The following is a 72,089-nucleotide window of genomic DNA, read 5'->3' as shown; positions in this document are numbered from 1 at the left end:
TTCCATCTGTTATTGATTATTTTCTCTCCTTTTTCAATTTTGAGGTGATCTTTAAAACCTTCTGGTATCATCTTTTCTCTGTAGATATTTTCCTCCTTTTGGTCCATCACCTCCTCAACACAGAAGATTCCTAGTTCTACATTTCTATAAAAACTTCTAACTGCCTGCTGGACTTCTCCATCTCAAGATATCTACGCCTCACAAAGCAACGTCTGTTACCTTTTGTGCAGGCCCTTTGTCTCTCTTCCTCTGTACTTTCCTTCTTGCTACTCCCTCCATCTGGAGTCCCTTTGCAGTTTCAGCATGTTCAAATTCTGTTAAGTTCAAGCCTCAGATACCACTTCTAGCTCAAGCTTATCCAGATTTTTTAACCACACTTGATATTTTCATGTGTTGAACTCAGGCAGTACTCTGGGCTGTCTTCTAAAAGTGATTCCACTCCATATATTTTGTAGGTTATTTATATATCCTTACACTATAGTTCACAACTGACTCTTACTATAATATATATGTGTTAAGAAAATGTAGCTTTTCCCTCTATAACCAGGATGATTATCCTCATAAGCCACCACACACCTAATGTGACTAAAGCACAGTAGTAAATGGCATATAGGACATGACACTTTTTTCCTAAAGAAACATGTGATGACTGGGGTTATTCAGATATTTTTTCTGACTTTACCTACCACTGAGGACGAATGGTTCACATGTGTGACAATACGCAGACTCCAGTGCTCTGAGATCCCTCATACGGATAGATAGTATTTTACTCTGCCCCCTCCAATTTTTGACCTGAGGAGTCTTGGAGGCTGGGAGAAGAAAAGTTCTGATTTAATCCGCACTTTGAATTCCTTCTGCTCAAATGTCCTTTGCTTTGACTTTGTGACCATTATTACCGTTTACTTAAGGGATTTGTCCTGGCCCATTTCTGTATGACTACCAGTCTACTCCTCTCCTCTAAATACTGATCCTCTTATCTCTCCCCAAATAGCTGAGAAGCTTGATATTTCAATTCCATGGAGAAATTATAATAGGACCCTGCAGCAGTAGGAACCACAGCACTTTCATCCATACCATTGCTCTCGTTTATCCAGAGCAGGCAAGTTATTGAAGGAAGGAGTTTAGGGAGGAGCCAAAGAAGGGTCAGAAGATGGTCAGCCCAGTCTCACACTGTGCTTGGACCTTTTATCTCCAGTTTTTGGATGCTGGACCTCAATCTCCCTACCCTTCGAGAATACCACACTCTTCTTGTAGTCCCTTCCAATCAAGTCTCTTTCAGGGAGCCTAGATTCATCTGACAGATCTTACAAATTGGAAAGCTATCTGCAGGAAAGATTTATGCTTTCTCCCACAGTCCTAGGCTTCACAAAGACCATGCCTGGACTCCTGTTCTAGAGACCCCAAGGCCATTAGACTGAGGTGGCTCTAATGCTGTGCAGTCTATATAAGTGAGTAAACCAGAGTGTAAGTCTGTATCTTCATCACCTTTATAAAGAATATTTTACTTTATTATTATTTTTGGTAGGAGGATTTAAATAATTTGAACTGACCTGTCCTGCATTTTATTAGAAATTGGAAATATGGGTGAATTTGAACAAGCGCCCTAATGGAGTCAAATCTGCTTTAATCCTTATATTTCTTCTCTGCCTTTTTAGGAGAAGGCGACCGGCAATCCACTCTAGTATTCTTGCCTGAAAAATCCCATGGACAGAGGAGCCTGGAGGGCTACAGTCCATGGGGTCACAAACAGTAAGACAAGATTAGGTGACTAAGCACGAAGCATGAATTACTCTTTCTTAGAAAATCAAGGCCATAAGTAACCTGCAGGTAAATAAAAAGCTTATTGATGCCATGTGCCTTCTGTCCCTTTTACAAAGCTCTAACTTTCATGCAAACAAGGCCTGCCTTGAGAGAAAACTTCAGCTATGTGTGGAATGCCCCACAGCACATGGTAAGAGGCTCTGTGATGTAATTATAAACCTTTGCTGATTTAAAGTTGTTGTAACCCCCAGTGTGATTTAGTACTGGATCCTGAGGTAATTGGAGTTCCCTGGTAGTTCAGTTGGTAAAAGAATCTGCCTGCAATGCAGGAGACCCTGGTTTGATTCCTGGATTGGGAAGATCCACTGGAGAAGGGATAGGCTACCCATTCCAGTATTCTTAGGCTTCCCTGGTGCCTCAGAGGGTAAAGAATCTGCCTGCAACCTGGGAGACCTGGGTTTGATCCCTGAGTTGGGAAGATCCTCTGGAGAAGGGAATGGCTACCCACTCCAATAATCTTGCCTGAAGAATCCCCATGGACAGAGGAGCCTGGTGGGATACAGTCCATAAGGTTGTGCAGAGTTGGACACAACTGAAGTGACAGAACACACCCACGTTGCTTTACAATGTAATGTTAGTTCCTGCTGTATAGCAAAGTGAGTCAGCTATACATATACACATATCCCCTCTTTTTTGGATTTCCATCCCATTTAGGTCACCACAGAGAACTGAGTAGAATTCCCTGTACTATACTGTAGGTTGTCATTAGTTATCTGTTTTGTACATAGCAGTGTATAAATGTAAATTCCAATCTCTCAATTCATCCCACTCTTTCTTTCCCCCTTGGTGTCCATATGTTTGTTCTCTACATTTGTGTCTTTATTTTTGCTTTGCAAACAGATTCTTCTGTACCGTTTTTCTAGATTCCACATATATGTGTTAATATATGATATTTGTTTTTCTGACTACATCACTCTGTATGACATCCTTGTAAGACTCCATCAGAATACACCCATCATGCCTTTAACACATAAGCCCAAAGTCCCAGGTTATTTTTATCACTTGTATTTTCCTCTCTCTATCCTCTCAGGGATCCAGATTCACATACCTCCCTGACCTGACAAACCTGTCCATTTTATCCTTGTAATTTAAAATTTGCAGTCAATCATCTCTTTTCTGAATGGTCACTGTGCTTTCTTGCTTTCTCTGCAGTGTTTATTTTTTTCTTTGTTTATTTTTAACTATGGTAAGGTAAACATACCATAAGCTTACAATTTTAATGATTTTTCAAATGTACAGTTCAGTGACTTTGTTGTTCAATCAACCTGCTATCCACCTCGTGGACATTTCCCCTGCAGCCCCTTTGACTGATGGTTATTTCTGTCTCACCGGTCGACTCTCACTGGACAGGGAAGGAGCAGGTGTTTCCTCATTGCTGTTTGGGAACATTGCTCTTCCATTAGTTACTTGTTGGACAGCCCCAAGTTATTGAAGCATGTGGAATCAGATTCAACTGAACATCAGGCTACACCTCTCCGAGTTGAATCATCCACAGACCCCTAGTTACAATGACTAGATTTCAGCACCGTGGTCACTCATTATAGAGTTAAATTAAAGTTTAATAGAAAGTTAATATTTTTCTTTCTTCATTGGCTTAAATTGTTTGGGAACACATTTGCCATGAGAGAAGGAAGGTGGGACTGGCTTCTTTTCCATTGTCTTTCTCCCAGATCCAGGCAGCTGCTGACTCCTTCAGGGTGGAAGAAGAGTGGAGTGGCTTCAGGGAGAAGCAGGAAGTGTTTACTTGACAAGTGTCAATCTGTAACTGAGTCTTAAAACTGACTTTTGTCTTAGGATGGCAACTTCAAAAAAAGTTATGCTTGACTCTTAAAAAGACATTGAGTTTGATTGCAAAAGAGCCAAGTTTGTGACTCTGTTATTTAAAAGAAAACTGCGTGATAAAATAATTTTTAATATATAATTTCAACCACATTGCTTCAGGATGAGATCTCATTGGCTGGAATGCATAACAATTAGACTGTCCTTGCCAGGGGAGATTCTTTGGCAGGTTTTGGCTTAACTGATTTTATTTTATTTTATTATTATAGGGATTTAGCCAAATTTCATTTGGGAATTGATCAGTGAAAATACAGTCCAGTTTCTTCATGTAAAACCCTGGAGTTAAATAATTAATTGGTTCTTAGTTTTATTTATGTACTCAGGAGAAGATAGCACTGAAATCTATAAATAACAGCAGATAAATGCCATTTCTACCTATTTCCTAATTCTAAAGGTAAATGTTGTATTAAAAAAAATCAAACCAACAAATGAACAAATACACGTTTGGGGCCAATCCATTTCAAATAGCAAGCCAGGTATTACTTACTGTTAGTACCATTTGATATATCTTTTTGTCTGTTTTAATGGTTGATTGTAGTTGGAATTACAGGAAATTAAAATCAGAACATCTAGAAAATAGAGTTTTCATAGCTAAGAATTTGTGTGAAAGTTTTTACTTCGGTTTTTATTCACTGGATTTTTTTCACTTTTCTAGTTAAAAAAAAAAAAAGACCCTCATTTTTCTTCCCTTTTAGGATAAAAGTATAAATTCAGTTTAAACACTACCATGAATTTACTTGGTTTGCTATTCATTTTGTAACATAAAACTAAAGAGACATTTGGCTTCATCATGTCTAATTCTTTTTCCTCTTCTCATTTTTAAGGAGAATGCTGTGATGGTGAAAACTATGAGCCAGTATAACCCCTGGGTGGCATGGTTAAAAGAGATGCTGCTCTTGATAGTGTTCCCTCATTCAGCCCTCAAGCCAGCAATGTCTCCAGTGATCAAACAATGACCTTTTAACATTTTCTAGGCGGCCCCAACAATGCAGCGTCAGCATTTCTTCAATGTGGATCTGAATCTTCAGTTATTCAATATTATATCAAATCCTTTGGAGACTCAGAGTGGATCAACAATTGCCATAATGTATCCAAATGGATTAGAGTATTATCCTTATTTCTCTCCAGAGGGAAAATCTTTTAATGGAGGGATACCACAGAATATATGCTGGACTGAATGAAGCACATGCTGGAATCAAGAGTGGCAGGAGAAACATCAATAACCTCAGATACGCAGATGATATCACACTTATGGCAGAAAGTGAAGAAGAACTAAAGAGCTTCTTGTTGAACATGAAGGAGGAGAGTGCAAAAGTTGGCTTAAAACTCAATATTCAGAAAACTAAGATCATGGCATTCAGTCCCATCACTTCATGGGAAATAGATGGGGAAACAGTGGAAACAGTGACACTTTATTTTGGGGGGCTCCAAAATCACTGCAGATGGTGGCTGCAGTCATGAAATTAAAAGACTCTTACTCCTTGGAATAAAAGTTATGACCAACTTAGACAGCATATTAAAATGCAGAGACATTACTTGGCCAACAAAGGTCCATCTAGTCTAAGCTATGGTTTTTCCAGTAGTCATGTATGGATGTGAGAGTTGGGCCATAAAGAAAGCTGAGCACTAAAGAACTGATGTTTTTGAACTGTGGTGTTCAAAAGAAGACTCTTGAGAGTCCCTTGGAGAGCAAGGAGATCTAACCAGTCCATCCTAAAGGAAATCAGTCCTGAATATTCATTGGAAGGACTGTTGTTAAAGCTGAATCTCTAATACTTTGGCTACCTGATGCAAAGAACTGATTCATTGGAAAAGACCCTGATGCTGGGAAAGACTGAAGGCAGGAGGAGAAGGGGAGGACAGAGGATTAGATGGTTGGATAGCATCACCGACTCAATGGACATGAGTTTGAACAAGCTCCGGAAGTCGGTGATGGACAGGGAGTCCCGGCATGCTGAAGTCCATGGGGTCGTAAAGAGTCAGATATGACTGAGTGACTGAACTGAATTGACCACAGAATATGAGCCTTCCTACACACCTGAGGATGACTGCTGATGACATTGTAAAAGCTGTTCCTTGGTGGAGATCAGAAGGTCTTGTTATCATTGACTGGGAAAGCTAGAAGCCACAGTGGGAAAGAAATTGAGGCAATAGTGTAGTAAAAACGACTCTTTAAACTTTACTAGAAATCACCATCTGGACTGGTCAGAAATGAAAGTGAGAACAGTTGCCCAAAAGGAATTTGAAACTGCTGGAAAGAGTATTATGAATGCTACTCTCACACTGGCTTTAGAAATGAGACCAAAATATTTCTGAGGCTTTTATCTCTATCCAGACTGCTACAATTATGATTATAGGATAAATCCACAGACCTACACAGGTAAATGCCCGAGTGATCAAATTTTCCACAGTGACTAACTTAAATGGCTATGGGAAGAAAGCAGAGTCTTTATATTTCAGTATGTCAAGTTCACATGCTTTGAAATTTATTCATTATTGAGTTAGAGAAGCTATTAGAATTGCTGAAATGGCTAGATATGGCTATGTTTCACCAGTTGTTATTTTTTTCCAGACCATTTTATTTGTATAGTATTGAAACTCTGTCACAGGCAAGAAAAAATGTTCACATGTTTTAGAAAATAAAATTTAGTACATTTTAAATTTAGGAAAAACTGTTTTAGAATGCTTATTAAAGTTACCCCTTCAAATGTCAAGCCAATTCTGGAACAGCGTCAAAGACAAATAGATCTTTACCTAGAATTTTTAGATGATGATTCTTACCAGCTTAACATTTAAAAGGATTTCCTGCAGAACAATTGTTGAACATAAGCTAAATTATGTAACAGATAGATTAGCTTGAACCAGGGAGAAATTTCATTTTAAAAAAACAGCTCTTAATACCAAAGAGTAGCAGTAACTTTTCAAATAAGAAACATAAGAAATAAAGCTTAGGTGAATTACTAACCAACTATATAATCAGTATATTCCATTTTAATGTTTTAATTCATTAGGTTACTTGAAAAATAACATAGACCCTACTGATTTCATTGTTGAGAATCTACAATGTGATCTAGTAGTGTCAAGGCCCTAAAAATGGTTTATATAAATGTAAGCCTTTGACTGTGTGGATCACAGCAAACTGGAAAATTCTGAGAGAGATGGGAATACCAGACCACCTGACCTGCCTCTTGAGATACCTGTATGCAGGTCAAGAAGCAACAGTTAGAACTGGACATGAAACAACAGACTGGTTCCAAATAGGAAAAGGAGTACATATATTGTCACCCAGCTTATTTAACTTATATGCAGAATACATCATAAGAAACGCTGGGCTGGAGGAAGCACAAGCTGAAATCAAGATTGCAGGGAGAAATATCAATAACCTCAGATATGCAGATGACATCACCCTCAGTGGCAGAAAATGAAGAAGAACTAAAGAGCCCCTTGATGAAAGTGAAAGAGGAGAGTGAAAAAGTTGGCTTAAAACTCAACATTCAGAAAAGTAAGATCATGGCATCCGGTCCCATCACTTCATGGAAAATAGATGTGGAAACAGTGGCTGACGTTATTTTTCTGGGCTCCAAAATCACTGCAGATGGTGACTGCAGCCATGAAATTAAAAGACGCTTACTCCTCGGAAGGAAAGTTATGACCAACCTAGATAGCATATAAAAAGCAGAGACATTACTTTGCCAACAAAGGTCCATCTTTTCAAAACTATGGTTTTTCCAGTGATCATGTATGGATGTGAGAGTTGGACTATAAAGAAAGCTGAGTGCTGAAGAATTGATGCTTTTGAACTGTGGTGTTGGAGAAGACTCTTGAGAGTCCCTTGGACTGCAAGGAGAGCCAACCAGTCCATCCTAAAGGAGATCAGTCCTGGGTGTTCATTGGAAGGACTGATGTTGAAGCTGAAACTCCAATAATTTGGCCACCTGATGCGAAGAGCTGACTCATTTGAGAAGACCCTGATGGTGGGAAAGATTGAGGGCAGGAGGAGAAGGGGATGACAGAAGATGAGATGGTTGGATGGCATCACCGACTCAACAGGCATGGGTTTGGGTGGACTTCGGAAGTTGGTGAGGGACAGGGAGGCCTGGCGTACTGTGGTTCATGGGGTTGCAAAGAGTCAGACACAAGTGAGAGACTGAACTGAACTGGTGTGAAGAGCTGACTCATTACAAAAGCCCCTGTTGCTGGGAAAGATTAAAGGCAGGAGGATAAGGGAACGATAGAGGATGAGAAAGGTTGGATAGCATCACCAACTTGATGGACATGAGTTTGAGCAAGCTCCAGGAGTTGGTGATGGACAGGCAGGGCTGGTGTGTTGCACTCTATGGGGTCACAAAGAGTCGAACACAACTGAGCGACTCAACTGAACTGAACTGAATATTATTTTTAGATTTAACACAATGTGGGAAGCACAAAGATGTGGAAATGAGCTGTTTTGGAAGATAACGAATTTGCAGACACTTGAAAGTGTTCAAATTTTAGGTAGATTGTTATTTAAGTAGGATGCTGTGGTAGGAATTCCATCACTGGATGGGGTAGCTAGGTGAGAAACTCCTTAAATTTCCATTCATACCTGTGAGCTCAGTATTTTGCTATTCTAGTACCTAACACAGAAGTGCTGCAGTCCTTTGGGTCACCTGGGGTTGGACATGACTGAGCGACTGAACTAACACAAAAGTGGGGCCATTGAACAGACAATAGATAGCTCACCTCCTTGAACCACTCATATTTGAGATAACAACACTTAAATACAGTATAAATTCTTCCTCAAATATTTTAGAATTAAGTCCATCGATCCAAACAATGTTGATTAGTCCTGACATTTCCATCCTTGAAGGATTACTCAGTATTACTCAAAATAGAGTGTTCTCAGATTTAGGAGGAAAAGAAACAGTACCATGACAAAAAGTTGAGGGTGTCAGAGGTACCTAATCTGCCTCTCACTCAAACATGCATCTTTTCTTACCTTTTTTTTTTTTTTTTAAGAAAGAAAGCCTTGATAAGGCTTTCTGTATTCCAGCAGGAAAACTGCCATATGGGAACAACACTAATTCCTGGAAATTGTTGAGTATGTTGAGTCTATTCTGCTTCTGGCTAACTTCATACCACTACTAGTTCTAATCCTAACTTCTGGTGCAACATTGAATAAATCAAATCCTTATTTCAAAAATCAGTTCTCCAGGTATTTGATGATGTCAGTCATGCCTACCAAAGTTGTCTCAATGAGCTATTTCTCAACTAACAGATCTCTCAACTCATGTCATATTCTTAGATCTTTTTTCGAAAAAGACTAGATTATATTTATCCATTCAAAAATATATTGAGTGCTTACAATGTGTTAGATACAATATATTATTAGTAACAATGAGTAGAAAATAATAATCCATGTAGTCAGATAGTTTGTCTTGAGATAATGAGATGAGCTACATTTTAATGAAAGTGTTGTTTATAACTTTCCCATTTTTTTTGATTTTTAAAGTAAATTAGGGGCTAAATATCACCTCTGAGCTCTACTTCAGAAAACCAAAATATAGAATTATCTGAGTAGTTCAGTTCAGTTCAGTTCAGTTCATTTCAGTCACTCAGTCGTGACCGACTCTTTGCAACCCCATGAATCGCAGCACGCCAGGCCTCCCTGTCCATCACCAACTCCTGGAGTTTACTCAGACTTGCGTCCATTGAGTCAGTGATGCCATCCAGCCATCTCATCCTCGGTTGTCCCCTTCTTCTCCTGCCCCCAATCCCTCACAGCATCAAAGTCTTTTCCAGAGTCAACTCTTTGCATGAGGTGGCCAAAGTACTGGAGTTTCAGCTTTAGCATCATTCCTTCCAAAGAAATCCCAGGGTTGATCTCCTTCAGAATGGACTGGTTGGATCTCCTTGCAGTCCCAGGGATTCTCAAGAGTCTTCTCCAACATTGCAGTTCAGAAGCATCAATTCTTCAGCACTCTGCCTTCTTCACAGTCCAACTCTCACATCAGTACAGGACTACTGGAAAAACCATAGCCTTGACTAGACGGACCTTAGTTGGCAAAGTAATGTCTCTGCTTTTGAATATGCTAGTAGTATATTGAAAAGCCTCAATGCTATCTTATTGCCTTCCATGTATCACATATCAGCAAACAGCATGGATCTTTCTCATTTACTGTCTAAATGACATTTATTATGTCATAATATCATCTTATGTTCTCCATAATATAATTATGAGATCACTTTAAACCAACTCTGCTGGATATTTTCTTTCCAGCGTCTCAGTTTGAAAGAGAGACTTGATTTCATTTAATGAACACAATGCTAGTTACTATAACAGAAGAGTGATTTTCTTTCTCATTTCATTATGTAGACAAATTGTGAAACATAATGCTAGGTTACTGGAGACTTCATATAATGCAGAGGAGCTTTGCTGTAGCATGGCCACTTTCTCATTCTGCCTTTGAACACTTTTCTTTGTACTGGATCTCTGATTCTCCATACCTTGCAGGGAAGGAAAGAATGCAGACTGTCCATCAGTCATTCCTTCTCTCTTTCATCTCTCCCTGTTTCCTGCTTCTTTGCTCTTGGTCTATAATCATGAACATGACCTCCTCTGTTTCTCATCCTGGTGAATTATAATCTACTTAGTCATCCCACTTGAAAGTCACCGGGATGCCTCCCTTCTCTCTCCATTATCCAGTAGGTAACTAAATCTTATCCATCTTAATTTTCAAAGAACCATTCAACCCGTCCTCTCTGCTTTACACAGACTGACCTCGTCTTTGTTGAGACCCTTATCATTTCTCACTGAATGGTTTGCGTCATCTCCTAATTTGGGGTCCCTGCCTGCCATCTTGACTTCTCCCTCTTTATGGGACAGTCAAATACCTATCAAGATTGCAAATGTGTGGTCTTGCAGTACCAAAATTTTCTTATAGTTAAGCCCTTATACTTTAAAATTGCTTAATAAAGAATAGCTTAAAAGACACTGTATTTGGATTCTATTTACATACAATGATCCAGATGCCTTTACTTCTCCCCAATTCCTCTGTACTTTTTATTGTAAGAGTTACTGGCACCTCTCTGGATATACCAGGCTTATCCCTGTGTATGAGTCTCTGCTATTTTGCTTCATAATGGATATAGAACTCTTATGGGACTTTATAAGGGATTAGTCTATCATTTAAATGATTAATCCTCTTTGTATTTTGGTAAGGCTCTTTCTCTTGCTGCTGCTGCTGCTAAGTCGCTTCAGTCATGTCCAACTCTGTGTGACCCCCATAGACGGCAGCCCACCAAGCTCTCCCATCCCTGGGATTCTCCAGGCAAGAACACTGAAGTGGGTTGCCATTTCCTTCTCCAATGCATGAAAGGAAAAGTGAAAGTGAAGTCGCTCAGTCATGTCTGACTCTTAGTGACCCCATGGACTGCAGCCTACCAGGCTCCTCCATCCATGGGATTTTCCAGGCGAGAGTACTGGAGTGGGTTGCCATTGCCTTCTCCTTCTTTCTCCTGAGTCTTACCAAAATACAAAAGTCAGGTATTAGTAATACTAGGCTTTCCAGGTGGCGCTAGTGATAAAGAACCTTCTTGCCCTTGCAGGAGACTTAGATGCACGTTCAATCCCTGGATCAGGAAGATCCCCTGGAGAAGGGTGTGGCAATCCACTCTAGTATTCTTGCCTGGAAAATCCCATGGACAGAGGAGTCTGGCGGGCTACAGTCTACAGGGTTGCAAAGAGTTGGACATGACTGAAGATACTTAGCATGCACACACATGGATAATGGAATCACATTTTGAAAGTGATCTAATGAGATCTCTGTTTCCCCTGTAGGGGACCTGCTTGTCTGTGCAAAATATTATTCAAGGGCCATTGGGCTTATGCTGTTTATGTTAATATGCAAAGTCTATGTAACAATAATAAGGGATGTGTTTGAAAAACAGCTGAATCTTCCACCTGTCTCCATATGCCTGAAAGTAGCAGTAAAAGATACATCCTATATAAGAGCTTGAGGGTCGCCGTTTCTCTAGTCAATAAGCTGAAGACAATAAAGAGCGTGAAGGATGGATTTGTGTGCCGCTGCTCTTACTGTCATGGTTGGCTTGGAGACTCTTGCCAGCAACATTCTTCAGGTGACTTGAGAGAGAAGAACAAGGCTCCTATGGCTAACTTTACATTATCAGTTTTTCTCAACATGACCTTATCTGTGATTCTGTTGTTTTTCACTCCCTATGGCATGTCAATTTTTCCCTTGAAATACTGAAGCGTAGAAAATGCTGATTTTTTTCCTTTAACTTCAATTTACTTCTAAAATATTTGTTACCTTTAAAGTTTAAAAAAATGGGTATTCATTGGCTCCAAGCATTGATAGAGTAAGTATTTATTGGATGCTTACCTCATGTAAGGATAAGAATGTGAAGTACCAAAGTCTCTGTCCTTGGGGCGCTTAGCTTCTTGTAGGAAAATGAATGATAATAAATGAACAAATACATTTATATCAAATGGTGCTAAGTGCTGTGGAGAATAACAAAGAAGGGTAAAGGGACTGGGGAGAGCACTGGAGAATGTATCCAGGATCGCCAGACACAGCTCCCTAATGAGAGGACCCGAAGTTAGGAGGACCAGATCACAAGATGTCTGAGAAGAGCATTCTCAGATTAGGGAAGAACAAAAGCAAGAGACGTTACGTGAGAGCAAGTTTGGACGGTTTCAGGACCTCAAGAAGGCCAGTGTGACTGATGCAGCAGGAAGAGCGAGTCAGGTCATTAATTAACTCTATTTGAACTACAGTCTGAGTGAAGTTTCAAACTTTAAAAAAATAACTTAAGAGAAATTTCTGGAGGAAAATGAGGCAAAATATATCAATATTTTGTTATTATTATTTTTTAAAGTATCAGCTCAGTTCAGTCGCTCAGTCATGTCAAAGTCTTTGTGACCCCATGAATCACAGCATGCCAGGTCTCCCTGTCCATCACCAACTCCCGGAGTCCACTCAAACCCATGTCCATTGAGTCGGTGACACCATCCACCCGTCTCATCCTCTGTCATCCCCTTCACCTCCTGCCTTCAATCTGTCCCAGCATCACAGTCTTTTCAAATGAGTCAGCTCTTCGCATCAGGTGGTCAAAGTATTGGAGTTTCAGCTTCAACATCAGTCCTTCCAATGAACACCCAGGACTGATCTCCTTTAGGATGGACTGGTAGGATCTCCTTGCAATCCAAGGCACTCTCAAGAGTCTTCTCCAACACCACAGTTCAAAAGCATCAATTCTTTGGTGCTCAGCTTTCTTCACAGTCCAACTCTCACATCCACACATGACCACTGGAAAAACCATAGCCTTGACTAGATGGAACTTTGTTGGCAGAGTAATATCTCGGCTTTTTAATATATTGTCAAGGTTGGTCATAACTTTCCTTCCAAGGAGCAAGCGTCTTTTAATTTCATGGCTGCAGTCACCATCTGCAGTGATTTTGGAGCACCCCAAAATAAAGTCATCTGAGTTAAATTCACCCATTCCAGTCCATTTTAGTTTGCTGATTCCTAGAATGCTGACGTTCACTCTTGCCATCTCTTGTTTGATCACTTCCAATTTGCCTAGATTCATGGACCTGACATTCCAGGTTCCTGTGCAATGTTGCTCTTTACAGCATCTGACCTTCCTTCTATCACCAGTCACATCCACAACCAGGTATTGTTTTTGCTTTGGCTCCATCCCTTCATTCTTTCTGGAGTTATTTCTCCACTGATCTCCAGTAGCATATTGGGCACCTACTGACCTGGGGAGTTCCTCTTTCAGTATCCTATAATTTTGCCTTTTCATACTGTTTATGGGGTTCTCAAGGCAAGAATACTGAAGTGCTTTGCCATTCCCTTCTCCAGTGGACCACATTCTGTCAGACCTCTCCACCATGCCCACCCTAGATAGCATATTGAAAAGCAGAGACACTACTTTGCCAACAAAGGTCCGTCTAGTCAAGGCTATGGTTTTTCCAGTGGTCATGTGTGGATGTGAGAGTTGGACTGTGAAGAAGGCTGAGTGCTGAAGAATTGATGCTTTTGAACTGTGGTGTTGGAGAAGACTCTTGAGAGTCCCTTGGACTGCAAGGAGATCCAATTAGTCCATTTTGAAGGAGATCAGCCCTGGGATTTCTTTGGAGGGAATGATGCTGAAGCTGAAACTCCAGTACTTTGGCCACCTCATGCGAAGAGTTGACTCACTGGGAAAGACTGTGATGCTGGGAGGGATTGGGGGCAGGAGGAGAAGGGGATGACAGAGGATGAGATGGCTGGATGGCATCACTGACTTGATGGATGTGAGTCTGAGTGAACTCCGGGAGTTGATGATGGACAGGGAGGCCTGGCGTGCTGCAATTCATGGGGTTGCAGAGTCAGACACGATTGAGCGACTGAACTGAACTGAACTAAAATAAAGTCAGCCACTGTTTCCACTGTTTCCCCATCTATTTACCATGAACTGATGGGACCGGATGTCATGATCTTAGTTTACTGAATGTTGAGCTTTAAGCCAACCTTTTCACTCTCCTCTTTCACTTTCATCAAGAGGCTTTTTAGCTCCTCTTCACTTTCTGCCATAAGGATCATGTCATCTGCATATCTGAGATTATTGATATTTCTCCCTGCAATCTTGATTCCAGCTTGTGCTTCCTCCAGCCCAGCATTTTTCATGATGTACTCTGCATATAAGTTAAATAAGCAGGGTGACAATATACAGCCTTGATGGACTCCTTTTCCTATTTGGAACCAGTCTGTTCTTCCATGTCTAGTTCTAACTGTTGCTTCCTGACCTGCAGATAGATTTCTCAAGAGGCAAGTCAGGTGGTCTGGTATTCCCATCTCTTTCAGAATTTTCCACAGTTTATTGTGATCCACACAGTCAAAGGATTTGGCATAGGCAATAAAGCAGAAATAGATGCTTTTCTGGAACTCTCTTGCTTTTTCCATGATCCAGCAGATGTTGGCAATTTGATCTCTGGTTCCTCTGCCTTTTCTAAAACCAGCTTGAAGTTCACGGTTCATGTATTGCTGAAGCCTGGCTTGGAGAATTTTGAGCATTACTTTACTAGCGTGTGAGATGAGTGCAATTGTGCGGTAGTTTGAGCATTCTTTGGCATTGCCTTTCTTTGGGATTGGAATGAAAAGTGACCTTTTCCAGTCCTGCGGCCACTGCTGAGTTTTCCAAATTTGCTGGCATATTGAGTGCAGCACTTTCACAGCATCATCTTTCCGGATTTGAAATAGCTCAACTGTAATTCCAACACCTCCACTAGCTTTGTTCATGGTGATGCTTCCTAAGGCCCACTTGACTTCACATTCCAGGATGTCTGGCTCTAGGTGAGTGATCACACCATCGTGATTATCTGGGTCATGAAGATCTTTTTTGTACAATTCTTCTGTGTATTCTTGCCACCTCTTCTTAATATCTTCTGTTTCTGTTAGGTCCCTATCATTTCTCTCTTATATTCATCTTTGCATGAAATATTCCCTTGGTATCTCTAATTTTCTTGAAGAGATCTCTAGTCTTTCCCATTCTATTGTTTTCCTCTATTTCTATGCATTGATCACTGAGGAAGGCTTTCTTATCTCTCTTTGCTATTCTTTGGAACTCTGCATTCAAATGGGAATGTCTTTCCTTTTCTCTTTTGCTTTTCACTTCCCTTCATTTCAGAGCTATTTGTAAGGCCTCCTCAGACAGCCATGTTACTTTTTGCAGTTCTTTTTCTTGGGGATGGTCTTGATTCCTGTCTCCTGTACACTGGATGCTGTTGCTGCTGCTGCTAAGTCACTTCAGTCGTGTCCAACTCTGTGCGACCCCAGAGATGGCAGCCCACCAGGCTCCCCTGTCCCTGGGATTTTCCAGGCAAGAACACTGGAGTGGGTTGCCATTTTCTTCTCCAATAAATGAAAGTGAAAAGGAAAGTGCACATTGGATAGAACATATAATATGATTAGATGTTGCTACAATGGTCTTGAGATTCCAGTTGTTAACAACAAACTGGGAAATTTGTAATAAGTTCATATGAGATATGGAATGCACAACATGGGAGCTAAGGAAGGCAACCGTTGTGTGATAGCTGTTCCTACTCCAGGGATTGGGAATTCTACATGACACAAGAGACCCCAGGTTATCAAATCATGGGTCAAGAGGGAATCTATACTGAATACTACAGGGCTCAATTTCATTCCTGGTAATTCATTTGGCAATCATCAATATCAGAAGGTAAGTCCTATTAGACTCTCCTAAGATGGAATTTAGGACTTCCCTGGTGGCTCAGACTACCAGTATAGCATCTGTCTACAATGTGAGAGACCTGGGTTTTACACAGGAAATTCTTTGATGAGATACTTGCTGGTTTATTAAAGTATACTATATCTCAGCAATTGATTTTCTCTTAGTTTTTAATTCATGGCAAGCCATTTGAAAATTTCTCAATGCCCTTTGATCTGACCTAGCTGTAATTCAGATCATTTTCTTTCATAAAGACTCAAAAGAAATTATAATCTCAAATATTGTTTTCCTCCTTAATTTAGGGGATGTATTATCTTGCCTGATACTTTCCAAAGATTAGATTTTTGTATGTATTTTCAGTTCAGTTCAGTTCAGTTCAGTCGCTCAGTCGTGTCCGACTCTTTGCGACCCCATGAATCGCAGCACGCTAGGCCTCCCTGTCCATCACCAACTCCCGGAGTTCACTCAGACTCTCGTCCATCGAGTCCGTGATGCCATCCAGCCATCTCATCCTGGGTCGTCCCCTTCTCCTCCTGCCCCCAATCCCTCCCAGCATCAGAGTCTTTTCCAATGAGTCAACTCTTCGCATGAGGTGTCCAAAATACTGAAGTTTCAGCTTTAGCATCATTCCTTCCAAAGAAATCCCAGAGCTGATCTCCTTCAGAATGGACTGGTTGGATCTCCTTGCAGTCCAAGGGACTCTCAAGAGTCTTCTCCAACACCACAGTTCAAACGCATTTATCCAGGCATATAGAACATAGATAGGTAGATCCCTTTCAGATTCAAACTTCATTTGTTTGTGTATTCATTTATTTTCAAGAGAAGTAAAAGTTAAAGGGGCAGTGAGCCAGATTGGGGGCTATTTCTAAGTTCACCTATTTTGTTGGTATCCTGCTGTTGCAAAGCTGCAACTGAAGTAATTAGGTTCTTGTGCCCAAGCAAGAAATTTTTTTTTTATCACTGTTAATAAGTTGGTGCTAAGTCATGATAAGTGAAAAGGAATAGCTCCTTCTATCCTTACAGTGAAAACTTTTTCAACAATTATATGAGTCTTGATATGCACTGAATTCTAATAAGGCAGGCAAATGTATATATTAATATATATGATCACTATTTTGAAGATAAAGAAAATAAGAAATATGATATGGAGCTATTAGAGGTATAGCAAATTTTACCCACTAATCAGTGAATATGTAAAAGATATCATAGACATCACTGCTCTCCATTGTTTAGCGGTGCCTCCAAAATAGTCAAGGCGTAAGAAGAATTAAGGTAGATAAAAGAAAAAGGGAAAGCATATAGAAAATACATAGAAAATATGACCTTCAATTCAATTACCCACAAATCATCATTTAAGTTTTTCTAAATTCAAAATGTTTTATTTCACTTTAATAGCAGGCCAAAGAAACTAAAAGTAAAGGATGGCATATTTCTAACAATCGATACTTCAAAAATTTTTGTTAAAAATAATCTGCTCAAGTTAAAAATAGATTGTGGAAAACACTGAATTATTGTTATTTATTTTGACTTGTGTAACTTTGGGTTTACAGACAACTGTCTCACAAAAAGTTTTATCTAAATTATATTATCAGTTATATCTAATCCAAAACCAAACATAAACATTTGTATTTTTCTTAAAGATTAGAATTTAAATACCATTCCCATGGCATAATTCTCCAAGAGACATTAATAAAGGTTACAAATGTAAGCAAACTGTCTTATAAATGCTACAAACCATTTTAGTAGATGAAACATACCTTCTAAGATGATAGATAACATCTGTTAGAAACCCTGAGAGTTCCCATCTCCTTCCTGAATTAAAGACACTTTATCTGTTCTCTAATTCAGTGTTGTTTCTTACCTTCTATTAATTGTTAAGATCACAGTACCCTTGATTGAAGACACACGAGATATTTGTCTTCTTCCAGTGTTGTAGACGTTCCACAACGCGCATTTTTAAATCGGAAGGAATATACGTCTTCATCTCAGAAATGTCATAATTATGCTTTCTGGTCTTTAGCACATCCGTGTCACTGTGCTTATTTGTATATGGGAGCTATTTTTCACAAAGCCTTCTAGTTTTCTCTTCTAATTTAGACTCTTGTGTTCAGCACAGGATAATTTTCTTTCACAATGTTTCAAATGGTTCCCTTTCTTTCATTCTCTCTGTTCTTTTAAGAAATTACTATCAGACAGGTCTTTGTCCTTTTAGATCTACACTTGGTGTTGCTTTTCTTTCATATATTCTAAGCCTTTGCCTTTTTTCGCTTTGTATCATAGATTTGCCCATTTTTTCTTCTAGAATACTCCTTTAGTCTTCACCATGTTCTGACACTCATGTTTTTAACCCCAAATAATTCTTTTCTTGTGTGTGCAATGTGATCTTTGGCTATCCATTTATAGCTATGAAGAAGCAGAGTGATCCTCTGTCATTAAGGATCTCCCCAATCCCCGCTAACCTCCTGCATTTGTTTGGAAATATATGTACGCAACAGGACTCTTATGTTAAAAGGGAGAATGGGCAGTAGACTGTGAAAGGGGCTGAGGTATGTTGACAAGTAAGATTCCATCTGGAGCAAGTGAGCAGAAAACAGGCAGGTTGCTAGGAACCCTCACAATGATCAAAGTAAGGAGAAAATTATCTTGGAAGAGCAGTATAATTGCCTCGAGGACTGAGCAGCCTTTCCCTTTTGCTCCCCTCCACGCCTGCTAGGGAGATCCAGCTACACCCAGTTTAGCGCTGCTCTTGTATTTGGCCCCACAGCCCCTCTGAACCCTCCCCGGGAAGATCTTTCTCTGTGTTTAAACGTCATGGGGTCACATGCCTCTTTTGCTTGTCCTTCTACATACTCTGGGAAGCTGAGTGGTCTGACTGGTTTTGCTTTCCTGGAAGAAGTATTTTAGTTGGTTGCTCAGACGATTGGTCTTCCACGCACTTGTGTTTTGTGGATCTGTTAATTGTTGCCTCTGCTCCTAAGGAGTCTCTCCCCAGTGGAAGTGGCATTCACACCTCTAAAGTGAATTTCTACTGGTTAAAATTTTCTGATTCAATTCCTTCTGTTTTCAATCTGTGAGTTAGGTCACCCCTTCTTATTTTCAGCTTTAACTGTACTTTTTCTAAGGACATCTGCTGCAGATAACACTGTAAACACATGTTCCCAGTTCATCTTGAACCACTGGTCCTGGTAAATTAGTGTATTTACTCAGGATGATAACTAAGACCCCACTAAGAGGCTGTCATTCCATTATCATCAAGGACATTTGGAAATCTTTCCAGCTTACAGCTATTTTTACCTCTTTATTTTCCAACTAAAGTATCAATCAGTTTTCTTTCACCCTCTTCAGTCAGTGAATTTAAATTGGGTACTTTCAGAAAGCAGTGGTCACTTATACCTATGTGTTTTTAAGAGAGTCTGACTTTGGTTATAAAGAGATGTAATGCCAGCCTCCAGTTTAACTCGGAGGATTGAGTCACCTCGGTAATGACATGTTTCTCTGAATAGCCACAGGGCATCCTTTTGCCACTGAATCTCTGCTCTGCACCAGGTGACTAAAGGACCGGCAGCAAACAAAAGCACAGGTAAAAATATAGTTTTTGTTTAGTTTGAAAATTTTTTAGCCTGTTTTTAGAAACACGGTCTCTCAGAGGAGTTTAGAAGAAAACTACTTTTGCTTCATTTCTTGGAATACCTCAATTTCTTTTACAGCCTAACTTACTTTTGTTTACTTTCTAAATTCAGTATCTTTCAGAACGTGAACTTGCTATTCTGAACTTAACATTGTAAAAAATACATTTGTCACTGATACATAGAACTTAAACTCCAGTTCATTTTTTATTTACTATAAATTTGTATGTTAGGATTATTTTCACATTAATAACTATTCGAAACTTGTTTCATTTCTCTTCTACATGCACAGTTTCTCTGAAAAGCATCTTTTTGCACTATGTTAGGTTATCATAACCTAGTACTTCAGTTACAATAGCATCAGTATGTATTCTCTGAAGCAGGTTAGTAAACTAACTTATATAAGACATAGAATATATGGCTTTATGAGACAGCCACAGTGTTAATACTTTTTATAACAAGTAGCTGTGAAGAATTCCTCAAGTTAACTTTATATACCTAAATGTTTTTCTTTAGAGTATAAGTGTATTTCTTTCTTTGATAAAGATTTCATTTTTGCGTGATTGTTAATAAAAGTGTACTTTAAAAGATATGTTACATAGTTATCATACTTACTATATTGGATAGTATTGGAGAATTGTTATTTGGAACATGTATTGCAGTTTTTAGGAAACATATGACATTTAAAATGGTTCAGAAGATGGTTATTTTGGAAGAATAAAAATAGGTTTTAAATTTTCTTTCCAAATACTAATGAAGGGACTGAATATTTAGAGATAAAAATCAACAGGCACTTCATACAAGAAAATCAGTAATTGAGAAGAGGATGTAAATGTATACATACATGAAGATAGATAGATTTAGATTTTCCAGGAAAGAAAGAACAAGTACCAAAACACTATGAGAAAGACAAATGGAGTTAAATATGACCTCTTTAACTCCTTCACTGCCAGCCCCTGAACAATGACCTTCTATCTAGACCCATTGGTAAGATATTCATGTTGCAAGAGTGCTGGAATGGGTTGCCATTTCCTTCTCCAGGGGATCTTCCCGACCCAGGGATTGAACCCACGTCTCTCGCATTGTAGACATACGCTTTACCCTCTGAGCCACCAGGGAAGCCTACTAAAAAATACTTATATTGTAAAAATACTTGAGAGTTTAGTCACACGATTTATTTCAGCCTCATCTATAAATTAGAATTCAGTCTGATGACAGAAAGTAGGTTCCTTGTTAAAAAAGAAAGTGAAAAGAAAGTGAAGTCGCTCAGCCGTGTCCGACTCTGCCACCCCATGGACTATAGCCTGCCAGACTCCTCTGTTCATGTGATTTTCCAGGCAAGAGTACTGGACTGGGCTGCCATTTCCTTCTCCAGGGGATCTTCCCAACCCAGGGATTGAACCCAGATCTCCTGCATTTCAGGCAGGCATTTTACTCATATATTTTTAATGTTTAAATAGAATCAGGAGCAAAGAGTTGGAAAGATGTTAAGTGGAGAATGTAAAAAATATTAAAAAAACAACAAGCTATAAAAAACTTCATGTTCAGAGATTCAGGGTTAATGTTCTTTATAATGTTTTTCAGAATCATAACATATGCCATGTTTTCTTAGCAATAGACTTCCATGGGAACCTGATTCTTTTTTGTGGAAACCTTTAGCAAATTCAGTAATTAGATTTATAATTATTATACTTACATAATCATCTATAATTACTAGTTTGTTGAATCTAGTCTCCTGAAGCACATTCCTTGAATTTTTCTACATATAATAGAATTGCAGATGCTATGAATTTCTACAGAAACAATTTTCAGTAGTCTTTCTCACAGACTGAAGTTTTTCACCTAAGCATTGGTCCAATGTTCATAATAGATCCAAATCAATAAATCCTTGATTGAGTTCCCTCTCATCAGAGTGAATGAATTCGCTCAGTAGTGTCCGACTCTTTGTGACCCGATGGACTGTAGTAGTCTACCAGGCTCCTCCATCCATGGGATTTTCCAGGCAAGAATACTGGAGTGGGTTGCCATTTCCTTCTCCAGAAGATCTTCCCTCTCATCAAGTATATTTTAAAAAAAACACACTTTCCAACTTTCAAGGACCACCATTTCCTAGATGCATTATATTGGGTGGTTTAAGAATTGGCTGTTATCCTAGGCTGAAATTACTCTGCCTTTGTCATAGGCATTCCAGAAAAAACATGTTGCAGCCTTAGTGCAACCCAGATCCTAAGACTGGAATATTTCTAAATTTCCTTATAGTATTAGGAAATTCTCTCAAGGTTACATTTGGAAACTAAAATGTATTTCAAAATATTTTCAAGTTATATGGTTTATGTTAAGCACGTGTATGCATGCTGTTACTACAGTCGTGTCAAACTGTTTGTGACCCAAAGGACTATAGCCTACCAGGCTCATCTGTCCATGGGATTCTTCAGGCAAGAATACTGGAGTGGATTGTCAATGCCTGCCTCAAGGGGATCCTCCCCACCCAGGGATCGAACCCTCATCTCCTACACTGCAGGCAGATTCTTTACCTCTGAGCCACTGCGGAAGCCTCTGTGGTAGACAGTAAACCGTCTGCCTGCAATGCAGGAGACCCAGGTTCGATTCCTGGGTCAGGAAGATCCCCTGAAGAAGGAAATGGCAATCCGCTTCAGCACTCTTGCGTGGAAAATCCCATGGATGGAGGAGCCTGATAGGCTATAGTCCATGGGGTCGCAAAGAGTCGGACACGACTGAGCGACTTCACTTTCAATGGTCTTGAACAAATACACTTTTTAAGGAACTAAAAATTCATTGTATAAAAAAGCATTTACTTCACATTTATGGTTAGTATATACTATTATAATTAATGTATAAACTCAACTTTCTTTACTAATATTAAAGTGCAACACATTTCTATCATGTGAATGGGTAACCACAGTACAGAATTAGTTCTATAATGATCTTTTACAAATTCATACAAATTAATGACTAATTGGTTACTATAGCTGGTGTTTCAACAGTTTATTATAATTTTTTTAAAAAGCATAATTTCGGCAATTTCACAATTGTAGATACTATTTCTTATTTAAATCTGATGGAGCTCAGGCTGACTGGCACATTCAGTTGCAATGTTAAGAATTTTATCTTTCATCTAGCAGGTGTACATGAAGTGGAAGCCTGGAGCCTTAAAAGGAGATATGAGATATCTAGGTAGCTAAGCATGTATGATCCAAACCTGAAAAGTGAAGAATATATGCCAACACAATTTCTCCAATGTTTACTTTTTTATATACCACAGTCTTTTCAGAAAGCTTAACTGTAATGGGTTTGACAGTTTATAAGCAAGTTTACTGAAGGTTGACAAGGATGTTAGCTGCAATGCTAAGTTCAGTTCAGTTCAGTTCCGTCACTAAGCCATGTCCGACTCTTTGCGACCCTATGAACTGCAGCATGCCAGGCCTCCCTGTCCATCACCAACTCCCAAAGTTCGTTCAAACTCACATTTATCGAGTCGGTGATGTCATCCAGACATCTCATCCTCTGTCATCCCCTTCTCCTCCTGCCCCCAATCCCTCCCAGCATCAAAGTCTTTTCCAATGAGTCAACTCTTCGCATGAGGTGACCAAAGTTATCAGCTTTAGCATCATTCCTTCCAAAGAAATCTCAGGGCTGATCTCCTTTAGAATGGACCGGTTGGATCTCCTTGCAGTTCAAGGGACTCTGAAGAGTCTTCTCCAACACCGCAGTTCAAAAGCATCAATTCTTCGGCGCTCAGCTTCCTTCACAGTCCAACTCTCACATCCATACATGACCACTGGAAAAACCACAGCCTTGACTAGACGGACCTTTGTTGGTAAAGTAATGTCTCTGCTTTTCAATACGCTGTCTAGGTTGGTCATAACTTTCCTTCCAAGGAGTAAGCGTCTTTTAATTTCATGGCTGCAGTCACCATCGGCAGTGATTTTGGAGCCCAAAAAGATAAAGTCTGACACTGTTTCTACTGTTTCCTCATCCATTCCCCATGAAGTGATGGGACTGGATGCCATGATCTTCGTTTTCTGAATATTGAGCTTTAAGCCAACTTTTTCATTCTCCTCTTTCACTTTCATCAAGAGACTTTTTAGTTCCTCTTCACTTTCTGCCATAAGGGTGGTGTCATCTGCATATCTGAGGTTATTGATATTTCTCCCGGTGATCTTGATTTCAGCTTGTGCTTCTTCCAGCCCAGCATTTCTCATGATGTACTCTGCATATAAGTTAAGTAAGCAGGGTGAAAATATACAGCCTTGATGGACTCCTTTTCCTATTTGGAACCAGTCTGTTGTTCCATGTCCAGTTCTAACTGTTGCTTTCTCACTTGCATTATAGGTTTCTCAAGAGGCGGGTCAGGTGGTCTGGTATTCCCATCTCTTGAAGAATTTTCCACCGTTTATTGTGATCCAAAGTCAAAGGCTTTGGCATAGTCAATAAAGAGAAATAGATGTTTTTCTGGAACTCTCTTGCTTTTTCTATGACCCAGTGGATGTTGGCAATTTAATCTCTGGTTCCTCTGCCTTTTCTAAAACCAGCTTGAACATCTGGAAGTTCACAGTTCACGTATTGCTGAAGCCTGGCTTGGAGAATTTTGAGCATGACTTTACTAGCGTGTGAGATGAGTGCAATTGTGCGGTAGTTTGAGCATTCTTTGGCATTGCCTTTCTTTGGGACTGGAATGAAAACTGACCTTTTCCAATCCTGTGGCCATTGGTGAGTTTTCCATATTTGCTGTCCTATTGAGTGAAGCACTTTCACAGTATCATCTTTCAGGATTTGAAATAGCTCAACTTGAATTCCATCACCTCCAAGTAGCTTTGGCATTGCAAATTCATGTATGTGTCGACTGAGTATCAGGAAGTCAGGCCATAGTGGTGAGATGTTCAGAGAGCAATCCAATTCAGCAGGATTGCCATCTTGGTTAGAAAACCTGTCCCCTGTGAAAATGTCAACCAGAAGGCTATATAGTTGCAGAGAGGCATGGAGGAAGGGGTGATGGGCTAGATTCCATTCCATATTCATATACTGAAATATTAAAGTTTATGTTCACAAGAATAAATTTCAAAAGCTGAGAAACAGAGGATAGATATCAGTACTATATTTAGATATACAAAATGCTATCATTATTTATCATCATACCCTTGTCCCTACCCTCCTGGAAATACAGTACTGTGTTATGCTGTGAAGACAAATTAAAACAATATAAATAAAAATCAAATAGGTGAGACAGTGAAACTTTTCCTAGTGGACTGATGGTAACTGGTCCTAGAATCTTAGATTTTAACCTCTGCTCCATCCTGACTTCTGTTATATTGCACAGAGATTTCCTTATTTTGTGTTGTAAACACACCAGGGTAGTTGGACAGAACTCAAGGAAAGAAATATAGTTTGGGAAAGGATTTATGGTAGAGAGGCATGCAAAAGAATAAAAATAAAAATAGTGCCATAAAAACTGAAAAAAATTTTTTTTAAAAGGTCAGAAGTCAATTTCTGTCAAAAAGGTACAATTGGACAAAATACAGAAGAATTGAAGTGCTTAAAAAAACAAAGAATAAATAATAAAAATAAATAAAAATTTTAAAAAAGTAAAAAAAAAAAAAACCACACAAGAAAAAAATAATCTGAAGTTGAATAGGTAAAATCCAATTTCCTGTATTATTTAAAATTGGTTGGGTAAATCACCAAAATTAAAGTATAGGCAAGGAAATAAAAAGAACAACCCAAGCATCATTTTTGTATCCTGTCTCTCTCTGAATACTTCTATCATTCTGATTAGAGCTTTGCATTGTTTACAATCAGGGAAGGCCAGTTACTCTATAACATATTTTCTCACTTGTAATAAACGATATAGTGGCACTGTGCATTGCCTTTTGTAGAAAGTAATAACACTAATCAATTTTTTTCAGGTCTGTCTACTGTTAGTTTTCCTTTACCACAAATATTTAACCTAAGATTAGCTTTTAATATTCATGCATCAGAATAGAGTGTTAAGTTATATGGCTGATGTTATTTACTACAATTACAAAAAAACCCTCTCTTATTTACTGAAAAGCGCTTTTTCTTGCCATATTGCAGAAAAACCTACCATTTTCTCGAATAACTTCATAAAAAACGATCTTTGTAGTAAAACCAACTCAAATGTTACCTTTTTTATCAAGTTATGCCTGATTCCTTATAGTCAGTATTAATGTACCACTTCTTTCTTTTCCAAAGAACTTTTTAATTTTTTTTTAAATTTGAGTAATGGTTTTGAATAGCTGCTAAATCAACATAGTACAAAATCCAAACAGAAGTTTCTTTCCCACCAAAATCTCATCCCACCTCTGCCCATTTCTCTCCTTCAGCCACAAGGTCTTTTTCCTGGAGGCAACCAATATAATTGAGTACTCTTCCAGAGATACTCCATAGTACACATATCACATATCTACACATACACATTACATATATTAAGTGTTAGTCATTCAGTAATTTGCGACCCCATGGATTGTAGCCCATCAGACTCCTCTGTCCATGGAATTCTCCAGGCAAGGATACTGAAGTGGGTAGCCAATTCCCTTCTCCAGGGGATCAACTGCAGGCAGATTCTTTACCTTTGGACACCTGGCCTACACATACTTATATATACATGTATATATCATTTTCTCAGAAAAATAATGGCAGCATTATATGCATATCTAGCTTTTAAAAAATTTTAAGTATATTGTAAGACATATACATAAAACAAATATATACCTTAAAGAATAATTATGAAACCTGGTGAATATCCTTATTGATAAGGAGAAGAAACCTCATTCTTTGTTTCAGCTGCATAGTATTTCATTGCGTGGAAAGCCATAGTTTATTTAACCAGTTCCTTGATGATGGACATTTTCTTCCAAATTGCAAAAGATGGGCAATGCTGCAGTGAATAACAAAGAAGTGTGATTTCTGGGGGAAAGTTTTTGTGCATTTGTAATTCAGATAGAAATTTCCAGTCTCCTGTTTCTTCATTACAAACAGTTTGGAGCCAGTGCCTGCACATTTCACCTTGCTCAAATTTCCTACCTTACTAAAATATGTATGCTTGTACAGAGAAATGGGTGCTGTGAGCAAAACCAGGCCAACCCTAGATTCCAAGCAATTCCAAGACAAAGGCAGAAATTGATATTAAGTCATGCTTACCTAAAACAAAACAATATGTCCTGGCCACAACCTTTGTCCTTCCACACGCCTGCCCTGCCACTCTAGTGTGGAGCCTGATATTCAGATCTGGTATCTGGTATATGACATTCAGAACCTAGATCAAACTCCTATTTAAATATCATTGCAGTCCCTGGACCTGAGGTTTGGCCTCAGGCTCTTGTTCCTTGTTTCTGTTGCTTATTCTGCCCGTATCCCAGCTCTTCTGTTCAATGACTTGAAAAATATTTTGGGGTAATTGGGTGTTTTAAGTTATAATCTTGACCATGGACATTGAAAACAATCTTAGTAACATTTCATAGGCCACTAAATTGCTTTATAGTTCAAAAACTCTGAGTAGAAAACTGAGGGTTTAAATCAACCTAATGTTATTTTAAGGAGCTTAGTTAAAAATGGCTTGACAGAGGGAACGTTTTATTCAAAATGTGGTCCTAAGATTTTGTGTGCTTTTCCAAGAAAGCTGTTGATCTTGACTGTAAGAAATTTCAAGTTCTGAAGGAGAAGTAACACTTTTTGACAATGACTAAGTGTATATGCTTATGTAAAGACAATTACTCTTTCAGGTTGTAAAATGTTCCTGCTTCATAAAACACATGGCCTTTCACACTGAAGAGTGAATTTCCTGTTAGCACAATAACACTGAAACAGGCATTTTCATATACTTACAAAACTTGAGTTCATTTTTAGGAAGGGAAGCAGTTTTGTACAATCAGGATAGTCCAGTAGTTCTAAAATGTATGCAGATAGAGGAACACTCATGTTCTTCAGTCATGATGTAGAGTTATAATAAAATTCAGTACCTAATGATGAATTGTGAAACTTACAGCGATCTTATCATATAGTAGATTATATTATAAACTTATATGCATGAAGTTGTTAAGAAAAATGTATGGGAAAATATGTATCCATTACAATATATATTTTCTTCTGCTGGGACAATTAGGTCTAGCTTTTACAATACTGATATTTCATGAGAGAATAACTTAAGAACCATCAGGATAAGACGGTGATTAACAGACTAAGGCAATAATATCCTTCAGAGGAAAAAAATGGGAGCCTATTATTGGCTTTTTCTCTAATTAGCAGGTTAACAATTATTTCTACAGAGTTGATTTGAACTCAGCAGCTCTGCTCTGTTTTCCATTATGACAAACATTTAGCATATATATATTTATTACTGGTGACAAAATACCACTCGGAAAATACTTTCCTTAAAGGTTTGTAAGTAAAACACTGCATTTTAAAATTTCTGATAAAAATGGGAACCATGACCTTCAGGATATCTGTTTAAACCCTGTGGATTTAGGAGCAGGCACTTGGAGTCTTAAAGGTTTTGAAAACAAATACCAATAGCATGAAAGGAAAAGAAACAGAAGAGTTGTAGATTAGGGAAATTAATTCCTTTCACTAATACACTAATATTGAGATGCATGTGTATGTTTTAGGGGAATACTTCCCAGAGTATTTCCTCTAATCTTACAGATTAGTATGAATCACCATGTTCTACGGAAGAAAAAACTACCCTGAGTGTATAACAGAAATTTAGAGTGGCAATCAAAATTAAAACTAGCAGGATTAATTTATGGATGTATAATATTATTATTTTTCTGTGTTGGTGATTGTTAAAACTACTGTGAAGTTCTTCCAAATGACTGGATCCTGCCACTCTCATCTTTGTCCTGGATTGACAAGAGCTTTCCCCCAGGCTTCCTGCCTCTTTCCTGTGCCCTTTCCCTTTCGGGCTAGCCTCAGCATAGCTGCCTGAGGAGTCCGGTTAAACCCAAGTCACTCTCCTCTCCAAACTCGGCAATTCCTTCCCATCTCATTTAGACTGATGGCCAAAGCCTCAGCAAGGCCTTGCAAGACCCTTCTCTTACCTCTGTCCCTTTAGTCACTGGGATCTTTGAAGTCCCTGAAACACAGCAGGCATGTGCCTGCCTCAGGGCCTTTGTGTCTGCTTTGCCCCCACACTTCCCCAGACATCCTCCAAGCTTACACTCTATCTTCTTTTCATATCACTTCTTTTCAGATTGCCAAGGCATTCCCATCTAAAAAGAATCCTTCCTTAATTCTTTTCTTTGCTAGTAATGCTTTCCAGTGAACTCTATATTTATTTGCTCACCTTGCCTGTCTCCCTTGCAAGGATTTAAGCTCTGTGAAGGCAGGGGGCTTTTGTCTCTTTTGCTCAACTACTGTATTCCTAGTACTTAGAACGGGAACCTGGTATACAGAAGGTGCTTGATACAAATTTTCTGAACACTAAATACTCTGCTTTCACACAGGGGCCAGGGCCCCAGAGACAACCAGAAACACACCTGTTGTTCCGTGAGTTGGGTGATGACACGTGTAGCAAAGGAAGATGCGCCTATGGGAGCTGGAGTGTCTCAGTGAGAGGGGCTCAGACCGAGCTTAGGCTGAGTTGGGTGATTTGGCAGAGGGTCTGAGAAAACAGGGATTTGCTCAAGATTGGATGCAGTCAGGACACAGGGGCACTTTTATGCTGAATAAAGAACAGAAGTCATTCATTTAGCAAGAAAGGCATGTTTGATGCTCTGAGGGTAGCCCTGGGTTCCTGGTTTTATCTCTGCTTAGACACGATGAAAAAGTGGCCTTGCCTAGTCTCATTTTATTATGGTGTGAGAGTAAACATGTTTGAAGTTTGCATTCTGTGAGATTGTTTATGACTAGTAGGAGAATAAAAAGGCCTAGTTGTGAGTGTTCAGAACTTCTGAAATCAGCGGTGGTTAGGGGAATGCTTTTTTGAAAATGTATCACAAGCAAGTAAACTTTGGGGGAGGAAGGCGTGAGAAGGGACATAGGGATAAGCAGAGCAGAGAGACTTCTCTTCGAACTCTTGCATACATGACAGGCCTTGGAAAAATCCCTGATGCTGGGAAAGATTGAGGGCAGGAGGAGAAGGGGACGACAGAGGATGAGATAGTTGGATGGCATCACAGACTCGATGGACATGAGTTTGAGCAAATTCCAGGAGTTGGTGATGGACAGGGAAGCCTGGAGTGCTGCAGCCCATGGGTATGCAAGGAGTTGGACACGACTGAGTGACTGAACTGAACCGATGATGGGCATTCTCCCCTGGGGGGCCCCTCTCCCTCCTCACCATCTTTCATAGTCAGGACAGGGTAGGCTTACTCAGGTGAAGTCTGAAGCCTGCTTGATAGTAAACAGCCCCCACCTTCTTGTTGCTGGTGTCACACTCTTCCTCTCAGTGGATGAAGAAGGTCAGAACTGTGAAGTGAAGGTCAAAGCAGAGGCAGCTAAGCCTTCATCACTGTGACTTCCTTCTACCAGAGGAGGTTCTGAGGAGAAAACTACTTCTCTTTACCCTGTGGCTTTCCTGTACATATCACTTTTCTGGGAATCATTTATCCAGGGCCCTTCAAAGTGCCTTCCTTGAAGTTTCCCAGTTGGAGGAAAGGAGTTTGTCCTTAATACGTGCTCCAGAACAAAGCTAAAAAGAGAAAACTGGTTAATAAAATTTAGGGGAAGAATCCAGGTTGAACTACTCTTGCATTCCCACTCCTAATATCCTGCCAGCTCTTCCTAAAATGTCACCACTTAGAGATTTCTTTAAAGGAGTAAAACTTCCTGGACAGATTGTGAGAGGGAGGAAGGGAAAAAAACCAGGGAAGGTGTTCCTGGTGACTCATGGTTAAGTGTGGATAATTCACAGATTGCTATGCTCTGCCGACTAGTCAAGATACAGGTAGAACTGGGCAGTTAGGATTCTGACGGCCTGAGTGGGGAGAGGGGAAGCGGTCGAGGGAGATTCTGAAGCAAAGGGCGGGCCTGGAGAGGTTCCCCTGGGAAGGAAGGAGGGTGGGAGAAGCACACAGATAATGACTGCACAACGAGGGGAGGGAAGAGGACAAAGTGTCTGGAGGCGCCCAACGCGGGAGTCTCCTCTCAGGAAACCATGGTTATTAGGAGAGTGACTGAAGGACACCAGTGCCATGACCTGCCTGTGTGGGAAGACAAACAGCGAACAGAAGACACAGGCAGTGAATTTTCCTTATTTATTTTGCCTGTATTCGCTTCCACCCACACATTTTATCAGGAGGTCTGCCAGCCGACTGTCGTGGAATGTGTACCTCCCATTAACTGGAATAAAAAGATGAACAATGTTCATGAACAGTGAACAAAGGATAGGAGACAAGAACCACTTGGTAACTTTGTAGCAAATGAATGAAGACCTTAGTGTGACAGTGATGAGGCAGGGGACAATAATCAGTGGAAAGTGATGTTTTGAATAAATGCAAAAGCCAGAAGCATTCTGGGAGAACAGATTTCTTTTTTCTGTATACATATGTAAATTCTCTAACATAAACTGAGAGAAAAAGTTTTTTTCTATTAATGTACTACCTTATGTGCATTCATTTTTTGTTATCCTGAGGCAAAATATAATAAAAAAATTCAAGATAAGGGGCAGTTTTGAAGACTACAATTCTTATTGTACTCATAAAATTATACTCCCGTGAAACTATTGTTCTCTTCCAATCATAATTTATGCCTTCAGTATATTTCATGTTACTAAGTAATCTCACTCATCTGTGCACTGAAGAGGAATACAGATACTTATTCAATGAATGGGTGAGGAAAATACCTACCTCTATAGCTCTTAAAAACTGATATTTTGCGCATTTTCATTGACTTGTGCTGTGCTGTGCTTAGTTGCTCAGTCGTGTCTGATTCTTTGAGACCCCATGGACCGTATCCCGCCAGGCTCCTCGGTCCATGGGGATTCTCCAGGCAGGAATGCTGGGGTGGGTTGCCATGCCCTCCTCCAGGGGATCTTCCCAACTCAGGGATCAAACCCAGGTCTCTTGCATTGCAGGCGGATTCTTTACCGTCTGAACCACCAGGGAAGCTCATTCATTAACTTAAGACTTTTTAAATGTCTTTGAATAAAGTCTTAACTTACAATTATTGTTTACCTCAGTGTCCTAGTCTGCGAAATCTTATAAGGTTTGACTGGTGACACCTGGTGGTTAAAAATGATAATTACATACCACATGCAGCCCATGGTGATCAGCTTTGCTGTGAGAAATACAAGCCAGTTTCCTTGGAAGCATTTCTGTCTGAGTTCCTGCTTGGAAGCAACCAAAACAAAGCCTCTCTGACCTGAACAGAAAGGCACTGTTCCATGAGCACAGTGCTGCTACCTAACGTTCACACCGTGGATATCAGATTCTGGATGTCCCAAGTATCCACTCCTGGACACAGGAATTTGTATTATCGTTGGCACCATCTTTTCGCCCCTTTGATATTCCCAAGGTCTCAATTCAAAGTCTAAAGTGGGATAAATATAAGTCACCTGGCCACAGTCACATATTAGCACCCTAGCTGCAAGGAAGGCCAGCAAAGCAACCAGACATTTGGCTTATTGAATGAAATAAGGAAAGGTATTATAAGATTAAATAAATATTTATTCAAGACCTAAGAACAGAACCTGAGATTTGATAGATTTTCCAAAATGGTAGTGAATACTATTTTACATCTTTATTTGATCATAAGATTCTTTTGAAGGCAAGGACCACATCTTAGTCATTTTGTATTCTGGACTCAGCATCTGATGCTCCATGAATGTTTGCTGAATTGCATTGCTTGCCCTTGAATAGAAACTGGGTCACTGCAATCACTTTCGTGTCCCAATTTATTTACAGGGATCTTTAAGACCTTTAAATAAAATACACTTGGATATAAATATAAAAACTATAATAACCAGCTAATGTGTTTAAGTCTTTTTCCTCAAAATTATCACTAACAGAAAATTAAATCTCTCCACAGGTCTTACAGAGTGATATTAAGGTGGAAGATAAGATTTTTATCTCATCATGAAACCATTATCTGAAGGACAGCTAAGGTTTTCTGTTGTTCAACCAATACATCTCATGTCATGGCTATTCATACTTTTCATTCTGAAGTCTATCTCTTCCCTGAAACCTGCCCGACTTCCAGTTTATCAAAGAAAGCCCTTTATAGCAGCCTGGAATGCTCCAACAGATCAGTGTTTGATGAAATATAATATAAGCCTGAATTTGAAAATGTTTCAGGTGATTGGAAGTCCACTGGCCCGGGCCAGGGGGCAAAACATCACTATATTTTATGTCAACAGGTTGGGATACTATCCATGGTATACACCCCAAGGAGTTCCCATTAACGGAGGTCTCCCCCAGAACATAAGTTTGCAGGCGCATCTGGAAAAAGCTGACCAAGATATCAGTTATTACATCCCTTCTGAAGATTTCAGTGGGCTTGCTGTTATAGACTGGGAATACTGGCGACCCCAGTGGGCCAGGAACTGGAACACAAAAGACATCTACAGACAGAAGTCAAGAAAGCTTATTTCTGAGATGCAAGAGAATGTATCAGCTGCTGATATTGAAAATTTAGCCAAAGCAACCTTTGAAGAAAGTGCAAAAGCTTTCATGAAGGAAACCATTGAACTGGGGATTAAGAGCAGACCCAAAGGCCTTTGGGGGTACTATTTATATCCCGATTGTCACAATTATAATGTTTATGGCCCAAACTACACTGGGTCATGCCCGGAAGAAGAAGTTTTGAGGAACAATGAGCTCTCTTGGCTCTGGAACAGCAGTGCTGCTTTATATCCTTCTATTGGAGTCAGGAGATCTCTCGGAGACAGTGAAAATGTTTTGCGTTTCTCGCAATTTCGGGTGCATGAATCTATGAGGATCTCTACCATGACGTCCCGTGATTATGCCCTGCCTGTGTTTGTCTACACAAGGCTAGGCTACAGAGACCAGCCTTTACTTTTTCTTTCTAAGGTAAGACGCCTCTTGCCAAAGATAAGATTTCTTATTTCTGAAAGAGACATTGCTTTGTTAATTATGTTCTTGTAAGGATTCTCAAATAGTAGTCCGTTAGGAGCATAATTCCTCCTTTGAGTAGTCATCCACTCAGATCCTCCATTTATACATACTAAATTTGAATTATTTATTATTAGTCTTTCAAGGAACAAAGTATGTAGGGAAGGGAGTTAAAGTACAATGTCAGTAACTACTTCTGCTCCTCAACTTTGATTGCTCTCTTGCAAAGGTTATTGAAATGGTTGGGGGTGAACAGGTTGGAAAATCAGAGAGGACACTGTAAAATGGAATAGTTTGCTCATATGTGTGGAAGCAGAATTGTAGGCATTTCTGCTACTGGCATCACCATTAAAAATCTAAAAAGAAGAAAAGTATTTTCTTTTTAATGCACAATAGCAGGTTTGATAAAAGGCATAAGGGAGACACAACAATATGAATATACTTAGAAATAACTAAGATAGTAAATTTTATGTTTTTCTCCACAAATAAAAATAATTTTTAAGGGTATAAGGGAATTATGAATCTGCTAAAAGTAGGTAGCTGTATAGATTTAACCATCTGGTTTATTCTTGAGTCTATGACCACAACTCATGGAAAGTTGGTAAGAGTGGTATGAATTTCTGAGTTCAATAATGAATTCATTACTAGTAGATGGTTTTGTAACTCTAGGTTAAAACTTACAAATAGAAGTTTTGCTCTAATTATTCTACTCAAGTCATATATGTAGCCAAAGACATCACACAAACTGTGTCACTTTTAAGATAGATGAAGCTAGTTAACTTAAGTTGCTTCAGTCCTGTCTGACTCTTTGCAACCCTATGGACTGTAGCCTGCCAGGCTACTCTGTCCATGGGATTCTCCAGGCAAAAGAATAAACTTCTCCAGGCATAAACTTTTTATGATGAGGATGCTTGAGCCTGGTTCACCTTCACATTTGCAGAATAGAGGTGTCTTTAGATATTGCTATACACTAGGGATGGATCATTTTTCTTTTTTCTCCACCATTACAAGTTTCAATTCACCAGCATGTATTAAACTGCAAAGATGTTCTGGTATTAAGTATCCAAAGGGAGAGATTCAGAAAACACCCTAGTGAGGGCTCTACCATGACCAGTAGGTATCTATGGGGCAGACAGAGAGTAGAGCTTACTTCTCAGAAAGCAAAATAACACGAATCATCAGGATTTGGTAAACACTATGCCTCTGACACTGTTGATGAGATGAGTAAGGAAAAAAAATTCTCTCTTGTAAACTGATCATCATACTACCTAGAATAATCAGCAACAACTGATTGAGAATGATAGGAAAAGTTCTAGAATTGAAAGTTGAACAACACCTTCTTATCTATGAAACTTCTTTTGCTTTTCAATGTTTGCCTCAAGCAAGTTCCTTTCTTTAGTGATAACACATTAAGTTTTGGAAGAAAAAATAAACTTTAAAGGACAAAGTGTTCATTTTAAAAGATTAGATTAAATAACTGCTACATTCTGTGCATTCTGCAAGCTGATGGTACGCTCCTTCTTGAATAACTACAGCCTCAGAGACATACTGTTCTAAGGGAATAAGGAACAACAGTTAGAATCTCACCCTGAAACAATTTTCTTTTTGAGTCCCATGGTATCACTCTGTAAACTTTCTGGATGACGAGGCATTTCCTCATCTTTGAAACCATCAAACCACCACTTTATTCCATCTTTCATAAAAATCTGCCCATAAATTTAAAAAATCTGATATTCACTTATTCCAAATTGTAAATGCTAGTAATGACTTCCATTTCTGACTTTCTGAAGATATCCGCATTTTAGAATGTGTGTGTGTGTATGTGTACAGAAATATAATTAGGATTAGAAAAACAGTTTATCAATAAGTGGCAAATCTCTTATCTCTCCAGACCTCAGAGCCTCACTGCTTAATCTACAAAATGGCACGATATTACCTGCCTTACCTACCTAGGAGAAACATTATGAAAAATGAGAAGATTAAAAATGAAAATTTAAAGTGTTATAAAAATGTATATGGTGTAGCTGCTCACTTTCTAATAAGTATCAGAGCCTTGAACTTGAAAGAGGAATATGTAAGAATGAAATTTCAGTCAGTAGCCATTATATTAGTCGATCAGTCATGCCCGAGTCTTTGTGACCCCATGGACTGCAGCCCACCAGGCTCCTCTGTCCATGAGACTTTCCAAGCAGGGATACTGGAGTGGGTTGCCATTTCTTCCCTGATGGCTCAGCCATTATATGGGGGTTGTAAAACCTCATTTCACACAACAGATTGCCTAAACCACATATATAAATGCAATGTTGATATCACTTGAGCTGTGCTTTAAAAAAAGTAACAAAAGGGATTTTCTTGGTTATTGATTTAAAGGTGTTTTTCCCAGTAATTAATATTCCCTCTGGTAATACGCAAAGGAAGCTCATTAGTGATGTTCCAGCTCCCCACACTGGGCTCCTTACTTACATGCACTGTGGTAAAACTTGAGGGACTAAAACCCAAGTGTAAAGAATAAATCCTCTGTGTGCCCCTGCTTTTTCCTTCCAAAACCTTGATTGAGCAGAGAATCGTGGGTAGGGCATGGCAGCCCTGCAACATGCTGGGCCCTGAAAGATGTGTTGCTATTATGATGTTGTTCATTTACTTTTCCTTTCGTGTGGCATCACTCATGTGGCCCAGCTCTCAGGTGGTCCCAACTCACTCCTAGAGGCATCTTACTTGTGACTTCAAGCCCTGAGTAGTGTCCTTGCTTTTCTGGTCCCCTAAACGTAGCTGTTCTGTGATTATTCAGCACCCTGCTCTCCACTCGGTGACCGTGAGCTAATTTGGTCACTGAGAGGATTTGGCCTAAATATCTACTAATGACTCCTTACCTCCAGTTAACATGCTAGAAGACTTGCCATTTTGAATCATTCCCAATAAACTCTCTTTGATAATGACTGTCAATGACACATTGGAAAGAAACCAACATTGCCTCCTGATATCAGCCTCAGAATGGGTAGCTTTCACCATAAACATCTGTAGTTTCCCTAGTTACTGCATATGGATCAACAACAGATAAAGAAGAATTGTAAATTTTGTATCTACCCCTCCCTCTGATGACAAAGCCTTAAACTAAAGGAATTCATGGACAATTTCTTGTTTCCAGTTTAGCATGCAAGAAGCTTGAAAGTTGCCACTTGGCCCTAAGAAATAAAAGGCTAAACAACCTGAAAAAAAATCCAACTCTTCTTAGAATAAAAAGAGAAGTGTGGACACACAGGGGAAATTGCTGCCTTCAAATTTGGAGAGACAGACAGGTGAATACAGAGAAACCCAGCTTACCAGATCAGAAGTCTTTGGGCAGAAACCTCTGTGGGAACCACTGAGAGCACGGAAAGCTGGCTCAGCAACAACAAGACCGAGAGATTAAAAACTCCAGGGGCACCCAGTCATGGGGGCTGGGGGAGCACACTTTCCCCTGCAGGAGCTCACTAGGTCCTTCTAGTGAATATTGGAGAAACCCTCCCCTCATGCATCTAATAGGTGAAGGAGAAAAGGAACCATTTTGAGTATTCCAGAGCATTCTGTTCTTCTGCGCAAGGTCCAGCCCCAGGAGAAACTGTTTAACCACAGCCAAATTGCTGAGGTTTTACCAGAACCTAACTGATCTGCAGAAACTAAAACTCCACCTGGTTTTAGATTTCCACTTGGAAGAAGGAACATACCCATCTCTAGCCCCATCTAGCCAGCCTGTCCCACCTAACAGGGAGTGGGGGCAAAAACTGAGAAGCAGTTGTGAAGTTCACAGTCCAGAGGCAAAACCTCACTAAGACTGAGATCTAATCATAGGACTGTAAAGTCTTTCATTACGCCCACACCTTACTGGCATATTACTAAAGGTCTATTTATAGCAGCTACTCTTGACTCAGAGGGTAAAGAATCCACCTACAGTCAGGAGACCTGGATTTGATCCCTGGGTTGAGAAGATCCCCTGGAGAAGGAAATGGCAACCCACTCCATTATTCTTGCCTGGAGAACCCCCATGGACAGAGGAGCCTGGCGGGCTACAGTCCATGGTGTCCCAAAGAATCAGACAACTGAGTGATTAACACTTTCACTTTTACCTAGTATGAGCTATCTACTTATGGAGACAAATCAAATCATATCTAGCTATCAAGGAAACAATTACAAGACATAGTAAAAGGCAAAAACACAACTTGCAGAGACAAAGCAAACACCAGAGCTTGACTCAGATACAGCAAGGATGTTGGAATTATCAGACCAGGAATTTAAAACAATTATGATTAATATGCTAAGGGCTCTAATGGATGAAGCAGACCAAATGCAAAAACAGACAACATAAGCTACATAAGAGAGATGGAAGGTGCAAGAAAGAAGCAGAAAGAAATGCTAGCAATCAAAAACACTGTAACAGAAAGGAAGGATATCTTTGACGGCTTTATTATTAGACTAGACGCAGCTGAAGAAAGAATCTCTGGCCTTGGAGATATCTCAGTAGAAGCCTCCAAAACCGAAAAAGCAGAAAGAGCAAGACAGGAAAATAAAACAACACAACAGAACAGAACATCTAAGGACTGTGAGAGAGCTAAGGTGTAACATACACGTAACAGGAAATCATGGGAGACTGCTGGGGATTCTGCCCCTCTGATCATGTCGTGTGACTATGACATCTCTACATTGAGGAAAGTTTCAATGTGAGTGGAGGGAGAAGCTCTGCTCCTTTAGGTCTTTGTTAAAAGAGGCAATGGACCTGGACCCAGCATAGTCCTCATTCTGAGCTCTGCATCACTTACTTCTCTTCTTTCCAGTATTTCTCATATCATAGATAATTCTCAAAACCATTTCACTTACACTATCTCATTTGAACCTCACAAAAACTCCTCCCCTTCCTGTCATGTCATCTCTGATCTGTTCAGCAGACATTGTGGTCCTGGGAAATGGAAAGAGATGTGAATCTGAAAACAAATTAAACCAAAATTACCAGAAAATTGCCCGGAAAAAAAAATTGTTTTTTAAAAACTGAGATTGTAAAATCTTTAATTTAGTGGACTATAAAAGTGCGGGTGATATGAATATAAAATGTCTAAGATAAAACACCATTTGAAAGTTCTGCCTTTAATTTCTACCAGATTGCCCAATTATATTTCCAGCACATAAGTGATGGAAATTAATCCTTGAAGTAAAAGGTTAATGCTTAGCATTCAGAAGAATGAGAGAATATATTATAACATAGCAAACTTATTTAGAAAATCAACTGCAGAAACTTAATTTAGGAAGCCAACTGTACACATTCAAGTTTTAATTTCCCTCTGAAATTACCTAGATTCATGTTAATCTTTAAACACTAAAACAGTAATCCTTTAGGATTACAAAACCAAAACTCTCTCTGCAGAAATTTTGTTTTCGTCTGTCTTAACCATATTGAGAAAAATCCCAATGGCCTTACCCTGACTGGATGATCATAAATAAACCCATTAATCAGGTACAAATAATTAAATACAAATAATTTCAGGGACCAAATATAAGCGCCAGATCAAATCAGATCCTGCAGATCTATAACACTGTGTTCCTTTGCTTAGACAGGGAATCCAAATGACACAAAACCCCTCCGATAGAAAATAAAAATGAAAAAAAAAAAAAAAAACCCAACTCTCCCCACCCTCCACCCCAAGCCACTGCAGAAGCAAAGTTTTCAGGAGAGTTGCAAACTGAAAAGGGAACTTGGGTGAGATGACTGCAAGGCATTCCTCACATTTAGAGAAGGAAAACTTTTGGATTCTGTTTCCAGGTCATATACTTATTGTTGATTTGTGTGTGTATGCCCCTGGTCAACTTTGATGGAAAGTACTAGTTGCTCAGTTGTATTCAAGTCTTTGAGACCCCTTGTGCTGTAGCTCTCTAGGTTCCTCTGTTCATGTAACTTGATTAAACAACTTTTAATGGCTATTTACAGGCTGTCTTAAAAATAATATCCCGTTTGGCAAAATATACTTTAAAAACATATATTTAATATGTTTTCTGTATGATTATAGAGTATAATTTCTGAGCCCTGGTTCATTTATTTATAGCATTTGCATTACTCTAAGAAATTGGAGAATAGGGTCATCCTATTTTACTGAATTTAGCTTCCAATCCTAATTCCTGGCATGTTGTTTTATATTCAAATGAATAATGAACTCTACTGTCTTCAATCTAGCAAGATCTAATCAGTACTATTGGAGAAAGTGCTGCCTTGGGAGCTGCGGGCATTGTTATTTGGGGAGACATGAATTTGACTTCATCTGAGGTAAGACAGTACCTTAGGGGTGTAGTTACTATTATTTAAATTTTTGCTCTGTTCTCCAATAAAACTTTAATCAGATCTCTCAGGTCTCCCATAGTAAACCTGTTTTATGATTACAGTCCAATTTACCACCTGATACAGAGAAGGACTTTATGTTTGGGGGCTCCAGAATCACTGCAGATGGTGATTGCAGCCATGAAATTGAAAGACGCTTACTCCTTGGAAGGAAAGTTATGACCAACCTAGTTAGCATATTCAAAAGCAGAGACATTACTTTGCCAACAAAGGTCTGTCTAGTCAAGGCTATGGTTTTTCCAGTGGTCATCTATGGATGTGAGAGTTGGACTGTGAAGAAAGCTGAGTGCCAAAGAATTGATGCTTTTGAACTGTGGTGTTGGAGAAGACTCTTGAGAGTCCCTTGGACTGCAAGGAGATTGAACCAGTCCATTCTAAAGGAGATCAGTCCTGGGTGTTCTTTGGAAGGACTGATGCTAAAGCTGAAACTCCAGTACTTTGGCTACCTCATGCGAAGAGTTGACTCATTGGAAAAGACCCTGATCGTGGGAGGGATTGGGGACAGGAGGAGAAGGGAATGACAGAGGATGAGATGGCTGGATGGCATCACTGACTCTATAGACATGAGTTTGGGTGAACTCTGGGAGTTGGTGATGGACAGGGAGGCCTGGCGTGCTGTGATTCATGGGGTCACAGAGTCGGACACGACTGAGGGACTGAACTGAATTGAACTGAACTGACATAGAAGGAGTGCGATAAAGGTGAACTTTTGCTAAGATATTAATCATAATACTGACCATTGTTGAGCATTTACTATATGGAAAGTTATGACCAACCTAGACAGCGTATTCAAAAGCAGAGATATTACTTTGCCAACAAAGGTCCATCTAGTCAAGGCTATGGTTTTTCCAGTAGTCATGAATGGATGTGAGAGTTGGACTGTGAAGAACGCTGAGCACTGAACTGATGCTTTTGAACTGTGGTGTTGGAGAAGACTCTTGAGAGTCCTTCAGACTGCAAGAAGATCCAACCAGTCCATCCTATAGGACACCGTCCTAGGTGTCCATTGGAAGGACTGATGCTGAGGCTGAAACTCCAATACTTTGGCCACCTCATTGAAAGAGTTGACTCATTGGAAAAGACCCTGATGCTGGGAGGGATTGGGGGCAGGAGGAGAAGGGGACCCCAGAGGATGAGATGGCTGGATGGCATCACCGACTTGATGCACATGAGTTTGGGTGAACTCCAGGAGTTGGTGATGGACAGGGAGGCCTGGTGTGCTGCGATTCATGGGGTTGCAAAGAGTTGGACACAACTGAGTGACTGAACTGAACTGAAGATTGTACTAAGTGCTTTTTTTGTTTTGGACTTGCTCACTGATCATAAAACCCTTATGAGGTAGGGACTAGCATCGTCATTTATAGATGAAGAAATGGAAGGAAATCTAGCTATAAGAGCTACTTAGGCTTGCTAATGGTGAAGCTGCCACTAACCACAAATGGTACAACTCTGGAGCCCTTACATTTAGCCATTATATAAAATGTGTGATAGCATATTTTTAAAAATGGAATTGGTAATTTTTAGTATCGACACTGAACTTATTTTTCTTCCTTGGAGAAATTAGCTGAAAATTAATAGTATTTAAAGTAAGGTTTATGTTTTTTTTCAAATTTCTTCCAGCTCAAATACTATCTACTCTTTCTAGTTTTCTCCAATCCACATTAATTGCAATCTCTTCTGTATTTCCAGATGCTGTCTGTTCATATCTCTATAGTGTAATACACTTGGCTTTGACTTATACTACTTGTTTCCTCAACAATTTTGTTAAATTGAATTTTTGCAAGTTCATGGTGATTTGATATTTTTTTAATTTCACATGCTCAAGTTGTTGCTACTGAGATGCTGCTCGTGAAACTGTGACAATATAAAGTTAAAGTCTCCTCTGTCCACATATGAATTAGGTAGACACTGAGAGGATCAGTACCTGACTCTCCAGCTGTGATATTTCCCCTCCAGTCCATGTGGTTCCTGAAAAGATGGTCCTCAGCAAGCTGGGTACACAACCAGGAGGCCTCCATTTAGAACACACAATAGGAAGAATACACAAATGACCTGGTCAGCCTTCTAGGCATCCCTGTCTTTGAATTGCGCAGAGATGGCTAGATCCCAGGGTGGTAGATATTAGAGCATAACTAACAGGAAAAACTGGAAGGCTCAGGCTGACAGTCAACAATAATTTGGTAGAACAGGAGGATTCATGCTCTAACACAACCCTGAAAGGTACACACACCTGAAAGGTGGCCAGAAGACAGAACTTTGGCATGATTTCTAAATTTCAGCTTGTTCCTCTTTTTTTTTTTTTTTTCCACACTGATTAACTTGGGATCTAGAAGGAAGAAGAAACAAGGATGTAAATTGTAAGAGGGCATGGTCACGTATGCTGACGCTAGGGCCCATTTCCAAGCTCAGTTAGCTTACAGTAACCTAATCTCCATCTCCTGTCACGACCATCTCTCAGTTTTTCAGGTCTGGGTCCCCTGTGTTACAGCACCTGAGCCTAAGACTTCACAGGCAGAAACCAAGCCATTAAGTTTCAATCCAGTTCAAAGAGCTGCCTTGTGGGTCTAGATATACCAACCCTACCAGTATTAGAAAAAACACTAAATCCCATTTGTTTCTCCATTTCTAGGGCAACTGTACAAAGGTGAAGCAGTTTGTGAGTTCTGATTTAGGGAGCTACATCGTCAATGTGACCAGAGCCGCTGAGGTGTGCAGCCTTCATGTCTGCAGGAATAACGGGAGATGCGTAAGGAAGGCGTGGAAAACGCCAGATTACCTTCACCTGAACCCTGCGAGTTACCACATAGAGGCCTCCGAGGATGGAGCATTTACTGTGAAAGGCAGAGCATCTGATACAGACCTGGCAGCGCTGGCGGAGAGATTCTCCTGTCATTGTTATCAGGGATACCAGGGGGCTGACTGCAGAGAAATGCAGACGGCTGACGGCTGCTCGGGGCCTTCCTCTCTGCCAGGCTCACTACTCACACTGTGTCTGCTGGTTTCCACAGGTTATCAGAGCTGTCAGTGGTGAGATAATTGAGCTTAAAGGGAATTGTGTGGCCTCTAGAGTCATCACTTAGGGAAGAGATGAAACTTGTGACAGTTTTTTTTCTCACATGAAATCCATTGAGAGGCACTATAAGTAGACATGTGTGTCCCTTGATATAAACAGGAAACATTGCATTCTTTAGCTCCAGTTTGGCTAAGCAGCCAGAGCCAGGAGTAAAATCAATGCACTCTTCTTCCTTACTGGAATGTTTAAGCTGTATTTAACCTAGAACTACTATATTTTAGTCTTCACATGAATATAGATACATAAAAGTATCCACATAAATACTAAATTATTGAGTTCAAAGACTGGTTTTCTAGCTAGCAATTTACTTAAGTATATATTACTAAGCAATTATCTGATTTAACGAATGGGGTCACCTCAGGGTGTGACCTGGTCATCTGGTCCATTGAGAAGGATCAAATGCAGAATTCCCATTCAAGCCTATGTTCTAACTTCTGGCTTCTTCTCCTTGCCTGGGCTCGATGAATGCAGAACTAGTGACTAATGTAACTTCTCACAAGGGCATGAGAACTGAGGCAGGGGGAGCTGTCGTCAACTCCCTGCGAAGACATCCATTCCAATATGACGCCTCTTTTACCCACCAGGAGTCTCTCCCACACAGATGCTGATCATGTAGATACAGTGAAAGATTTCAGGATAGTATTCATGCTTGCCTAGTCTGACATTGCTCTAGACGTAGAAACTGGAGCCATGCTAGTAACCCAAAATCATTAATAAAAAATATTTTAGTAAACAACATTTAAGGGACACAGAAGTGCAATTGTGAAGGAATCCTACTAAGAAATACTCAATATTTTGGTCCCCATATATAAGTTTAGAGTAGTGGTTTTAGAACCAGTTTAAGTTTAATTTGAAACACTATCCTTCTGGCCTTGTAACTCTGGGCAGGTTACTTATAGCCCTTTTTCATCTGAAATTTGTTAATATACTTCCTAACTCAGTGAATTTTTCTGAGGAATAAATGGGATAACACATCCCATGCACACTTCAGCTATTAATACCATGTTGCTGATCTTCAGTTATCTTTCTTGACCACCAAAGTAATGGAAACACATCGGAAAAAGCAGAGTCTTGGGCAATTTTGTCTTTCTGATGTTATGTTCTATATATAATCACTTATGCATGTGTTCTCTTGAAAGGCCTGTTTCAGTTGATAGGATTTCCTTCTTTTGGAGACGATCTACTTGGAAGGTAAACTCAAGAAGGTATGATGCTCTTATGGAAGGCCTGAGAGTTGATTCACCCTCCGCCTCTGCCTCTGTTGTCTTTCTGTGAAAGATGATATAGGTGTGCGCTTTCCAACTCTGGGTCCCTGCTTGTCAGGGGCTACTGACATTGTGACACTGTGAAGGTCTAATTTCTAAATGTAAAATACAATCAAATCCAGATAAAAAATTTTATAATACCACTAAAGACAGGTAGCATCATGCAGATTAACTTCTTAAAAATTTTCATTTTTTAATTTTCATATCAAAGATTTGAAACCTTACAGAAAATTTATAACTATAAGAAATGATGGAAATCACCAATAATCACTATAATATATACTGGTAACTTTTGGTATATTTCCTTCCAATCTTTCTTCTAAAAATGCTTTTTTAAACATGATTGTAAATAAAAATACATGTGTACCTTTGCATTTTGTGTTTTTCATTTATCTATACATTACAGTTTTCATGCTAATTCATAGTCAATAAATATTATTTAAATTATTGTAAGGTCACATCTGGATATAGCAATTTTCCTTAAATTCTGACTTTTAAATATCAAACTTTTACTATTTATTCTTTTTATCACTTCATGGCAAATAGATGGGGGAACAATGGAAACAGTGACAGCTTTATTTTCTTGGCTTCAAAATCACTGCAGATGGTGACTGCAGCCATGACATTAAAAGACGCTTGCTTCTTGGAAGAAAAGTTATGACAAACCTAGACAGCATATTAAAAAGCAGAGACATTACTTTGTCAATAAAGGTCCATCTAGTCAAAGCTGTGGTTTTTTCAGCAGTCATGCATGGATGTGAGAGTTGGATTATAAAGAAAGCTGAGCACCGAAGAATTGATGCTTTTGAACTGTGGTTTTTGGAAAAGATTCCTGAGAGTCCCTTGGACTGCAAAGAGATCAAACCAGTCAATCCTGAAGGAAATCAATCCTGAATATTCATTAGAAAGACTGAAGCTGAAGCTCCAATACTTTGGCCACCTGATGCAAAGAACTGACTCATTAGAAAGGACCCTGATGCTGGGAAAGATTGAAGGCAGGAGGAGAAGGGGACCACAGAGGATGAGATGGTTGGATGGCATCACTGACTCAAGGGACATGAGTTTGAGCAATCTCTGGGAACTGGTGAAGAACAGGGAGGCCTGGCGTGCTGTAGCCCATGGGGTTGCAAAGAGTGGGACAGGACTGAGCAACTATACAACAATATCAACCCCTCATTAGAGAAGACAATTTCTGATCATCTTTCTAATTCATTCATTCATTCACCTATTAATTAATTTGGACATTAATCAACATATTAAACATTACTTTTCATCAGGCTTTGAAATATATCCTGAACAAAACAAAAGGCCTTGCCTTCATAGAGCTCATAGTCTTTCTGGGAAGACAGACTTTCAACACACAAATAAGCAGTTTGCATCAGATGTTAGATCTATGGGAAAAACAGAACAGAGTTGGGGAGGGTGGATTTTCATATGTTGGGTGGCTTTGAGCAGATAATGTTTGAATGATAGAGAATTGGCTGTGGGGATATTTGGCGGAGGGTATTGCAGGCAAATGTATCAGAAGTACACATTTGGGAGTGGGTCTGGTATGTTCAAGGAAGAGCCTAGAGTGCACTGTGGTGGGATACTTCCCTTACCATCAGTTTCCCTTGTTCATTTTCTGGTCTTTAGCATTTACTACCATCTGACATAGTACCGGTTATATATATTTGCTTATTTTCTGTCTTCTCTTACTAGAATGTAAACTAGGAAAATGAGGATTTCATTTTGTTCACTTCCAGAACACTACTTGGTACAGTACCTGGCACACAGTAGGTGCCCAATAAGTACTTGAGTGAATGAATAAATGAGTGTTTCAGAAACCTGACTCAGTGGAAGTTATGTGTTACAGATTTTTAAAAAATAATTCTGCACGTTGACAGTTACCGCAAGTCATTCTCCAGCGTTGTTCCCTTCTTATCCTAGTGCATGAGCCTCTGAAACCACATAGTTCAACTCCCCTGTGAAGAGCTGAGGCCTGAAGAGAAGAAATCACTCAGCAAAGTCAAAGAGCCAGTTTGCAAAAGAGAGCAATATGAAATCTGAGTTGCCACATTTTCTCTTCACCATAATTCTTGTTGCAACACAATCCAAATATATCCATTCAGCTTTTGACCATAAACTTAATATGTGTTTATTAATTGGGGCTGTGACTACTGGTTATGTTGTCAGTCTCCAGATCTCCCAGCTGCGGACAGTCTGTTTAATTTGGCTCAATGCTCCTGGACAGGAAGTCTACCTCTAAAAGCTGCTTAATGATGGCCAGCTTCTTGGGACTGTCCTAACTTCCCTTTATGGAAACAGCAAAGTGTTCAGGCTCTCTGATCTTCAGTGTTCTCCTTGACAGAAGGAAGATCATAATGGTATCTTTTCCCCTTGTATACAGTTTTGATCATATCAAGTAGATAAAATACTTAGCATAATACCCGGCACATAGAAATCCCCTACCAAATGTATTACCAAGCACTTTCAATAGTACAGTGGGATAGCATTCAGCTTAAAAAGGAATGAGGAAGCTCTCTATCTGCTAATGTCAAAGAAGTCTAAAATACAAGTGTTTTGTTTAGGTTTTATTTTGACTTCTCTCTGATCATATTGAGGGAGACTCAATCTTACCCATTTCCAATTACATTTTAGAAAGAATTCCCAGAGATAGTTAAACTAAAGTTTCTTAAGCATCTATTGGGGGTGGAACTCAAAAGTACACAAATATAAAAGCCACAAGTGACTGGCCAACTAAGTTCAAGGACATAATAATCTCATTAAGAGAAGGGAACCAGAAGAAACCATTACCAAGCCATGTACATCAAATAAAAAGTGATATATAGAGCTATCAATTTTTAAGCTATTTGCTTATTCTAAATGTTGAGCAGCAGCTCTATTGTTATTATAATTTAAAATTACAGAATAAAATCTAATACCGGGAAAATATTTTATCAAAGTGAATGCTCATATTAATATTATCCCTTTTGTTTCTATCAGAGGACTAAATATATAAAAAGTTACTTCTTCCTTTGTCTTTATTACTAATCTTAAGAACTTGGAAAATGTTTAATGTTACTGAATGTTCATTTATGAACTTGACACTTTGTTCCTCTCTGTGAGCCCAAGAGCCATCAACTTTTCATTTCAAGTTCCATTTTTATTGTGCAGACTTAGAACAGGGTACTCTGTTCTGTGTCTGGAAAGCAGAAGTCTTAGGTCATTATTGAGACCAGTTACTGCCTTTTAAAATGCAAATAGAACTACCTTATGACCCAGCAATCCCACTGCTGGGCATACACACCGAGGAAACCAGAATTGAAAGAGACACATGTACCCCAATGTTCATCGCAGCACTGTTTATAATAGCCAGGACATGGAAACAACCTAGATGTCCATCAGCAGATGAATGGATAAGAAAGCTGTGGTACATATACACAATGGAGTATTACTCAGCCGTTAAAAAGAATTCATTTGAATCAGTTCTGATGAGATGGATGAAACTGGAGCCAATTATACAGAGTGAAGTAAGCCAGAAAGAAAAACACCAATACAGTATACTAACACATATATATGGAATTTAGGAAGATGGCAATGACGACCCTGTATGCAAGACAGCAAAAAAGACACAGATGTGTATAACGGACTTTTGGACTCAGAGGGAGAGGGAGAGGGTGGGATGATTTGGGAGAATGGCATTCTAACATGTATACTATCATGTAAGAATTGAATCGCCAGTCTATGTCTGACGCAGGATACAGCATGCTTGGGGCTGGTGCATGGGGATGACCCAGAGAGATGTTGTGGGGAGGGAGGTGGGAGGGGGGTTCATGTTTGGGAACGCATGTAAGAATTAAAGATTTTAAAATTTAAAAAATAAAAAAATAAATAAAAATAAAAAATAAAAAAAATAAACAAAAAATAATTTACTTATTTTGCTGTGTCAGGTCTTAGCTGTGACATATTGGATCTTCGCTGCAGAATGCTGGGTCTTTCATTGCATTGAAACTTCTCTCTACTTGTGTTGGCATGGTCTCCAGAGCGAGTGGGCTCAGTAGTTGCAATGCACAGGCCTAGTTGCCCTGCAGCATGTGGGATCTCAGTTCCCCAACCAGAGATCGAACTCATGTCCCCTGCAATGGAAGGCGAATTCTTAACCACTGGACCACCAGGGAAAACCTCCTCCACTTATTACATTTTGTTCTATTCAGACACTGAAAGAAAGGAATTTTCTGCAGTCAAATTTATTGTAACCCCCAAATAACTCAAAATTCTTTTGTCAAGACAAACTATATATATATAGTGAATGTATTCTAATCTTCTAATGATTGCACTGTGTTTGTATACCTAACTGAAATAGGATGCTACACTTTTTCACCTAGGAGCATTTGTCAATTTTAATTTGCCTATATTCTAGCAATCCATATTTCCCCCTGGATTTAAGAAATCTGCTCTCATTCTCTTTTTTAAAAACATTAGTTTATTTTTCCCTCTGGAGGCAGATAGTTCAAGGCTCTGCTTTACAAAGAAGAGAGGGACAAGAGTTGTTAGACTCACTGCTTCTCAAGATGCTGAATGACTTTGTAGCTATCACATCTTAAATCTTGCTGACCTCAGTCATGATAGTTTATTTATTTGTGTGTTTGGCTACCTTTGTATGTTCAGTTGCTTCAGTTGTGTCCGACTCTGTGCAACCATATGGACTGTGGCCTGCCAGGCTCTTCCATCCATGGGATTCTCCAAGGTGAGAATACTGGAGTGAGTTGCCATGCCCTCTTCCAGGGGATCTTCCCAACCCAGGGATCAAACCCATGGCAACTCCTGCATTTTCTGCATTGCAGATGGATTCTTTATTGCTGAGTCATCCAGGAAGCCCAACCTTTGATTATGAGTTTGTATTTTGTTAAACTTAGTGTGTGGGATTTCTAAGTGTCAAAATTTGGGTTGCTTTCCTTCAGAAAGAATTTTTAAAGTTATAATATTTTAATGGAGATAAAACTCACATATTACATCAATTTAAAGTGCATGATTTAATGGTTTTTAGTTTATTCACAGAGTTATGCTTTCATCACCCCATCATATTTTGGAACATTGGACTGATGCTGAAGCTGAAGCTTCAATACTTTGGCCACCTGATGTGAAGAACTGACTCACTGGAAAAGACCCTGATGCTGGGAAAGATTGAAGGCAGGAGGAGAAAGGGACGACAGAGGGTGAGATGGCTGGATGGCATCACTGACTCGATGGACATGAGTCTGAGCAAGCTCCAGGAGTTGGTGATGGAACAGGGAAGCCTGGTGTGCTGCAGCCCATGGGATCGCAAAGAGTTGGACACGACTGAGTGACTGAACTGATCCTGATATCACTCCCAGCAAAAAATTCCAAGCCCATTAGCAGTCACTATCTATTTGTACCCAACCCCTAGCCTCCTTAGGGAATCACTTATCTGCATAAACACACCTGGGCATATGTGGGAATAACATTTGAGAGAGACCACTGGGCCTAATTGGGTAATATGTTCTGCTATACAGCTGTTTGTAACTAAAAGAGTTGTAAGTCTTTCAATGCTTTCTACTTAATACCTTACAGATCAAAATTTTCTCCACAAGGAAACGAAGACATTTACTTAGTGGGCCCTACACACCCTTCAGAAAGAAAATAATCTGTGATACTAATTAAAGTCAGTATCAGGGAATATTTTCTAGTTACTCCAAAAATATAGCAAGGATGTCCTTTATGAGTGATAGTGCAGGATCACATTCCATGTACCTTAACCAAGACCAAGCATCTTCTTTTCAATCCAGTACCTCTTTTCGTAAACTTTCAAGATCAACATCTACAGTTACTTATTTGGCCTTCAACTTATTGAGAACTGATTTTCCCAATAAATTTGTCATCATCAGGCTTGACTGTGGAAATCCAAAAAGAGGTGAAGAAGAGGAGAAAATGCATTATACATGATTAATCATTAGTGGCTAAAGCGGGATGGACTAAACTGTCCTGACTGGGTGGATTCCGTCTGTCATCTCATTTAATAATCACAAGTAAATACTAAGATGTATCCACATTGAAATTAAACAGTGGGCTTGAACTTCTCTAATTCTATCCTTTGACTGACTCTTGACCCACCCAATGTTAACAGACGCTTGGCAGATTCCCCCAAGGCCCCTTCTATTGCCTGTTGTGTATCCCCTCCCCCAGATTCACTGTGCTTCCCTCCTCCCTCTCTCCCATTCAGTGTGGTTTTGCTTCCTGCAGTCCTTGCATGTATCCCTGATATGGTCAGGCTAATGCTGCTTCCTGCAGGACTTTACATGAAGCTGCACCCTTTCTTAGCTTCATGCCCTTTCTTCTGTGGCTTTTATTCTCTAAGAGGTTTTTTCCTGAAAAACCTTCCCTCACAAATCACTTGCACATGAAACCTCATCCTTGGGTCTGCTGCGGGGAATACCAACTGAATCTCATTTACTCTCCAAATATTTAGGAAAACAAACAAGCAAACATGAAAAAAGAAGCTAGCCTTTTGCATGGAAACAATACCACTGACAAGTCAAAAGAAATTGGACAAACACATTTGGGACATGTGACAAAACACTCATTTCCCTGATATATAAGAGCTCTTGAAAGTGAAAGTCACTCAGTTCTGTATGACTCTTTGTGACCCCATGGACTATACAGTCCATGGAATTCTCCAGGCCAGAATACTGGAGTGAGTGAGTGAGTAGCCTTTCCCTTCTCCAGGGGATCTTCCCAACCCAGGGATTGAATCCAGGTTTCCTACATTGCAGGCAGATTCTTTACCAGCTGAGCCACAAGGGAAGCCCAGGAATACTGGCATGGGTAGCCTGTTCCTTCTCCAGGGAATCTTCCTGACCCAGGAATCGAACCTGCATTGCAGGCGATAAGAGCTCTTCAGCAAATCAATTCAAAACAACTCAAACCTAACATGGGTAAAGGAGATGGACCAGAAATTAAAGCAAAGAAAAGATGCATAGCCCAATTTCTCAAAATAAAATAAATTATTATTAAATGAGATATCATTTTTACATTACTCAGATTGGCAGAGGTTCTGCAAAGCATCATAATACAGTGTAGTTTGGGTGTGGGGAATAAGCACTAATTTTTGGAGGAAGTGTTAACTGGTACAATCTCTTTAGGATTCAGCTTTATATATTATACACTGTAAAATAGGTAAGAATTGTCTTTTCAACTCTGACTGCCCTTTCTCATTTTTCTCTTTGAATTTTGTAACAGCATTTGCTGCATTCTGAATGTTTGTGCCCATCAATCTTCATATGCTGACCTCCTAATGCCTTTTGTGATGATATTAGGATGTGGGCCTTTTGGAGGTGTTTAGATCATGAAGGATGGGTGCCTTTATGAAGAAGGCTTGAAGAGTTTGCAAGACTCTTTCCTCCAAGTGAGGACTGCAACCCATAAGAGGGCCCTCATCTGATCATGCTGGAACCTTGATCTGAGTCCTTCCAACCTGCAGAACTGTGAGAAATAAACCTGTGTTGTTCATGAGCTATCCAGTTTGTGGTATTTTGTTACAGCAGGTCAAATGGATTAAGTCAGCACTTATCAGTCTGAAAATACTTGTTTACTGTTTTTCTTATTGCTTGTTTCTTCCTATTAGAATGCAAACTCCAGAAAAATAGATCCTGGTCTATGTGGTATCCTCCATGTCTGTGCTTGGATGTGACGAATGCTCCACTTTAAAAAGTTGAATCGTTAAGTAGTTGGCACTTGTAGTGTGGTTTGAAATGGCCCAATGGTTCTAGAACACTTCCTGTATAGCTCCCTGCAGTGTCTGAAATTCTCATTTAGGCAGTCAATGAACACACAGAGAGAGCCTATTAAACTATTCCTTCACGAAAATATAAACAGAAGTACATTAGCTAAGGAACTGCAGCAAGAAAGGAGTAAACTTTAACTGAGGCTGTGAACAAGTGGAGATCAGAATCATGCAGTAGATTTTAATTGACTGTAAACGAGTAGATGACAGATCTTGGAGGGAGGGTGGGAAGCCTCACTTGGGTTGTGGAGATTATCCAACCCAAGTAGGACAAAAGATGTCTTAAGATAGTACAGAAGAGAAGCCAGATTCCAAACCAAAGCAGATGGAAGACTACAGACAGTGTCCATCAGGATGCTCTGAACAGGGAAGCGAAGGCGAGGACACAGAGGAAAACTGAACGCACCGGGACAGTTCAGGCAGAGAGAAGCAGCAGATTAGAGCGAGAGCCTAGAGAGAACAGCAGGGCTGAGAGTAGAATTCATTTTCTGGGTGAAGGGGAAGCATTTGAGGTGCCAGTGATTTTAGACTGAAATAAAGGAGCTCCCCAATTTCACCTCTAGTAGGAATATGGAAGGGGCAGGGTTGAGGTGTGCAGTAGTCTCTGTCCTTCCTTGTAGGACCCTCTGTTATCGTCCAGAGGCCGCCAGGGCTACACTTGACTGCAGACCAATGTTACAGGCAACAGAAGGCTCCGGACACAGCCTAGGTTCTGCCAAACCGCTGGTTTGGCATTTTGCTTCCAGTCACAGCTCTTCAGGCACTTTCTAGAGTTGTCTTCCTCAGATTAAAAATATATATATATATTCTAAGGGAGAGTTCCTGGTGGCCCAGTGATTGGGATTTGGTGCTTTCACTGCCTTGGCCCCAGGTTCAATCCCTGGTCAGGGAACTGAGATCTCACAAGCTGAGTGGTGTGGCCAACATTTTAAAAATGATAGAAATTTTATTCTATGACTTTTAAGATAGCCAGAAACATCTTAGACATCGCCCCAACCAGTCTTTTGCTAAAATGAATCTCTTGAGCTGAAGAACCCACAGGCCTCATGCAACGGTTTCTTTTCTTCACCTGATGTTCTGCACTACGGCTCTCCAGGACTTTCCCAATGGACTAAGGATGGTTCTGGAATCTGAATCCAAGGGATTCAACTGAAATTTGCCCAGCCTGAGGTAAAAAGAAGTTGAGTGACATCTGTTGAGTGACAATCAACTTCATCAGGTTGTTATTAATATTAAAGGTGTTGATATGTGTAGAGTGTTTGAGAGAGAAGGAAGGAAGAAAGGAGGAGGGAATAAAAAAGGAGAAAAGTTAAAATATTAATGACCCTTCAACTCCTCTCAGGTTTGGGGCTAAGACCAGACTTGAGATAGTATACTTTTCCCTTTCCCTTGTGGTGCTTTATACCCCAAAGGTGTGTAGGCTCAGTACTGATGGCCCAAACTTGCCCATTCTCCATGGCATTTTTTTCTGAGAAAGTTATAGAACAAGGCTTCTGGGATTTGGTGCTTTCACTGCCATGGTCCCAGGTTCAATCCCTGGTCAGGGAACTGAGATCCCACAAAGTGAGTGGTGTGGCCAAAATTTTAAAAATGATAAAAATTTTATTCTATGTCTTTGAAGATAGAACAAAGCTTCAATATATAACTTTAAGTAATCACTACTGGCAAAGTTAGAAGGTCACAACATTAACCAGGAGATGAAAGACCTCCACAAAGATTAATCATTCAACTCACTTCTACTTTAGGTAAAGTGTTGGTCTCTTAGTTTAAAGGACTTCATGTTCTAACTTCCTGGGTCCCAGGATGTGGAAAGTCAGTAAATATGAATATAGCATTTCCATTTTCTGAATCAAGACTGAGTAAACTAACTTAAAACATAAGACATAATTGCCACACTAACACTCCTAATCACTGGGAGTAAATGCATACACACACACACACACACACACACACACAAATAGCTGAGTGAAAAAAAAAATTAATAAAAGAACTAACAATTCTATAAAAGTTATCTAAACCAAAAACAGGCAGATAATAGTTTAGGGGCAAGAGAACTGTACTAGGGTCTAACTAAATGCATACCTTTGAAGATATTTAGACAGTTTTGATTCCTTTTTCAAGTGAGGTTAATTCTAATAGCCATATGATGGCTAAACATATAAACAGAAAGATGTTCATCATCTACACACTTAGATAATTTAAATATTCAAGCACCCATTCAGGAAAATGTCCTATGTTTGTCTTATATTTTCATCTCTATGATAGTGGCTCATATAATAGCACTGGGCAGAGCTTGAACATGAGAATTAGCTAGAACTGGGTTTTCTAGCTCTAGGATGGGTGGGCCCGTTATTTAATCTTTTTATAATGCTTATTTCTTCATTTGGGAAATGAGGATAATTCCTATACCAGGGCATTACTAAAATATTTCAATACCACAATTAACTGTTTACTGGAAGTCCTTAGATAATTTCATGATCGATTGTTGACTGTCTGATTTTTAGAGATTTGGTTGAAATCGCTTCCCTGTGAACACACTCTTTAATTTTGATGAAACTCTTGCTATTCTCATGTTAACACTTAAAATCTAATATTTCACACTTGATTGATGGCAGTTTAGGCCATCGATAAATACTACTTTTTTCTTGGGTTTTTTAAAACTATTATAAGTTAAGCATTAAAATCAAGTAAGCCATAAAAATGAATAGAAACAATTTTGTCCAAACTATAAACATTCATTAAGGAGCTAAAGTATTAAACAGATGCAGCCTTGGGAGACCCACTGTCTTATGATTAAGCTGACTAGTGAGCACATGCCTTTGGAATTTTTTAGTCTTTGAAGTTATCTTATTATCCATCTATTCTGGCTTTTTATTGTTGTTGTTGTTGCAAGAACTGTTGGTTTTATGAAGCTCTTATCCCCATCCCTCAAACTCACAGTTGATCCATCCCCCAATCTCAAACTAGGTTCAAACTCTTCAAAAATTCTAATCCTGCTTTAGAATGGTAGGCGGAACAGCCTACCATCCTAATGAATATTTCTGGATATTTCTATGGCTTATATCCCTGTCTTCTCAGAGTTCTGTCTTCCCTGTGCCTTTTCCCAGTTGGTGAACCTCAAGGACACTGCTATCCTGTCATAAACTGGCCAGATTCTTAGTCGCCTGTCACAATAGCTCCGTGTTCCTAATTCTCTGGTCTCCGGTGGGAATCATAGGGGACTCCTGTTTATCTCTGTTCTTGGTGAGGAGACAGACAGAATTGACTGCTGTGCTCATCCACCAGGGTAAATGTGCTCAGCTTTTTATGGAGTAGTGGAGAGGGGCAGAGATGACAAGGACTATTCACACACCTTTGTAATGCCACTAGAAGGTGGACATCATAGTTGGTTTTTCTTTTTGATAGCACCTGTCACATATTTTGATATATATGTGATGTGCTAGGTATATTATTTATTTTCATAACAGCAATAATAATGGTTATTAATGATGACTCCTATTGTGTAGATGTAATAAACCTGCTAACAGCCAAAGTAGGTTTGATGCTGAGAAATACTCCTGTTAACTATTGCTGCTTTGGTTTTTGGTAACTACTCTTCCTTCTTTTCTGTGAAATAGAAGCCTGTTTGGCCATACTGACCCACTCCAGTATTCTTGCCTGGAGAATCCCATAGGCGGAGGAGCCTGGTAGGCTACAGTCCATGGGGTCGCAAAGAGTTGGACACGACTGAGCGACTTTTTACTTACTTTACTTTACTAACATTGTAAAAAGATCTGGAATCTATACTAATAATTTGTTCTGCTACTATTTGTTTTAAAATATTACTTACTTATATGCCACTTGTTTGTTCCATAATCCAATTTAAAAGACTGAAGTCATATTTGATAGGTCAGAAAAACACTCCAGTCTTTTCCACCAGTTTCAAAGGGGCAAACAAATGAAAAAAAGAGGAAGACATATTAACGCAACACACAGCACACACTAAGGCTTGAGTTAGTCTGATATGCTGATAAAGCACACGGAGACCTCAGAATCCATGGAGACCTCATGTAGGCTGCCTCTCAGGGCACATGGTGCAGTGATAAACTGAGGCACAGTGCCACCATGAGATCTGGCTTCTCTGTACTACGACTGTGTTTAGTATTTCATTTCCACCAGGGCAACTGCCTGTGGGTCACACATTTACATTAAAAACTTGGGGGGGAGGGGGTAGTGGTTTCCTAGGGAAGTTTTAATATCAGCAGGTCTGTGAATCATTACATGGTCTTTGGGTTTCCATTTCTTTCATGTTCTTCTTTCCTTTCATATAGAAGAGGGTGTAGACACGAGATGATTTTATTAATAATGACAACAGGAACAGTTTCCATGTATTTGGTATGTACTATGTGTCTGGTGTAATAGTGGAAAAGGAACTTTATCCTCTTAGGTTCTGTAACTGGGGCCTGAAAATTCAACTGGCAAAAAACCAGATGAACAAGAGAAAAGCATATTAACTTTATTGAATATTTTTATATGCATATGGAAGCTTCCATAGCAAAAAGGGAGACCCAAACTTCTCCCAAAGGAGAAGTTACAATCAAGAGTTTACAGATCTTTTCAATAGAGAATGATAAATTACGAAGGAGTGACAAGACAAAGAGAAAGAGCTTTGATGAGCAGTAATTGTGACTAGGAAATATCTGAGGGAAACCACTGGAAGATAAGGGTCATTTTCATAGGTTTGTGCAGACCCATTTTGGCATCAACTACCTTCCTCTGGTGATAAGATGTTCCCCGCATCCTGGTACAGAGTACACATTTCACATGGGAAATCTTCAGGAAGAAAGGGGGAAGTTAGAGAGACTGTCTGTATGTGCTGTTGCTGTATCACCTTCAGCTCAAAATAATCACAATAATATGGGAAAGTGGCACATTTGGGGGAAGCATGCTCTGAACCCTTCACGGGCTTTGTGTTAAGTGTTCAGTGCACTTTACCTAACGAAAATTTCACAACAGACCCGAGAGTGCTGCTATTAATACCCAAATATTTTTAGTTGGAAAAAAAAATTAAAGACAAGAAAAACTAAAGTGTAGTGAAGTTTAATAGTTTGGGCAAAGTCACATTGCTCCCAAGCTGAGAAGGCAGATTTCAGGCCTGCTGGTCCTCACATAGAAAACTAAGTTGCTTAGTCCAGTAGTTTATTCATTTACAGACACGAAGGAGCCCTGAGACAGCTCAGAATTCTGTTGTGGTTGCCGATGGGATTTTCCAGGCAAGAGTACTGGAGTGGGGTGCCATCGCCTTCTCCTAATAACTTAGCCAAGACCACATAATTAGAAAACAGCTGCACTGAGGATGCAGTATCCAGGTGTGTCAGAGCTTTCCAGTATCAAAGTGGTTTGATCCATTCGACAGGAAAAAATACATCTTACACTGTGACGCAGTGCACACATGTATAATATATATAGAAAAGGTTTGTAAATTCATACTCATGCTTACTGTATGGGGGTGTACTACTTTCTGTGTTTCCTATTCTGTCCCATTGTATTCTATCTTATTGTATTCCATTCTATTATTGTCTATTTCACTTATTTTCTTTAAATGCTCATTCCAACCAATTAAATCAATTCCGAGGTCCATTGTTAGTTTGTGACCTACAATCTGGAGGGGGGAGAAATGTTAGGGATAAGCCTACTCAACATCACTTTCTTAGATAATCATGTTCATAGTTACCCTGCATTTGTGCCTAAAATGCAGACTACTTAGGTGACTTAGTTTCTGCTCTGAAATGCTGTGAGTAGATTTTGACCAGTGACAATCTCAGTGCAGAGATTAGCTGTGCTCTTATGGAAGCACTCAGTGAGCTCTCCTATTTCCTTACTTCACTTACTTCCTAGAGTGGAATACACTCTAGGTTCATCCACCTCATTAGAACTGACTCAAATTCATTCTTTGTAAGGCTGAGTAATATTTCACTGTATATATGTATCTTCTTTATCCATTCATCTGTTGACAGACACCTAGAGTGCTTCCATGCCCTAGCTATTGTAAACAGTACTGCTGTGAACATTGGGATACACATATCTTTTTCAATTATGGTTTTCTCAAGCTTATATGCCAAGTGGGATTTCTGTGTCATCAGTTCAGTTCAGTTCAGTCATGTCCGACTCTCTGTGACCCCATGAACTGCGGCACGCCAGACTGCAGTCCATCACCAACTCCTGGAGCTGGCTCAACTCATGTCCATCTGTCAGTGATGCAATTCAACCATCTCATCCTCTGCCTTCCCCTTCACCTCCTGCCTTCAATCTTTCCCAGTATCAGGTTCTTTTCCAATGAGCCAGCTCTTCACATCAGGTGGCCAAAGTACTGGAGCTTCAACTTCAGCATCAGTCCTTCCAATGAACACCCAGGACTGATTTCCTTTAGGACTGACTGGTTTGATCTCCTTGCAGTCCAAGAGACTCTCAAGAGTCTTTTCCAACACCATAATTCAAAAGTATCAATTCTTTAGCACTCAGCTTTCTTATGGCCCAACTCTCATATCCATACATGACCACTGGAAAAACCACAGCTTTGACTAGACAGACTTTTGTTTGCAAAATAATGTCTCTGCTTCCTAATACGCTGTCTAGGTTTCTCAACAGTTTTTCTTCCAAGGAGTAAGCGTCTTTTAATTTCATGGCTGTAGTCACCATCTGCAGTGATTTTGGAGCCCAAGAAAATAAAGTCTGTCACTGTTTCCACTGTTTCCCCATCTATTTCCCATGAAGTGATAGTACCGAATGCCATGATCTTCGTTTTCTGAAAGTTGAGTTTTAAGCCAGCTTTTTCACTCTCCTCTTTCATTTTCATCGAGAGGCTATTAGTTCCTCTCGCTTTCTGCCATAAGGGTGGTGTCATCTGCATATCTGAGGTTATTGATATTCTCCCAGCAATCTTGATTCCAGCTTGTGCTTCATCCAGCCTGGCATTTTGCATGATGTACTCTGCATAAAAGTTAAACAAGCAAGATGACAATATACAGTCTTGACCTACTCCTTTCCCAGGTAGTTTTTGTAAGGACTCTCCATGCTGTTTTCCATAGTGGCTGTAGATAAACTGAATATTACCCAATAGATAACTTGCCTTTGGGAGAAATGTGCTGTGTTGTGCTTGGTTGCTCAGTCATGTCTGACTCTAGGTGACTCCCCTGGCCTATAGCCCGCCAGGCTCCTCTGTCCACAAGGATTCTCCAAGTTTGGAGATTACTGGAGAGGATTGCCATGCCTTCCTCCAGGGGATCTTCCCAACCCAAGGATCGAACCCAGGTCTCCTGCATCGCAGGCTAATTCTTTACTGACTGAACCACCAGGGAAGTCAGGGAGAATGGTAGGACAATAAAACTGATGCAGTGAAACCTAGGCAAAGGAAAAAATAATTTGATAAAAGGATTAACGGATAGATAGATTCATTTATTCACCCACTTAATTAAGTACTTAAGGACCTCCTACTACATGACAGGCACAGTACTGGAAATTGGAACATAATAGTGAATTTATAGTCTGTCAGAGAGGCAGACATTTCAAATTTGAACAGAAATTGTGGCTGGTGCTAAGAAATAAGTACATTTTTTTTCTACCACTTTGGTACACTTAAAATAGCCTTGGTGGCAATCAGAGATTAACACTTCAGTAGTCAGCTCTGTTGATATTTGGAAAGTCTGCACAGTGGGAACTTCATATAGAGTTATATCCCTAGGCTTGTAATAGAGATTTTTAAAATCTAAGAAAGATTAACATGAGAGGTGCACAGCAGGATCTCACTGCAATAAGACATATAGAATTTCCATATAGAATTAATTCTGTCTGTGAGAACCTGTAACTCCCCAAACTTCTCCTTCAGAGGAACAGGAACTTTCATGTACACTGAAAAATTTGAGTTTCATTTTTGTTTACATGCTGGCCAAAAAGCTGGCCTAGACTGGACTGTTACACGTTCCTGCTGGGAAATCATCTAGTTGCTTGAGACTTCAGCCATGGTTTTGCTTTCACAAAAGCAAAGCACGGTTATGCATTCTTATGGTAGACTGAAGAGCATGGCCTTTTAGGGTGATAAATGTTAAATCACTTAAAATTCTGACATTTTTGAATCAGTCCTCTATTCTGAGAAAAATATTCAGTCTGCATCCTGGGTGCTCCATGTAGAAACCCAATATCTCTGTAGGCTTCAGGTATCTTAAACAGATATGATGAAAACATCTGTCTGTTATATTGTCTTCTGAAGCTGAGCTCATCTTTTTCTTTAACAGTATTTATCTTCACCCTTAGTAAATGCACTCATGTATATTTAATGCCATTGGGTCCCTCTTGTCTTTGGAGAAAGGAAATTTATGAATCGACAGATGTTTTCTGTTTATGTTAAGAGTATAGCGACCATTTGGACCTCTGCTATAATCCCATATGTAGAAGATTTAGTAACTGGGACTTTGATGATTCAGAGAAATAAAACCCAAAAGTCATCTGACTCATCAAGGGAGGAGAAACAATGCTTATGGCTAATAGGAGGCCAAGTGCAATCTCATAGCCCACGTTATATCTATTTTACTGTTGTGAATTTCACTGTGCAAAGTACTGGTAAGATTGGAGGTGTTCATTATTCTTCCTGAACTTGAACTTGACTGGTATTGTCCAGAAGGGGAAACTATTCCTTGCTACCCCTCTTGAGTTTTTGTACACTGACAGGTAATAAAATTGACACAAGACAGATTAACAGGAGAAAAATTAATTTCATGTACACCAGAGATCACAAAATGATGCTTAGTGATCAAAAGTGGGCAGCTTTTATATCTTTTATGTAAAGAATAAATTTGTGAGCATTGGATAGGACAAAGAAGTTTAGGTTTGGAGCCATAATTAATAAGAAAATTAAGGAAAGTTTAGACATGGGTAGTAAATTATTAGAGAAGGAACAGGGTTTGTGTATATGGGCTTCTCAACCCTGAAATGAATTATCTCTGGTGAAAAAGATGTCTCTGTTAGCAGTCTTCAGAGGGGAGATTTATCTCCTGTATTCAGGGAGACAAAGAAGGATCAAAGGGTTCATATATGCACTGCTTTCCAAGTAACTTTAATTAGAAATAATCAATATGCAGTTTTGGCATCTTTGGGGGCAGGCTGTGTGCCCTGAACTCCAACCTGCTAAGCTCCCTTTGTCCATCAGTACCAGGCAACTGAGGCACTGGAACCACAAAAGAACCAGCCCTGGTTCCAGATTTATGTGATGGAGTGTTGGTGGGATGACTGCAAGTTAGGCCTCATGGAGCTCAGCCTGGGGTCTGATAGGAGCACCCCCAGGGAAGCTGTACTTCTACTTAGCCTCTAGGATTGAGAGACTCTTCATGGCTTCATTCTACTGTTCAATTACTTCATTTCAGTCATATCGGGGTGTGTCAGAAAGTCTGCTTGGCTGTAGAAGACATACTTGTTTTCTGAGTAATGTTTGAATTCTGGCTTATGGATGCCACACTTCTTTTTATTCTATTTGAACATCTTCATTTTAAAGAGTCACCACAAGCTATGATTTTGAGTTTACTGAAATTCCAGGTACATCAAAGTCATTTATTTCATTAACTGGTTAACTCACTCTGCATCCACATATAGGGGGCTGACAAAGATTCTCCACTGGACCCTATGTGTCAGGCTCACTGAGGTATCTTTTCGTCATTGCCTCAAACACTGGGCTTCTTCTGTAGCTTTCCCTGTAGAGTCCAATTCTAGCAGGAATCTTCTGAAGGCAGTTTACCACGAATCCCCCATCCTTCTTCTCTGATCCCCTGGAAGTGTAGCAGCTTCCTCATCTGCCACCATCCTCCACATGACCTCTGACCGCCTGGCCTGCATTCAGCAAGAATCCTGTCAGGTGACTTTAGCCAGACTCTCCCCTCACCTCTGATGTTTCCTTTAGTAATTTTGTACCCACTGACCACCCTCAGCCCCCTGTTTCTCAGTTATAGATTCTCAGAGTCCTTGCTGTATTCAAAAATGGAGCACAGTTGTATGCTGAGGTCTCTTTTCCCCTATTGCAGTAGTTTGTCTTCACAAAATTTGTTTTTACTGCTTTAATTACTGTCTTGTTCTGGTTTTTATTTAATAGCTCTGTGGCTTCTGGATGATATATTTTGGTTCTTGTTTAAACATCTTCATTTTAAAGTGTCACCATAAGCCATGATTTTGAGCTTATTGAAATTCAAAGTATGTCGTTCAGTCCTTTAATAACTAATTCCTGTGTGTATCTACTGTGTATCAACTAGTGGCTTAGAAAGTTGACAATAACCGAATCCTACAGTTAAAGGTATATTATGTACTTCTTTTACAAGGCCTCTGGATTTTGCAAAGGTATTCTGGACACAGAAAGTCCTTATAAGCACATTCATATTCTTTCCAAATGGATTTTTGTCTAAGAATAAGATGAAATTGCTTTCTTATTTTCAATTAAACATTGTCCTAGGTATTGACCTACCAAGCATTTTCCAAAGCTGAAATATTTATATCTTTTACAAAGTAACAATATAACTTTGCTTGCAGTTTCAATATTTAGAATTTTCATGTTTAACAATACAGTGGTTTTCTATCTTCTTAGCTATATTACTCCCTGATTTTATCATGGCACAATAGGACAAACTTTTTTTGCATAAAGTGAGCATGTATAGATTACATCCCTGTGTTCCACTACAGCCATTAAATAAAGTTAAGAGTTTCAGAACTCCTCTTGAGGAACTTTGTTATTTACTTGGCTCTTCTTTTTCTCCTCTCCCTTCCCATTTTAAGGAGCAGAATTCAGAAAATTAATATATTCCTTTAGCTAACAAATATCAAGTATAGCTTTACATTTTGAAAATGTGAAATCTAATTCTTTTTACCGATTTTGTAAGGAGAGATTACCTTTGCAGTGAATGCTGTACTTCCTTGAAATGGGTGCCTTGAGTCCACTCTTCATCTATATTACACTACAGAAATTTGTCACTATTTAACAAAACACATCAAAATTACTGCAAATGAGAATTTGCTCTATCATTGCATTCTTAAACTCATTTCAAATGCTAATAGAGAAATTCATAGCATTCTTCGGTTAATTTACCATCACTGCTAACCTTCCTAGGAGGCACTTGAGTTTCCAGGATTCAAACACACATATTCAAACATATACACACATGTACAGGCACACACAAAAAAGCCCCTTTCCCCCTATCAAACAATAACATCTCAAAAGATTGAAGTCTTTGACTGGGCAAAGATCTGCCTTTTCTCACCCAGTAGGTTAAACACTGCAGAGCTAATAGATTGAAACAGTTTCTAACCTACTGACTTCTTAGAGGAAAACTTTTATAGGTGCTTCAAAAATAAGTTGTCTTTTTAAATTGTATAAGTTTATAGGGAAAATGAGGTATGGCTTTTGGTGAAAAAAAAAGAGAAGTTCTGTAATGTGCTGTTTTTAAGACTAACACTCTGGGTTTGAAGGTTGTTTGGCATTTAATTGTGCTCGCTAGGGGCTTCACAGGTGGTGCTGGAGGTGAAGAATCTGCCTGCCAATGCAGGAGACATAAGAGATGTTTGATTCCCTGGGTTGGGAAGATCCCCTGGAGAACAAAATGGTAACCCACTCCAGTATTCTTGTCTGGAGAATCCTGTGGACAGAGGAGCCTGGTGGGCTACAGTCCATTGCATTACAAAGAACTGGACATGACTGAAGCAACTTGTCTTCCAGGGGATACACAGATTAAGAATTAGCAATTTCTTTAGCCTTGAGGGTCTCCAGTCTGTGCAAATTTAATCTGTGGGAGATACTGACAAACCTGAGACAAAGTAGGAGAAGGAACGAATAATAAAGAATGGGGCTGGTGCATGGGGATGACCCAGAGAGATGTTGTGGGGAGGGAGGTGGGAGGGGGGTTCATGTTTGGGAACGCATGTAAGAATTAAAGATTTTAAAATTTAAAAAAAAAAAAAAATTATAAAAAAAAAAAAAAAGAATATCGGTGACGATAGTGATAAACGGAAAAGGGGAAGAAGTCAATGGAACGCAGCCACAAACGTCAGTAACTTCTCTTATTGAATCAAGTCTATTCTCTATTTCTGGCCACATTACTTATAAAACATCATAAATTATTCTTATTAACAAGAATTGCTTATGACAATGAAGATCCCAGCCAGTCCAAATATGCTCTTTGCTACTTATAAAGCTCTGGACTTAGGCTGAAGTGAGGTGAAGTGAAGTGAAGTAGCTCAGTTGTGTCCAACTCTTTGCGACCCCATGGACTGTAGCCTACCAGGCTCCTCTGTCCATGGGATTTTCCAGGCAAGAGTACTGGAGTGGATTGCCATTTCCTTCTCCAGGGGATCTTCCCAACCCAGGGATCGAACCCAGGTCTCCTGCATTGTAAACAGACACTTTGCCGTCTGAGCCACCAGGGTAGGACTTAGGCTAGTTCCTTTAACTGGGTCTCAGAAGTGAATTTTGAGAACCTCGAAGTTTCTGCTCTAAAAGTAATCCATTTAATTCTCCGACTATAGTCAGAAACCTCTGATCTACGATTTCTCAATCTTGCCTTTGTATTTTAGACCTAAAAATGTTCCTGTTTCCATTATTTTCTCTCACCTATGTATTAACACAGTAGTCTCCCAACTATCTGTCTATTTGCTTGGAAAAATTAAATTCCTGTAGATCTCTTCCTTGGGCTTTCCTGGTGGGTCAACAGTAAAGAATCTATCTGCAATTCAGGGGACGTGCGTTCAATCCCTGGGTTGGGAAGATTGCCCGGAGAAGGGAACGGCTACCCACTCCAGTATTCTTCCCTGGAGAATTCCATGGATGGAGGAGTCTGGTGGGCTACAGTCTGAGGGGTAGCAAGAGTCTGACGTAACTGAGCACGCACACACACACACACACACACACACACACACACACACAGAGCTATTCTCACTGAAACTCAAGTCTGGTGGGCTACAGTCTGAGGGGTAGCAAGAGTCTGACGTAACTGAGCGCACACACACACACACACACACACACACACAGAGCTATTCTCACTGAAACTCAAATCTGCAATCAGTTTTAAGCTCAAGTGAGTCTTCCTGGCCTCACGGGCTTTGCCTCTGGTCATTGCCTTGGCTCACACAGACACCAAACATCTTGCTGTGTATGAAACAGTGACATTTGAGGTTAGGTTGACAATCATCTGGTGGCCCAAAGGATGGAGTTTTACTTAAAAACTCTGAAGACTTCAAGAAGGTTTTATTCCACAGATATGCAGTTTCTGGTTCTGGCTCTGTCACTGGTTTGTTAAAATTAGGTCAGTTTGAGTAGAAGAGTTACATTATGATGCATATAAACATGCTAATCTTTAATCTTGAAGATGAAACTGGTTTGAGAAAAGAAACTTGTAGAAACTACAATCTTTTTTACCTCTGGTGATTAGAATGAGTTTTCTAGGGTTGCTGAAACAAACTGCAATTAACTTAGTGGGTTAAAACTACAGAAATTTATGAGTTAGTTCTGAAGGCCAGAAGTTCTAAATCAGGGTGTCAGCAGGGTTGTGTTCCCTTTCAAGATGCCGGAAAAGAGTCTTTCCTTGTCTTTACCCAGCTTCTGTTGGCTCAGGGCACCCTTGGTGTTCCTTGGCTTGTAGCTGTGTTACTTCAGCCTCTGTCTTCATAGTCACATGGCCTTCTCCCCTACAACTCTATGTCCTTTACTCTTCTTATTAGGGTACCAGTCACTGAACGTAGGGCCTCCCCGAATTCCAAGATGATATCATCTTTTATCTTTATTTATATTTGCAAAGACTATTTCCAAATAAGGTCATATTCTTATGAGGTTTGAGGTAGAAATGCAATTGCGGGGGGGCACACTGTTCAAACCATTAGAGTAACTATCCTTGAAATGTCACAGCTTTGTTACTTTTTAAAATTTAAATTCACAATTAAGGGTGGAAGTGTCCATTCTTTTTTGACAATTTCTGTGAGTAGAGATCTTCCCATTACGTTCCTTCTTCCCCAAGCTTTTCTTATATAAAATGACCATGTGGAAACTAGGTATGAACATTATTTCAACAAGTTTAACCTAATCCTTTCTTTATTCCATGTAGTTGTCTCACTAGCTGCCATTCAGGCGTTTGTATTGGTAGTTTAAAGGAGAAGTGTTTCCTCCAATGCTACTTTAGGTGAACATTTTCTAGGTCCTAAGTAAGAAAGTTTATAAGGGCTTAAACTGTGAAAATGTTTAGTTCTTTTACATGTTTTAAACATTAGCAGGGAAAATCCATTTTCTTCAAAGCATGAGACTGTAATGATTCTGAAGATTTTATTTTATTCTGTCTGTGGTGGTCTCTTTAGAGTAATTGCTTTTCAGCAATGGGAATAATTGGATATCTATTGTAAGACCACATGTTCACGGGAAAAACGTTAAATTCTCTTTATACAGTTACATAGCAATATGCTAGTAATCCAATTCAACATTCTAGTTTCCTCCTAGAATCACAGAACATTTAAATATGTCTTCTTGCAGGTAATTTTTACAAATACCAAATGTCAAATAATACATAGCTTAATTTCTTATCCTTGACTCAGACTGTTTTATTGTACCACAAAATGTGCCCTAACACGTCACATTGTGACAATCAAAATGATATAATACAATCTCAACTATCAGTTCAGTTCAGTTCAGTTGCTCAGTCGTGTCCGACTCTTTGCGACCCCATGAACTGCAGCACGCCAGGCCTCCCTGTCCATCACCAACCCCAGAGTTCACTCAAACTCACGTCCATCGAGTCGGTGATGCCATCCAGCCATCTCCTCCTCTGTCGTCTCCTTCTCCTCCTGCCCCCAATCCCTCCCAGCATCAGAGTCTTTTGCAGTGAGTCAACTCTTCACATGAGGCCAAAGTTCATATATTCCTTTTCATGAGGTAGGCCAGAACCAATCCTTTTACTGGAAGATATAAAGCCATAAAATATTATATTAACTTTAAACACAAATGTACATTACTTTGATATAGTATGGAGCACTGTTAAAATAGCACTTCAACGTACCCCTCAAAAGGCGATTTTATTTGATTCAATAGTTTCGAGCAAACTTTTGACTTATTTCCTTTGGCAGAAGTGACTTTTACCTCCTCCCCTACCTGCCTTCCTTAAGAAATGGGAAAAATAATAATGGTAAAATCTCACCATTCCATGAGAGGTTTTTCCCCACTTTTTGGTAGAACACTAAAAAATGTTCTTTCAAGAAATAAAAAAATGAGAGGTTCAACTTGGAATTTATTTTTATTTAACAGTTTGTTGCTAAGGCATTGTTTGGTACAGCATTCTGCACAGCTAGGAAGGCACAAGGTAAAATAGCCACCTTCACTTCTCCGTAGGTTCAACAGTGATTTGGAAACATGAGACAAGTATTAGTCACTATACAATCTGTATCACACGTAAGAGAAAATAATTTTATTAATTCAAGCACAGGAGTCCTTCATCTTCAAACACTGAATTAAACTCCCTGCACTTAAAGTCAAGAACTTGACTCTGAAGCTTACAATCTCTGACATGGAAATGTAATGTAATGACGCATTCTACACTTTTTTTTTTTTTTTTTTCAGTTACAGATGAAGCAACTTGCAAAACATTCCTAAATACGAAGGAAGAAGAATATTTAAATGTAAATCATCATTATTCATTTTTATCCATCAAAGTAGCTTCATTTTGTGTTCCTATCTTGCATCAAATATTAGGTAAACCAAAGCGTGTAGGAGAAAAAAGTGCTTTTCATAGTCATCGCTCCTTGTGAAGAGAATGCTAAGGCGCCGCCATATCTCCTTTAGGAGCTTTGTTGGGGCCAGTGGAACACCCCAGGCAGTGTTCGCCTTCCTTCTGCTTCCATGTTGTTTGGCTCTGGACTTCAGAGCACCCCCTCTTATTTCAAACACTTCTTTCCTCTGGGCCTGGAATGCCCCAGCTGAACGTTGTGTTAAAATATTTAAACTACCTCCAGATCTGAGACTCTTCTCTGTAAAAGGAAGCCCCCAAAAAAGTGCTAGGGGACAATTTATTACATTATTTTATGCTGATAGACTTGGCTACTATCCTCATATAGATGAAAAAACAGGCAACACCGTATATGGAGGAATTCCCCAGTTGGGAAACTTAAAAAATCATTTGGAAAAAGCCAAAAAAGACATTGCCTATTACATACCAAATGACAGCGTGGGCTTGGCGGTCATTGACTGGGAAAACTGGAGGCCTACCTGGGCAAGAAACTGGAAACCTAAAGATGTTTACAGGGATGAGTCTGTTGAGTTGGTTCTGCAAAAAAATCCACAACTCAGTTTCCCAGAGGCTTCCAAGATTGCAAAAGTGGATTTTGAGACAGCAGGAAAGAGTTTCATGCAAGAGACTTTAAAACTGGGAAAATTACTTCGGCCAAATCACTTATGGGGTTATTATCTTTTTCCTGATTGTTACAATCATAATTATAACCATCCTACTTACAATGGAAATTGCTCTGATTTAGAAAAAAGGAGAAATGATGATCTTGACTGGTTGTGGAAGGAAAGCACTGCCCTTTTCCCTTCTGTTTATCTGAATATCAAGTTAAAATCTACTCCAAAAGCTGCCTTCTATGTTCGTAATCGTGTCCAGGAAGCCATTCGGTTGTCTAAAATAGCGAGTGTTGAAAGTCCACTTCCAGTTTTTGTATATCACCGTCCAGTTTTTACTGATGGGTCTTCAACATACCTTTCTCAGGTAAGTAAATAAAGCAAGGTAAGAAGGCTATGGAATATTGTCCACAAATGGTGTTTAGTGGAATGGAACATCATTTTTGAAAGGAGTAAAACTTAGCTTTTAATAATCTTTAGGAATATGCACTCAGGTAGTTCTTCATCCTTATATGAATGTAAAATAAGAATATATTTCATTTTTAATGTAATCATACAATATCTTAGCAACCATAGACAATTGGGTAGTATAGACAATGTATTAATTCAGCTCCTTTTATGGGCCTACTCTCTTGTCAATAAAAGTAATTAAAATAGTAGCAGAAAATTCATGTTTTTGTTATAGTAGGACAGTGGTGGCATAAAAGATAGAAATGAATAGTGGAGAAATACTTAACATAATTATTCTTGGGTCAGCATTCTTGGCTTTGGTGTTACTGTCCTATGTATAACACTTCATTGTATTCCTCCCTGTTAACTCTCCCTATCACCTTTGCCAGGGTGACCTTGTGAATTCGATTGGTGAGATCGTTGCTCTAGGTGCCTCTGGGATTATAATGTGGGGCAGTCTCAATCTAAGCCTAACTATGGTAAGTTGAAATGATGAAAATAGATGTGGAAACAGATGAAAACATTTCTACTTTGAATGTTCATGAGAATTGTTGTGGGATTGAGTAATAAACATGATCTTTGGCACAAAGTAGTTGGTGCTCAATTAATAGTGGTTAAATCAAACTATCAATTGTATGGTTGTGTTGTAAGGCAGTTTTCCAGTGAGGAAACAGAAATTTGTTGAGATTAATTGAAATTCTCTGTGCTATGCTAAGAAGTGGCAAAAACAGGACTATAGTCTTGGTGTTTTTTTTTTTTTTTACTCTATTCTGCCGTGTTGCTTCTCAAAAGAAGAGCTCAACTAGTCAATATTCATTCACTCATTCTTTCATTCACCCGATTACTGTTTTATTAAGCACTCATTTATTTACTAAGTTAATGACAGTTTACTGTGGGGGGTCAGCAACTGGGATGGAGAGATGTGGGCAGTTGGCAGTTAGTTTTTGAAAATGTATTAGATTGTTCAAAGCTTCCCTAAGGGAGAGGAAAAGGAACACTTTATTTTCCACAGGTTGTATTTAATAGTGCCTATTTTAAGTAAAACTTGTTTTATTAGGAAGGAAGGTTTATTTAGCTCTACATACTATGAACTGTATTCCTTTTTTCCTAATGCATTTTCTTTACTTCAAAAAGCCTTAAACCATTCTATCATGACCTCCTCCTTTTCTCTCCTTCTCTTTTCTCTCTTTCCTTCTCCGTATCAGGTCTTTATCCTTCACCTCTTCAGTCTTCTTGACTCAAAGCATGAATAGAGCTGTCACATGGACACTGCTGAGCTGGAGCTGAACTTTCCTTCTTGGATCGATGTGGAAATACTAGTAACCTAGGTGCCATGGAGTGCGTCTAATGAAGCTCTTGGTCCAGGGGTTTCATCCTAGGACTTAGGAAGAACAGAATTTACACTCTAAGACCAAAAGAGATCTTTTGTATCTTGTCCATCAGATACACTAGCCGTATTTCTTCTTCATTTATAAAGGTATTTAGCTTTTTGAAATTCTTTTCAAGATTATCTGAGCCCTCCTACCTATTTGGTAGATTCTATTATCTCTGGTTTGATCACCAGTAAAGAGAAATAATATAGACTATAAGTTCAGAGAATGGGATATGTCCCTTTTGTAAAATCTTTTATATGTCAGAAAATCATTTAAGAATTATAATTCTCCTAAGAATATTCCTAATTTTTATCAGTTGTTTTCTCAAGTGTATAAACTCTTTCCTCAAGGATCCCATTAATTCTTTGATGGAACCATTTATAAATTCCCCATTTATAATTTTTTTTAAATTGAGAACTTCACACTTACTCTGGTGAGGAATGAATCAGGCATTCTCCAATTAGTAAGATGACATTAGCAGTATGACATGGCATAGAATTTAACTGCCACACTTTTTTTTTAAAGTTGCACTTCAATCTTAGATTCGCATTCTTCCACCATGACTCTCAAATCACCTTCAGTATTATTCACATAGAGACAGTCCTTCAACTTTAATATGAAGACTTCCTAGTTAATGACACTGATTTGAACTTGTTTTCTGTAGACCTTTCCCAATTTACAATCATTCTGAATGCTAATTCTATCATTACTTTGCCTTTTTCCTATGTCATCAATACCATCATGGATAGCTTGTGTTTTCTCTGATTCACTGACAACTTAAAAAACTGGTAATTGCAAGTTTACTTGCAATGGCTGGAATTGACTTAGAACAATGGTTATCAAATGTAGGCAAACCATTCCTTCCATTTCATCTTACTAGACCCAACTGTGAGGCAGAGTCAGCTTCTACTGGCTTTAGTTCCTGAGACCTCATTGTTAAATATTCAGAAATTTTGTGAACTGTTTGCTAAAAATTAAATTATAAAAACTTAGAATAAGTATGCAAAAACAAAACTATGTTAAGTATGCTAAAAACAAAAGTAATAAATACTAAAAATGTATCAGTTATTTACTTCAGTTTCCTATTATCCATACTTCTTATTTATATCTATCATATCTGTATAAGTGGAAATGGTATTATGCAATGGTGTGTTTCGTCCTACCATAATACTGTCCTTTGTAATGATGATGTCATGTTGGTAGCTTAAAATTGGCCATGGTAGGAGTATTTACAGCATGGATTTTGACAAATGCTATAAACTAGACTTTATGTCTTAGAGAAAGACTTTAAGCCTACAAAGACTGCATCTTTTGTAGGCTACTGACTCTCAAACATTCTCATCCTTTCACTCCTCTTCCTGCCTAGTTCTTGTCTCTGTAGACAACTCTAATGTCATCTGTGCTAAGTCGCTTCAGTGGTGTTCAACTCTTTGCAACCCTATGGACTGTAGTCCATCAGGCTCCACTGTCCATGGGATTTTCTAGGCAAGAATACTGGAGTGGGTTGCCATCTCCTTCTCCAGGGGATCTTCCCGATCCAGGGACTGAACCCTTGTCTCTTATGTCCCTTGCATTTGCACATAGGTTCTTTACCACTAGTGCCACCTGGGCAGCCCAGATCAATGTCTTTTGATCTTGGTATAAATTCTCATATACCCCTGGCACTGGTGATACTGTGTTGAAGAATACTGACAAAGTCCCTGCCTTCATGAAGCTCATACAGTTGGAGGGATAAAAAACAATTGTTCTTGTTTAGTTGCTAAGTTGTGTCTGACTCTTTTGAAACCCCATGGACTGTAGGCCACAGGATCCTCTGTCCATGGGATTTCCCAGGCAAGAATACT

At 39.4% G+C, this 72,089-nt stretch overlaps 2 protein-coding genes across 2 annotated transcripts in view; both read left to right on the top strand.

Moving 5' to 3' along the window:
• Positions 19,376 to 43,278, top strand: HYAL4 (hyaluronoglucosaminidase 4). The gene is made up of 4 exons (XM_005679411.3): positions 19,376 to 19,474; positions 32,523 to 33,523; positions 39,762 to 39,851; positions 42,553 to 43,278. Exons 2-4 carry the CDS (start codon positions 32,570 to 32,572, stop codon positions 42,952 to 42,954), a joined length of 1,446 nt encoding a protein of 481 aa, XP_005679468.2. The 5' UTR covers positions 19,376 to 19,474; positions 32,523 to 32,569; the 3' UTR covers positions 42,955 to 43,278.
• Positions 66,983 to 72,089, top strand: part of LOC100860748 (hyaluronidase PH-20) — an 8,404-nt gene continuing 3,297 nt past the window's right edge. The window contains exons 1-2 of the mRNA XM_013963438.2: positions 66,983 to 68,789; positions 69,262 to 69,351. Coding sequence (XP_013818892.1) covers positions 67,839 to 68,789; positions 69,262 to 69,351 — 1,041 coding nt within the window. The 5' untranslated portion in view covers positions 66,983 to 67,838. The remainder of the gene's footprint in view (positions 68,790 to 69,261; positions 69,352 to 72,089) is intronic.

This window comes from Capra hircus, chromosome 4, assembly GCF_001704415.2.
Source record: "Capra hircus breed San Clemente chromosome 4, ASM170441v1, whole genome shotgun sequence".
Taxonomy (NCBI): domain Eukaryota; kingdom Metazoa; phylum Chordata; class Mammalia; order Artiodactyla; family Bovidae; genus Capra; species Capra hircus.
This window is presented reverse-complemented; position numbering and strand designations above follow the sequence as displayed.

Bases quoted from the DNA above. Each gene is read 5' to 3' on its own strand.
- HYAL4 (XM_005679411.3), top strand. From the start codon at position 32,570: ATGAAACCATTATCTGAAGGACAGCTAAGGTTTTCTGTTGTTCAACCA. The intron at 33,524-39,761 runs GTAAGACGCCTC...TCTTCAATCTAG, and splicing joins CTTTACTTTTTCTTTCTAAG to CAAGATCTAATCAGTACTAT. The intron at 39,852-42,552 runs GTAAGACAGTAC...CTCCATTTCTAG, and splicing joins TGAATTTGACTTCATCTGAG to GGCAACTGTACAAAGGTGAA.